The sequence below is a fragment of the Lontra canadensis genome, unplaced genomic scaffold (assembly GCF_010015895.1).
Source record: "Lontra canadensis isolate GAN:19392208 unplaced genomic scaffold, GSC_riverotter_1.0 scaffold38, whole genome shotgun sequence".
NCBI lineage: Eukaryota > Metazoa > Chordata > Mammalia > Carnivora > Mustelidae > Lontra > Lontra canadensis.
In genome coordinates, this window is record NW_022631032.1 from 2,790,942 (window position 1) to 2,848,704 (window position 57,763).

General features: G+C 39.9%; 2 protein-coding genes across 7 annotated transcripts; one reads left to right on the forward strand and one right to left on the reverse strand.

Annotated features, from left to right (window-relative positions):
• Window positions 1–271: 271 nt before the first annotated feature.
• On the reverse strand, window positions 272–16,160 carry FBXO45 (F-box protein 45). The gene is made up of 3 exons (XM_032869368.1): window positions 15,525–16,160; window positions 7,538–7,894; window positions 272–3,470 (listed from the first exon to the last, which is right to left on the reverse strand). The coding sequence occupies exons 1-3, from the start codon at window positions 15,837–15,839 to the stop codon at window positions 3,285–3,287; spliced, it is 858 nt and encodes a 285-aa protein (XP_032725259.1). The 5' UTR covers window positions 15,840–16,160; the 3' UTR covers window positions 272–3,284.
• A 72-nt stretch (window positions 16,161–16,232) lies between these two features.
• WDR53 (WD repeat domain 53) lies at window positions 16,233–30,524 on the forward strand. 6 transcript variants are annotated; one of them, XM_032869364.1, is made up of 4 exons: window positions 16,233–16,304; window positions 23,172–23,667; window positions 29,900–30,074; window positions 30,195–30,524. In XM_032869364.1, exons 2-4 carry the CDS (start codon window positions 23,188–23,190, stop codon window positions 30,494–30,496), a joined length of 957 nt encoding a protein of 318 aa, XP_032725255.1. In that variant the 5' UTR covers window positions 16,233–16,304; window positions 23,172–23,187; the 3' UTR covers window positions 30,497–30,524. The 6 variants fall into 6 exon arrangements, with proteins under 6 accessions (XP_032725255.1, XP_032725252.1, XP_032725257.1 ...); XM_032869361.1 differs by having other exon boundaries at window positions 29,900–30,524; XM_032869365.1 differs by having other exon boundaries at window positions 16,258–16,304; window positions 23,386–23,667; window positions 29,900–30,524.
• Window positions 30,525–57,763: the final 27,239 nt, after the last annotated feature.

Here is a 57,763-nt window from a genome sequence, read left to right on the forward strand (position 1 = left end):
AAGTTAACTGTAATGCCTATTATATGGTTTAGGGCTGTTATTTTTGCAACTCTCTTTCCCAGCTCAAATCATATCTTAAAAGCAGAAGATGCCTCATCACTGAGCCATGACTTTAAGTATTCAACTGGGCAAAACCTACTTGCTTTAGATGCTTTATAAAATCTATACCTAAACTTATATAAGAATGAAGATGAAATAAATGGCTTTTAATATTCAAGTCAGATAATGAAAAAAAATGGTTAACTATGACATAATATATTAACCACAGAACTCCTTGTATGAAAAGTTTTAATGAATTATGAGCCATTGGCCATTACAGACTTTCAGCCTCAATTTTTCTTTCCTATGTAGAACCAGATGATTAAAACAGACTATCTCAAGTATGACAGAAGACCATAGTATGAATAATAGTATTGTTTGTTTACACACCTGCATGCTTTGCTGAAGTTAAGAACCAAAGAGAATGCTCCCAGTTTCCCAAGTCAACAAGATAAACTCAATTACACATTTTTCTTTCCTGATCATAGTTCTAGCTAAAATACAACCAATACTACTTTGCCTTTCAATAGCACATTTTATCCATCATACAAGTATTTTCCTATTATTTTCTCCTTTACCTTCAATATGCTTGTGAGGTAGTGAAGGGAGGGAGCAAAGATTTTTCTTTTTTAATTTTGCAGATGAGAAGACTTAAGATGAATTTAAAACTCAAACTTAGCAGCATACTGATATCACCTAGGAAGTTTTAAAAAATCCTTATGATCACGTCATATCCCAGACCAACATCAGAATTTTAGGGTATGGGACCCAAGGAACAATATTTTTCAAAATGCACATGACTCCAAAGCACAGCTAAGTTTGAGAACCACTGGTCTAGATGATTTATACTTAACCTTCAGGTGCAACTATCTTCTACCTGAATGCTCTCTCAGCACCAATGAAAGAGATTCCTTTTCCTTAAACATTGTTAACAGTTTAATATTCTCTGTACAACTACTATTGGTCTCCAGTAATAAAATAATTTATCAGGTTATAAATGAAGGCTCTTCATTCCCCTGATGCTCATTCTAAGTATGAACCTTCATTTTATAAAATTTGCAAATAGCATATTAGAGAATTTAAGTCTTTGAGATAAGAATGGCTTTTTGTTCAATATTGACACAATTATTTGATTCTAGGTTCAGTGTGCAATAACCACGTGTTTCTGTTTTCCATTCAGCACCTTCAAAACTTTGTTACAAATGAGTATTAAATGAATATTACAGTAATAAGACAAAATGGAAATTATAAGCAAAACTCTCAGCAAAAGCTCTTGGAATTGGCTATATCACACCCTGAAAAAAAACAATAAAGTACATAAGGGGCTTTATTGTTTTATCATTTATCAACCTTCATCCTAAACTTCTTTTCTTTAATTTTTAAACTTTGCCAAATTGAGTTGTTCTACACCAAGAAAAATCAATTTCTGTAGCAGCTATATTCTCTAACACTTTTAACATATAATTTCACTATGTGCTATTAAATATGGTTTCCAGGTTTCTTCTTGACTGTATATTGAAAAGATCATTAACAGAGTTTACCTTTAAGAAACATACCAAATACGCAATAAAAATTTGTGAACCTGTCAGGTGGCAAAAATAAATCTTTGCTCATCACTGAAATCCCGTTTCATAAAAGTATTGATAATCTTAACTCTTGAGGAGCAAGCCAAAAACCCCAGCCAGCTGCTTATTGTCCCTAACTTGATTAGATTTAAAACAAAATTACACACAGCAGTAAGCTGAAAGGCAAAGAACCATCTGCCTTAGCCAAGTCTTATCACAAAGATGTATCTGAAACCATACAGTTATACTTTCATACAGAAAGATGTTTGTTTCTTACAACAAAAGAAAATCTCAGTTCGTGTATGTTAGATTGTTAATTCAAGAGTATTAGTGAAATCGGATTTATGAGTCAAAAACTAAGAATAGGATCAATGTCAAGCTCTTCTATAAGGAAATCTTCAAAATATTGCCAACCTGAAGTTTTCAGCGCAAGGTATTTTATTTCAAGTCCCATGGGGGCAATTATCTATAATGAGATTAAGAACATTCTTAACCTGGGTTCAGGCTGGCACTGTTTCAGATGGGTGAGTAAACATTTCTTGATAACCCCAACGAAGAGTTTGAGGCTTAGATTTGTTGCCATGATGTAAACAATATAAAATTAAAAAAAAAATTGTAGTATCTACAGCATTATAAAGTTACAAAATAAAAGGACCATTAATTCTTTTCTGAAGGTCTGTGAATAACAGCTTTCATATTTGAGGCCTATAAGAGCAAATGGCAATGTTCTGTATTATTATGAGATACTTTCTCAAAGGGCCAAAAAATAAAACTGACACTGTAAGATGCACATTATTATTATTACTACTGACATATGTATGATTAGAAATAGATTTGCCTTCCCTCAATCTTAAACCAGGAGATCGAGGGGTCTATACAATAATTTTGATTGTTAAAAGAAAAAATACTAGACTGTAACAGCTATGGAAACTATAAACCAAATTAATGTAAAAATGAGCCAATACAACACATCTCCTCTTAAAATCCTCTTCTTTGTAGTTACCTAATTTTCCCTAAATGTTACTGTAATTTTGTACCATGTAGTGGTTTTTAAGAAATTGAACTAGAACAAAGCAACCCCTTTGTCCTTTTTTTTTTTTTTAGTTTTTTTACACACTTATTATACATACAACTTTTAAAATAGCTGCACAATTTTACATCTCACTGTTAGAGAAGTGCAGTCCAGGCAGACCATGCTTCTCAATATATTAAAAATATTAAATAAAACCCAACCAGTTTCATACTTTTCTAATAGTCAAGCTGGCTGGAAAAAAGGGTCTGGAGAAAAAACAGGCAGTTGTAAAACAGGATCAGTCTTTCTTCACAAACACACTACTTAAAAATCTTGCTATTTCCTTATCTTATACCTTTTATAGCATCTCTAAAATCTCACCTTAAAAGTTGGTAATGACACATTGCTAACTTAGAGACAAAATCTGTTGCAACATGCATATGTCTACTGCCCACTCAACCAACTGCAACCCTGAGGATTTTTCTGGCCCAGTACAAAGAGGAAACACTAAGATAATCTCTGCCATAGAGTTGCTTCTCCAGTTAACAATTTCATGTGTTTTTCAGGATGTATCTTGGGCATGCATGTATGACACTGTCACTTCATGATTCTACTTTCCACAAGTAGATATCTCCTCCATTCTGTCTTTCATCCCAAGAAAGCCACTGTCATCCATCCAAAGGTTTTCCAAGGTAAACCAAAGTCACTTCTGTGTTGCCATATACAGCAGAAACTGCTGGATATAAGCAGACTTTTGGAAGTCCTCTAAAGGCAACCCCCAGGAACTCATATCCACGTTCAAAAGCTAAAGTCTTATCTTCCATGTCTAAGATGACGCGGATTCTTTCTCCTATCTGTAAACAAACAACAAAAGAAGGTTAGAAGGAAACTCACCACGAGGGCATAGCTAGAATAACATACAAATGAGCAAGTTGAAAATATTAAGAATATATATCTTAAAAATTATCTGAAAAAATGATCAGAGAAGTTTTCTGGTCAGGGAGAAACATCTACAAGAAATAAAATATATCAACTTCATCACAAATGCTTATTTTGTTAAGTATTTTTTAAGATGGGATCTACATTTAATACCAAAAATTTAAATGCTCCCCCTGAATAGTTCCCAGATTTTATTTACTCTTCGTTTAAAGGTTTTTCTTAGAAAGTTTACTACTAAAATCTGTAACTTGGTACATTTCACACACACACACACACAAAAAGTTATCTAAATAAACTTTTCAAATTATTCTAGTATAGTACAACAGAATATTACTCAGCCATAAAAAAAGAAATATAATTTTGATACATGCTACAACATGGATGATCCTTGAAAACATTATGATAAGTGATGAACTAAGCCAGACACAAAAAGATAAATATTGTATGATTCCATTTTATGAAGCACCTGCAATATTCAAGTTGTAGAGTCAGAAAATGGAATACAGGTTGCCAGAGGCTAGAGGAAGGGACACAGATGGAAAGTTATTGTTTAATGAGCATAGAGTTTGTGTTGGGAAAGACAAAAAAGTCTTAGGTATAGACAGTGGTGATGGATACACACATTGTATTAATGCCATTGTATTGTATACTTACAATAGTTAAAACAATAAATAATGCTGTGTATATTTTATCACAATAAAAAGTTACCGTAATAAAACACACATAACATCTGAAGTTTACAAGCAGTTCTAAATATACTGTGGGACTTATATAATCATGAGGAGCCAAATCTGACTATAGATTATGAAGATGCATAATAAGCTTATTAGTCATTTTATGGGCCACTGCTCTGAAATACCTGTTATAAAAACAGCAGCACTGATTGTTAAACTAAAGCAGAAGCACAATATATCCAGCTTTTTTCCCACATGGAAAAGTGGGGAAGCAGACAAATAAGGATATTTTATTTTTACAACTTGCATTTACAAAAGGTTGTTTCACCTATACACTTGGAGGCAGAAAGTCCTAGCATTTGCAGTCAAAAATCAGAATTTAGTATTTCCCAATTATGTCAATTCCTGCTATTGCTATTACTTTTCTTTGTTGTATTTAAACAACTGTAAACATCTGCTTCTTTCTTCCCTTTGCCCAACTCATAGATTAACTTGTACCCCATTTTATGGACCTAAAAACATCCTAATCACCATCACCACTATTGCCACCAACAAAACAAACAATAAAAATGAAAAGTGAATATTTTGCTGGGTATTCATTTTGTAGTTTATTTGTATTATCTCATTTAATTCTCCCCCATCTATCCTAATATTTGTCCCTATTTTACATAAGATGGAAACTAAGATGACAGAACCATTCCTGGTGAAATTTGCAAGTCTGCTTCACCATTGATTGATTGAGTGTACAGCACACACACAACACAGGGAGCAGAAAGCAGAAGTCTCACTAGCTTTAGGTGTCAGAGGGCAAAACTTGGGAGATGGCAGAGCACCTGGAAACTTAGAGGAGGAACTCCATAAGCAAACGGAACCACAAAGAAGATGAGCCCCAAATCCGAGAATAAACTGCCCAAATCATTGTGTGATCACTGTCTTACATAGACAAAGAGGAAATCCCCACAGAATCAGGCTGGAAAAGTAACGGCTAGAAGTCAAACCCCCATCCCCCAACCAAAACAAACAAACAAACAAACAAACCTACCTAAACAAAGACCTAGCTGTTATACACCATGGTGGAGACAGAGTTTAGTCTGAAGACTCCAGGCAACTTAACTGCCTACTAGAACATCTATACTTTTCGGAAAAACAAAGTAATTTCGAAAAACAAAACATTCCAGTATTACTACTACATATTATCTTATAATTTCCAATTTTCACTTTAAATAATTGACTGGATGGGACACCTGGGGGGCTTAGTTGGTTAAGCATCTGCCTTTGGCTCAGGTCATGATCCCAGCATCCTGGGATTAAATCCCACACCAGCTCCTTACTCAGCAGGGGGCCTGCTTCTCCCTCTGCCTGCTCTGCCTGTAGCTCTCTGTGCTCTGCTCTCTCTCTGACAAATAAATAAAAATCATTTTTTAAAAAATAAAATAAAATCTGTAAAAAAATAAAATAAAATCTTTTTTAAAATTTCAAAAATTAAAAAATAAAACTGATTGGATAGGAAAAGAAACAGAAAAGTACAATCCATACTCTGAGGGAAAAAAGCAGTCGGATTTGGGGCTTTGTCTGATTTGGCAGACAAAGAATTCAAAGTAGTTATTATAAATATGTGCAAAGAATTAAAGCAAAATCTAAACTGATAAATGGACAGAGATTCTCAGTAGAGAAATGGAAACTACAAAAAAGAACCAAACAAAAATTTTAGAGCTCTAGAGTAAAATAACCAAAATTCACTAGACTGACTTAGTAGAAAAATCGATAAGGTAAGGAGAATGAATCTATGAACTTGAAGATGGAGTAACAGAAATTATCTAATCCAAAAAACAAAGAGAAAAAAGATTTTTTTAAACAAGAATACAGCTTCAGTGATAGAAAGACAATGACAACATCAAGCAGCCCAACAACTACATTAAATGTAAATGGGTTAAACATTCAGATCAAAAGACAGAGATTATGAGATTGGGCTAGATTAAAAAGACCCAATTATATGCCCTCTAGGAGACCCATTTTAAACACAAAGACAGATTGAAAGTAAAAGAATAGAGAAAAAGAGATACCTTGAAATAGTAAGCATAAGAAAGTTGAAGTTGCTATATTAACACCAGACAAAATAGACTTAAAAACAAAAAGTAATGAAATCTTCAACTATACTTGCTAATTTACCTAGTCCTTCTTTCAGTTCTGGGTCTGTTTCATATGTTTTGGAGTTCTGTTATTAGGTGCATATATGTTTACACAGTTGTTGTATCTCCCTATATGATTAATTCTTTTATCATTATTAAATGACTCTAATAATATTCCTTATCTTTAAGTCTATAAATCCTTAAAACTTCAAATTTCTTGTCAGATTACTGTGTTTTAAACTCAGCTGATTCTATGGTAATCATATGGCTTTTTACAAATAAGAATATAATTTTGACCCCAGAATCAAGTGAGTATGGCTAAAGGCTAGGATGAAAAGAATAGGGGCGCCTGGGTGGCTCAGTGGGTTAAAGCCTCTGCCTTTGGGTCAGGTCATGATCCCAGGGTCCTGGGATCAAGCCCCACATCGGGCTCTCTGCTTAGCAGGGAGCCTGCTTCCTCCTCTCTCTCTGCCTGCCTCTCTGCCTACTTGTGATCTTTGTCTGTCAAATAAATAAGTAAAATCTTAAAAAAAGAAAAGAAGAGAATAAAAAAATGCAGTACTTTGCCTGAATTTGCCTGTCTTATAGAAATCACTGACACCTCAAGAGGCTTTGAATCCAAAGATTAATGAATAGCAGAGGGTATGTGTGTGCATGTGCATGGTGCATTTGTGGGAATAAGAAGTCTAGAAAAAGGAGATTTGGATGTGCCATGATATATGAAAGATGACAATCTAGATAGAGCACAAGTTGGGAAACTATGGTCGTTGGGCCAAATCTCCCTGCAGCTCATAAATAAGGTTTTACTGGAACACAGTTATGCTCACTCATTTACATATCATCTATGGCTGTTTTTGTACTATAAAAACAAAACTGAACAGCTGTGACAGAGACCAAATGGACCGCAATTCCTGAACTATTTACTACCCACCCTGTACAGAAAAAAGTTTGCCAACTCCCAACTTAGAGCAAAGACAGATTGCTCAAGGTCAAATATGTATCAGGAAACAAATATGGAAATACTAAAAGTTTATTAGAGTAGCAAAGAAAGGCCAATTACACTATTTTTAAGTTATCAAAAAGACACACAAAGCTACTATATAAAACTTTGTAAATTTAAAACAAATCAAGGCATGATCTGACAAAGGCCCACAACTGAAAAAATACCCAGTTTCTCACCTGATATTTTGGTGCATTGTTGCATTGTGGAAAACTGCCATTGACTTCTCCATTATGTAGTAGATTATTGTCCACCAGATTCCAGCCCCAGCTCTGGTCATCACTACCCAGTAATGCCACATAACCTTGGCACTGCATGGGGGCCCGTTTTGTGGCAATTCCAATCACTGCCACAGTGCCCAGAGGGCCTTCCCACCATACTTCCCATGCATGGCGGCCCTCACTGAAACCAATCTTGGTCCTTGCACCATCAGTACTCTGGGCAATGGGGTTTCGATGTAAAGTAAAGCCATTTTTCTTAATGTAGACATTCCTGGAGCAGTCATTAGTGCTGAAGGCATGTTGGAAAGCACGTACCTGAAAACATGAAAAACAGACCAAAGAAACAGAAATTTGATTTTTCTTAAACATTAAAAAGTACCCAAACTTTAGGGGCGCCTGGGTGGCTCAGTAAGCCTCCAACTTTTTTTTTTTTTTTAAGATTTTATTTATTTATTTGACAGAGAGAGATCACAAGCAGGCAGAGAGGCAGAGAGAGAGGAGGAAGCAGGCTCCCTGCTGAGCAGAGAGCCCGATGCGGGGCTCGATCCCAGGACCCTGAGATCATGACCCGAGCCGAAGGCAGCGGCTTAACCCACTGAGCCACCCAGGCGCCCCAACCTCCAACTTTTGATCTCAGGGTCGTGAGATTGACCCCTGGGTTGGGTTCCATGCTAGGGGTGTTGACTGCTTAGATTCTCTCTCTCCCTCACCCTCTGCCCTTTCTCACCCCCCACCACTCCTGTGTGCTATCTTAAAAAAAAAAAAGTACCAAACTCTAGGCTCCATGTTTTTAAACAATAAAGTGATATATATATATATATACATACACAAACATATATATTTTTTTAAAGTCACATTGTCTCATTATTGATCAAAATTCTGAACTGTAGTATAATTTCTCCAAATCAATTTCTTAAAATATCTAAAGATATACGCAAGAATCCTTATATTTTAGAGATAATGCTGAAATGTTTATGGATGACGATATCTCAGAATTGCTTTGAAATATCTAGGACTGGCAAAGGAAAGTGGGTGGGGTAAACATGAAAATAGACTGTCCATGAATTAACCACTGGTAAAGCCTGGTGATAGGTTTGGGAGGTTCTTTAAACTATTTTCTCTAGTCTAGTTTATATTTAGTATTTTATATCAAAAAGTTAAGGGATGTATAATTTTCATGTTGGCAATACTGTCATAAAAATATTTTAACAGTGAACTTAGTCATAGCAGCTCTAAAGTTTATGAAAAATTTTAATAACCACAAACTACGTTAGATCCTCAGTTTCCTTGCCAGTTATTACTCACGTATTGAGACACAGCACCACTCTCATTTTACCAAATCAAATAACCCCATAAATAGCACCTAATTTCAAACACTAGAGTTTATAAGGAAATAGTCAATACGAACAGCTGCCATTGATAGGACAGATTAGTTGACCTGCACTAACCAGTTTTTTAAGCTTCCAAAACCCAGTACAAAAATTTCTACTCTGTACAAATAGTAAACACTTCCCATGTTTTAGTAATTTAAAAAGTTTTTGATTTGGGGGAGGGAGAAAAAAAAAAGTGTTTGCTTTGTATGTTTGCTGAAATTCTTTCTTTACTTTATTCAAACTACCTCAAAGCAGCCAAAGGTTGGGGCCTATTGCTTTAGTTAACCTAAGTCACCAACTCCAGAATCAAAGATTTCAGCATTAGGAGGGGCCTCAAAAAGACCTAGTGCAACACAGGGATGAGGACACAGACCTAAAACTCAATAGCTAGTTAGAGCAAGAACCCCAAAGAGAAGTCAGGTATCCCTTCATCCAGTGTTCAGTTACTATTAGCCAGTATCTCACTGCTTCACTGTTGCACTGAAGACCAGAGACAAAACAAACAAACAAACAAAACCCCTGCTTGATTTAGGAGGCTATAATACTGAAATATTTCTAAATTTTTTCCTATCTGTTCCTACTTTTAAGCACATTTAAAAAATCAGAACATAAGATTAAATGGGGGAGTAAAATGTCCCCAAAATATTAAGTATTAAAAAACTCAAGAGGGCTTAACAACTAAAATATAAAATACTTTATAAAATCTTTATTATAAAATTTTTTTTTTTTTTTTAATTTGAGAGAGAGAGACAGTGAGAGAGAGCATGATCGAGGAGAAGGTCAGAGGGAGAAGCAGACTCCCCGTGGAGCTGGGAGCCCGATGCGGGACTTGATCCCGGGACTCCAGGATCATGACCTGAGCTGAAGGCAGTTGTTTAACCAACTGAGCCACCCAGGCGCCCTATTATAAAATTTTTAACTAATACTTACCTATGTCTATTCCCCAATTCTTATAAATACTAATTGCTTTTTCTCTATGTTTCTTCTCTCTGTCACAGAGACATTGTTGACAGCCACTTCTTCAGATTTCTGACTTCTTCCTATTACTCTGGACTGATCTTTCTTCACTGTACTCTTTTCTGGTGGCCATCCTACTTCTGCCCCCTAAAACTCTCCAGAACTCAGTCCTTAACTCTCTTCCCAATTTCTTTCCAGACCTAGTTTTCTAAAAGAGCACCTTTATTACATTTCATCCCAGTTCAATAACCACAGATGGTTCCATACTAACTACCATATTAACTGTGAATTTTTCTTCCTGGCTTTCAAAGCCCTTCAGGTATGGTTCTCCCTACTTCCCTTTCTAACTTCCTGTCATTCTCCCTGTCTGTAATATACCTGCTTTCCTTCTCAAACACATCCTATATCCTCTAAGACGAGATCTAGTCTTGCCACCTCTATGAAGGTAGTCTAACTGGAACCACTCAATTCCCAATTTCTCTCCCCTAAGTTCTTATCCATCATAGTTGGCACCATACAACATTTAAGTCTGTATCCAACCCGGGATGCCTGGGTGGCTTAGGAGGTTAAGCGTCTGCCTTTGGCTTAGGTCATGACCCCAGCCTCCTGGGATCAAGTCCCACATCAGGCTCCTTCCTCAGTGGGGAGTCTGCCTCTCCCCCTGCTTGTGCATGCTCTCTCTCTCTGACAAATAAAATCTTAAAAACAAACAAACAGGGTGCCTAGGTAGCTCAGTGGGTTAAATCTCTGCCTTTGGCTCAGGTCATGATCTCAGGGTCCTGGGATCGAGTCCCCCATCAGGCTCTCTCCTTGGCTGGGAGTCTGCTTCCTCCTCTCTCTCTCTGTCAAATGAATAAATAAAATCTTTTAAAAAAATTTCTAAAACAAACAAAAAGTCTGTATCCAACCCAACTACTTGATTCTAGTAAAAAATATATTGAAAAACAACAGGAAAACAACACTAATCTTACTAAATTGATCCAACTTCTCTCAGCCTAGAACAGCAGGGCATGTTAAGGAACACTATGGGAATGAAATCTGCAAAGTCCAGATTGAGGGAAACAGAGTAAACAACCTGATTTCTTCAACAGATAAGTTGCAGGAATGGGAGTTAGGAAAGAAGGAGGCTGAATTTGTTGGCTAAAATAGCCTTTAAGACAACTGCCTTTGGCTCAGGTCATGATTCTGGAGTCCCAGGATTAAGTCCCGCATCAGGCTTCCTGATTGACCAGGAGTCTGCTTCTCCCTTTGACCCTCCCTGCTCTCATGCTCTCTCTCTCTCTCTCATTCTCTCTCAAATAAATAAAATCTTTCATAAGTGAATGAATGAATGAATAAAATAGCCTTAAGAAATATATCAACTGTTTGCCATGAGAACCTTATATAGATCTTGATTAAATAAACTTAAAATTAAAAATATAGCATTTGACATTTCTGAAACAATTAGAAATTTTAACAATTTGGTTACATTAAGGAATTATTAATTTCCTTATACTTCATTGATATTGACATTGTTACTGTGTTAAGTGTCCTTATCTTTTCAATATTTTTTGATAATTTTTCTTTTATTTACAGCCTTATAGTTAAGATAATTTTTCATCTGAAAAATTCAGATGAAATGGAAAAATAAATACACAATAAATAAAAAACAATCCATAGTTCCTGTCTCACAGTCTAATGCACAACCTAAATTTTACATTATAACAAACAACTTTAAGACCTACTTTAGGATCTAGGTCTAAAAATTAGAGAATATATTATAGTTAGCTGCTAAGTATGACTGAAATAATTGTTGTTCCTTGATGACACACAAAATATGAACTTTTTTAAAAAAAGATTATTTATTTATTTGATAGAGAGAGAGATCACAAGTAGGCAGGGAGGCAGGCAGAGAGAGAGGGGGAAGCAGCCTCCCCGCCAAGCAGAGAGCCCGATCTGAGGCTAGATCCCAAGACCCTGGGATCATGACCTGAGCCTAAGGCAGAAGCTTTAACCCACTGAGCCACCCAGGCAACCTAAAATATGAACTTTTAAAAAGAAGACAAATCTTAAATAGACTGGAAATTCCAAATACTTTCGAGTTTTATGCTATCCTATGCCTGTTCCCATCCTCCTCTTAGCTGGACAGGCTCCCTGGAAATCCTATGACTTTATCTTTCTTCTTCTTCATCTCATTCACTCCCAGTCAGCTGTCCACTTATGGCATTTGTTCTCTGTGACAGCTCTCCCAAACATCCTCTTCTCTCCTCTGCGTATTTGTTCAGGTCTTAAGGACCTCTGGTATAGGTACTAACCCCTGTTCTGTCCAATTCATCTTACGGCCTAGTTTTTCTAAACCACAGCTCTTGTCACTCCTCTGTGCAAACGTCTATGGTTTAAAATGGGAGAATAAAGTCCAAACTATACAATGAAGCCGATATGCCAAGAACATCCATAGTATATCTAGTCTCAACTTACCTTACAATTATACTCCCCACTTCTTCAATTCAATCTCCCTAAACCCTTTTATATCTCTAGCCTTTCCTCTAAGCTCCAAACTGTAACAGCTGCCTATCTGAAATCTCTCAGATGTCTCAAAAACACTGTAAATTCCATTCTACCAAAATTGAACTCAGGCTATTCCTCCTAAATCTAGCCCAGGTGATTCCCATAATTATATAATCGAGATATCTAAGAGTGATTCTTAGCACCTCCTTCTCCCCCACCCCTATTTCAAATCTATTGCCAAGTCCTGTAGATTTTACTTTCTAAATATTTCCTACATTTCTCCCCATCTCCTACACTACCCACTTCCTAACTGATCTACCCATATTTCTAAGGTCCTCCTCCAATCTGTTCTCTATACTGAAGTCAGAAATAACCTGAAAAGAAAAAAAAAAAAAATCACACCAATCTCCACACTCCTAACCCCCTCTTGCTTACAATTCAAAATGGCTTCCCTATAGTTTGGCCTCAACCCACCTCTTTCATTTTCTCTCAAACCTGTCTCACCTTTGCTCTCCATGATCCAGCCATACTGATGTGTTTTCTACCCCTCATACTCAACAAGTTTCCTCCTGGAAGGCTCTTTTCTCTCCCCTTGGCCTTACTGTTCAGGTTTTACTTCATGCATTGTATCCTTAGAGAAAGCCTTCCTTGACCTCCCTACCTTGGTCGAATCCTCCATTACTGACATTCAGAGTACTATGTACTTCTCCTTCATAGTATCTACCACAGATGCAATTTTATAACTGTGTGATTATTTTATTAATTATCTATCTCCTCACCCCCCACTAAACTATAAGCTCCAAAAAGTAAGGCATCCATACAAGTTTTGGGTCTGTTTTTATTCCACTGCATTTGCAAAACTGAGCACAGTGCCTGGCACTCACGTTTTTTTAAAATAAAAACATACTCTCTACAAATCCTTTGCTTTCCTCTTGTCTTGCATTTGCTCAGGGTATTTCTTCTTAGTAAAATGTTCAAATCCTATCTTTAAAATTCATCTCAGGGGCACCTGGGTGGCTCAGTGGGTTAAAGCCTCTGCCTTCGGCTCAGGTCATGATCCCAGGGTCCTGGGATCGAGCCCCATATCGGGCTCTCTGCTCAGCGGGGAGCCTGCTTTCTCCTCTCTCTCTCTCTCTGCCTGCCTCTCTGCCTACTTGTGATCTCTGTCTGTCAAATAAATAAATAAAATCTTAAAAAAAAAAATTCAGCTCAAATATAATCCTAACCTCAAAACTTCTCCAAGCCTCCACTCAACTTGTACATCTTTCCTTTCACTGAAATTCTAGTGTGTATGAACATATATATTTCTAGTATTTATAATAACTCTAACAGGAGCAATTTCTATCATGTGTTATTTCTATACATTTTTCTTCTCTCCTTGACTGAGGACTTCCTTACTAGGCTATCTGACTTCTTTTGAATTAATCTTTTTATTCTCAAGACATGCAAGAAAAGTTCTGCCACATCTGAATGAACATATGATTAATACTAGTTTACAATACCTACCATGAGTGTGGTAGAAAGACATATAAAGTGTTTAAAAACCTATGAAACCTAAAATATCTCTGGAAGAATACAAAAAACAAGTAACATAGGTTGCGTACAAGAAAGGAAACTAAACTGGGTGGCTGGCAGACAGGGGCAAAAGGAGACATTTTGCTGATATTATTTTGCTTCTTTTGCATGTTGGCTCACATGAACACATTACCTAACATGTGAATCTGGACTCGTGTAAATAGATACATTACAGACCAATTACCAAAAGGTCTTGTTGAAAATAAGTAAAAAAAATAAGGTTTATAAAAAAAAAAAAAGCTAAATAAAATGTATGAAGCCTATCTGTTTTCAGGCAAAGCAGGACAAAACTGCCATGTTCTGCGCTACTACATAAATTACAACTAGTAGCCACTAAGCATCCACCATGTACAAATATTGTCCTAGTAAATTAACATGTTATTTCACTTAATAAAAATGTGATAGTTGACATACATAATGGCAATATTCCTTATTGTATTAAACTAAAATTTCCTTTATTACATAAGAATAAATTTTACATCTATTTCACAAAGAAAAAAATTTACTTCTTACTCTGACTCCTCCTTGGCAGTCTAGTTTGAAAAGTGGTATCTACCCTTCTTAGTTATTAATGCATTTTTTTATGTTTACCACATTCTAGAGCAGGCTTCATCCTCTCTCATATATGCTCCCAGTGACTGCTGTACTGAACAGTTCTTATCTACCCAACTGAATACAAGCTCCAGGCCTTTGTTTATATTGCCTGAAGAATCTTCTCAGCCCTGCCATAACCTGTTACTTGAAATTTTCACTTGTATATGAACAAGGCAGGAATATGCCCAAGAAACTAGGAGGCAAAAAGGCAGCAAAACCGGTATCAGCACATTAGATGACAAATGGAACGGAAAAGGCATACCATCAAGGTGGAACTATGAAAAAGTTGGCAGAGAAGTAGCCAAATAGTGAGACAAGGCAGCATTAGGACAGTTAAGTGGTGGCCATGGGGGAGAAAGGGATGTTCTGTTAAAGCCTGTATCTTGAAACTTAGTAGAATGTCTACGACCACGTAGAATGTCTAGGACCACAGTAGAAGGTCTAGGACCACACTCATAAGCCTGAAACATAATGGAGGGAATTAGAGAACTTGGGAGAAAATAGGGGAGAAAAAGTTAAAAATCAGAGCCTGGAAAAGGTGAGGTGAATGTGGGGAGAAAGCAAACATCTTAGAAACTAAGCCGGTGTTAAGACAGCCGAGATGACCTAATAAAAAACAAGATAAGAGTACTGAAAGGTACAAAAATGGAGTGGGGGGGGGTGATCTGCCTTTTGGGGAGAAGACTGTGGAAAGTGGAATGAGTGATGGGAACCAGGAATTGCAAACTATCTGGTCCTTTAAAAAGTACATCACGGAAGTGGGGTAGGTTAAGGAGAACTTCAAAGAGAAGAGGATCTTTATGGAGGGGGGAGGTGAGGTAAGGTATTGACTGCAGCCGCGCAAAGGCGGGATGATGAGGCGAGGCGTCTGAGTCAGAGCTTAGATGAGAAGCACTGAGACTGAGAGCGGCGCAGAGAAGCGGGACTGGGGGCAGTGGCGTGGCCCCGGGCTCCCTCACCTTGGCCTTGTAGCTGGGCAGGTTGCAGAGGATGTCCGTGCGTAGAGCCTCTTCTGCCAGGCTGCGGGCGCAAAGGCTCCGCCACACCTCGCTGTTCTCATCACCGTGCAGGCAGCGGTACCAGTGCTTGCACACCAGGGCGCAGCTTCGCAGCTCGGACAGCTCCAGGTAGGAGAACACCAATTCCAGCACCCGGCTAGGCAGCCGGCCCCCTGCCCCCGCAGACCCTGAGCCCGAACCGCCGACCGCGCCGCCGCCGCCGCTACAGCCAGCCCCGCCGGAGGCTCCCCCAGGCCCCGGGGCTGGCGCCGCCATCGCCTCACCAGCCGGCCCAAGGGCCGCCGCTGCCGCCGCCGCTTCCCCCCGTCTCTGCTGGGGAGGCCAAGCCTCGCCTTGCGACCAGAGAACCTCGCTCACCGCCCCTTTCACAGCCAACCACCGGCCCTCCACCACTCCCGCCCCTGCCCGGGGGCGTCCGCCGCGCGCCCCGCCTCACTAAGGGCAGACGCACTGGCTGCACGGGCGTCCCCCGCCCCTCCTCCCCGGCTCAGCGCGGGCGTCGGAACAGCCCGACTCGCACGGCCTCCCCGCGGCGCGCCCGTGGCTCCGCCATACTGGTTGAGGGCACGAAGCAAGGGCGCACGCCCAGCTCGCTCGCGGTTCCTCTCGGCCCCGGATGTGACTGTTTGGCTGAGGCGCCCCGCGCCCAATCCTACATGGGATTGGGCGCTCACGGGTGAGGTCATCGCGAGGCGCCGAGGAGGGAAGCGGGAAGCGCAGGTATGGGGCTGGAGCTGCGGTTTTGTGGCTGTACTCCGGTGCCTTTTCCTCTTTTTGATCTAGTGGTCTCGCGTCTGCCTTCCTGGGCCCCTTTCCCTGTGAGGTTTCCCTGTGCCAGATCCCTGCCTCAGGCTCCAACCTAACGCATGAAACTTCCTCGCTTTGCTAGCCAGTTCCTAGCTTTCCACCTTCGGCTTGAATTGGATCTTCTTTCTTTACTTTCAGCAGCTGAGGTCGTCTTCTCCTGGTCAGATCCGTTTTTTCTTTATTGGTAGTGTACTTAATCAGAACATGTACTTAATCCGAATAGCGTATATTCAGCAAGTAAGGTCGTCATTTGAATCTTCTCCTACCCCCCCGCCCAAATGTTTGGATAGCCTTAAAGTGCCTTGTAATTGCTGATTAAGTGCTCCATTCTTTTGGACAAAATGCAGCCTTTCCCAGTCTTTCCTACTAACCCGATTAATAGACGGATCAAGGCAGCGTGTTTTTATATAATTAGACATTCCAAAAGGGAGAATGATGTGGAGGCTATAATTATAGATGACATCTTGGAAGTGAAAGAATTTACGCATTTGATCATACTGCATTTTCCTAAGTGACCAGAAGTTTTCTGACAGGTTTTAAAGAATGTTTAGTGAGGGAAAATACTAGACATCATGTGAACAAGGCACTGTGGTAAGGTCCTTTACTCGGGTTTTATATAACTCTCAAAACAACTCTGAGGTTATTACTATAATAGGGCTCACAGATTCCCTTAGTAGTGAACTCCACTGTCTTGCCTTTATGTAGTAAGAAATCTTTTAAGTAGTTCCCCTGACGTGTATAATACATTTCTAGTTCACCATTAAAAACAAAAGAACAGCAATTGCCTTCTCTACTCTATGGTAAATGGTGTTTGATTATTATTTGCTAGTCCCTTCATCCCAGATGTTTGTTTTGTTTTGTTTTGTTTTTTCTCCCAGCTTAGTATCCCAGATTCTTTCCTTACTAGTGCTGATGCCATAGGCCTTCAATCATTTTGGTCGCTATCCAGCTTCTCCACATCAAGACCAACTTTGGAAAACTCTAAACATGTGAAGAAAAGTTGACTTATATTTACTATAGTGATAGTGATATTATTTGATATTATTTGACTGGTACTGTAATCTCAGGCTAGGAAGTTTTATTCATTATTCATTTTTCAACTTTGAACTGTAAGACATCCAAGGAAGGAGGTCCAAGTTTTGTCTGGGAAGGCACTTAGATTTCTTTAAAAAAATTTTTTTTCTTTTTTTTTTTTTTAAATAAAATTAAAGATTTTATTTATTTATTTGACAGACAGAGATCACATATAGGTAGAGAGGCAGGCAGGGAGAAGGGTGGGGAAGCAGGCTACCTGCTGAGCAGAGAGCCCGATGTGGGGCTTGATCCCAGGATCCTGAGATCAGGACCCTGAGATCATGACCTGAACAGAAGGGAGAGGCTTAACCCACTGAGCCACCCAGATGCCCCTAAAAAAAATTTTTTTTTCTAAATAAGCTCCACACTCAGTGTGGACCCCCATGAAGGCTTGAACTCACCACCTGGAGATGAAGACCTGAGCTGAGATCAAGAGTCAGATGCCTAACCGACTGAGCCACTCAGGTGCCCTGGAAAAGATTTTCTTTATGACTAAGTCCTTTTCTTTCTACAAATCGCCCTCCTGACCTTGCCCCTCCCCAATTTTTAGTACCCTCTTGCCCTCTGACTGTTCAGAACTTCCATCTTTGTCTTCTACCCTTTCTAAAACTGCTCTCAAGATACCCCACCTTTCCCTGCCCACTCCATGATCTCATAGATGTTGAAGGAATCTATTATCTAATTAGAGTCATTCACAGCAGGACATGATTAATTGCTGTGCTTTAGACATTACCCTTAGACATTACCTATGAGAAGAGAAACTTGTTGACCTGATACCTGAATTTGGAAATAGTGGCACTACCTATTTCTGGTAGGCTTTCCAGTCCCAGTAAGAGAAAAACAAGAAACAGTGGCTTGACAAATCATTTCTGAAAGATTGTTTTCCTTTAACTCAGATTTAATTACATGTTTTTTTCCCACTGCCTTCTACCACAGCAGTCTATTGTTAATACTTTTTTTTTTTTTAAAGATTTTGTTTATTTATTTGTCAGGGACAGAGGGAGAGAGAGTGAGCGAGCACAGGCAGACAGAGAGGCAGGCAGAGGCAGAGGGAGAAGCAGGTTCCCTGCTGAGCAAGGAGCCCGATGTGGGACTCGATCCCAGGACACTGGGATCATGACCTGAGCCGAAGGCAGCCGCTTAACCAACTGAGCCACCCAGGCGTCCCTGTTAATACTTTTTGATGGTGGTCTTTGGGTGTGTTTTAAGTAATAACAAATAATTTTGTAGACTAAGGAAACATGATTTGGGGGGCTCTGGTTGACTCAGTGATTAATAGTCTGCTTAAGCTAATAGGTCTCTTTTTTTATTTTTCTAACTAGGTTAGTGATCAGTAAATATTATCCATATGATGTAGAGATTAGAAGTCTAATTTGTTTAAGAGGTTAAGGTAGAGCTGACCTTGTTCTTGTGAGATTAATAGGTAGATATTACTGCTTCCATTATGGAAGAATTTACGGGAACAGTGTTCTTATCTATAATAATTCCTTTAAGTACAAAATCCATTTATTACCTAATTTCTCACACTTGGGGTGAGCTTAACCAAATGTGTCTTTAAAATTGAGTTAATCGTTTCCTTTTAAAAAATTATATTTAGAAGAAATATACTTTGTCTGATAGTCAGCATTTATTTGGGTCCCCTGTGGGTAGAAAATGTGATGGAGAAATAGAAGTACTAGAAGCCCTATTTCATTCTTGCCATAGATAAAACCTAAAATCCCAGCAGGGATCCAAAACCTCTATGCACATAAAATCCTAAAGCTGTAGAGGGCAGACTTCCGGACTTTAAAGTTGTTTCACTGTAGAAAAACTAAAACTAATGTAGGAAATACGTGATCAGATCTCTAAAGAAAAGAGTTAAACAAAATTATTTGTTTTTTGTTTTTTAATATTTTATTTATTCATTTGACAGGGCGAGACACAGTGAGAGAGGGAACACAAGCAGGGGGAGTGGGAGAGAGAGAAGCAGGCTTCCCGCTGAGAAGGGAGCCTGATGAGGGGCTCCATCCCAGGACACTGGGATCATGACCTGAGCCGAAGGCAGCCTCTTAACCAACTGAGCCACCCAGGTGCCCCTAAACAAAATTATTTGTAGTTGAAGTGGCCTTTTCAATGGTTACTACAAATTTCATATTTTAAGGTAGTATATTGTCTATATTATCTGACAAATCAGTAGTCACCACAGATGACAGTCCCTAAGCCTAAATATTAATACCTTTCATTTTAAATTGTGCTAAGTGTTCTTTTTTCTTGGCTTACCTTGAACATTTGGCAAAAGTTTTTTATGGTAGAAAATTATTTAACTTTTTTTTTGGTAGAAAATTATTTTATGGTAGAAAATTATTTAACTACTGTTTCATTACTTGTCAGCAAAAATCAAACCACCAGAGTTCCCTGTCTTTACTCTCTCTGAGTCATTTCCTCTCCAAACCTCTCCTTTAAAACTTACTTGCTTTTGTCTCTAATTAGTTTCCTCTGTATTCTAATTCAGTGCTTCTGCTGAAATAAAGTATCTTTTTGTCTTTCCCATTTTGTCATCTTTATGAAAATTACTATATATGATTTTGTGACCATGTTTCTGTTACTCCCCCCACCCCTGTTACTTTGATTACTGAAAGTTTTTTTTTAGCAGTCTAGTTATTTTGTGTATGTGTGAGTGCCTAAAAATGGGAGGAAGTAAGCTTTGTGTCAGGAATAGAAACTTTAGGCAGATTGCCAGTATTTTAAATTATTTTTCAAAACAATATTAGGAAATTTATCTGTACAATTGGATTGAATTCAGGTGTCATATCTGAAAATATGAAAGCAGCTATGGCAGTTTCTCAGTAGAGAAATTCTCCCTTGGCTTGTGAAATTAAACATTAAATTTGTTCAGGTAGATTTGTTTGCTTCTTTTTGTCTGAACATTTAGAGTTACATAAATTGCCCTTATTTCCTTTTTTGATTTACCCAACAGGCAGTTGAGGCAGGGTACTCTTATGTGGCAATTTCATTGTATAAATCTGGGATGCCTAGTGTATCAGGAGTCTAAATTTTGCACATAAGCACTACTGTTAAGTGTAAGCAGGTGATAAGAAAATTAAAAACACGTGAGTATGGGGTACCTGGCTGGCTTATTCAGTAGAGCATGTGACTCTTGATCTCAGGGTTATGAATTTGAGCCCCATGTTGGGTGTAGAGATAAATAAATAAATAAACTTTAATAAAAAATAGTAAAAATACATGAGTACATTTAAAAGCCATAATGAGGGGTCCCTTGGTGGCTCAGTCCTTTAAGAGTCTGCCTTCCATCCAGGTCAGCAAGCTAGGGAGCAGGGCATCAAGCTCCTTGCTCAACAGGGAGCCTGCTTCTCCCTCCGTCTCTGCTTTCCCCTCCTCCTGCTTGTATGAGCACACCACTCACTAAATCTTTAAAAATAAAATTTTAAAAAGCAGTAATGAATTATTTGTGACCTTGGGTTATTTTCTGTACTTTCAGAGAATACTAAAGTTAAAAACTGTTGTCAAGGGGTTCCTGGGTGGCTTAGTGGGTTAAAGCTTCTGCCTTCAGCTCAGGTCATGATCCCAGGGTCTTGGGATATAACCCCACATCGGGCTCTCTGCTTGGCAGGGAGCCTGCTTCCTCCTCTCTCTCTGCCTGCCTCTCTGCCTACCTGTGATCTCTGTCTGTCAAATAAATAAATAAAATCTTAACCAAAAAAAACAACTATTGTCAGTGGAATTATTAGAAAACGGTCTTCGTTATTCAAAAATCAGGGAGCCAGGGACGCTTGGGAGGCTCAGTTGGTTAAGCAACTGCCTTTGGCTCAGGTCATCATCCCAGGGTCCTGGGATCAAGCCCCACATCAGGCTCCCTGCTCAGTGGGGACCCTGCTTCTCCCTCTGCCACTCCCCTGCTGTGCTCTCCTGCTCTCTCTCTGTGTCAAATAAATAAAATTTTTAATAAATAAAATAAAAATTTGGCATCCCTTTATATCGGGTCCCATGGACAAATCGTAAAGGCCCGATGACTTTGATCAAATTATTTAACACTTCTGAAACTCAAGTTTTATTATCTTTAAAATGGAATAATACTAAACAGAAGGGTTGTCTTGAGAATAAAGTTAAATAATGTACTGAATTAGTCTCTGGTGGTAAAACCCAAGGGTCTTTTTTTAACCATTTCCCTGGATGATTCTTGGTGTAGTATTCTCGAATTTTAGCATACCTCAGCATCACCTGGAGGGCTTGTTTAAAACACATGGCTGGGCCCCAACCCCAGTATTTCTGGTTCAGTTGGTCTAGGGTGGTATTGGGCAATTTCTAAGTTCCTAGGTGATGCTCACAGTCTGGAGGCCATACTTTGAGCACCATTGGTGTAGATCTAAGATGCCACTTTGACCAGCCTAATAAAACTGGGAAAAGTGAGGGGCGTCTGACTGGCTCAGTTGATGGAGCTTGCCACTCTTGATCTCAGGTTGTGGGTTCAAGCCCCACGTTGGGTGTAGAGATTACTTTAAAAAAAAGTGATAATGGTAATATTTGTTGAGCAGTCATGTACCAAGCACTATTATATGTGCTTTACATATTTTATTTACTTTTCTATGATCCTATAAAATGGTGCTATTATTATTACCACCCCAATTTTAGAGAGAAGGAAAATGAATCACAGAGAAGTTCAGTAACTTGCCCAAAGTCACCCAGCTAATAATATATAGTAGATCTATTCAAACCCAGAGAATCTATTCTCTAAAACATTCAGATAAAAGATATAACTAATGATTGAGCAGCTCTCTCTCTTTTTTAAAAAATATTTTATTTATTTATTTATTTGGCAGACAGAGATCATAAGTAGACAGAGAGGCAGGCAGAGAGAGGGGGAAGCAGGCTCCCTGCTGAGCAGAGAGCCTGATGCAGGGCTCAATCCCAGAACCCTGAGATCATGACCTGAGACGAAGGCAGAGGCTTAACCCACTGAGCCACCCAGGCGCCCCAAAGCAGATCTCTTTTTAAAAAGTATTTTCTTAGTTTAAATATATAATGTTTGTTTATTTATTTTTTTTAAAGATTTTATCTATTTATTTGACAGAGATCACAAGTAGACAAGAGAGGCAGGCAGAGAGAGAGGGAGGGAGGCAGGCTCCCTGCTGAGCAGAGAGCCCTATGCGGGACTCGATCCCAGGACCCTGAGATCATGACCTGAGCCAAAGGCAGCAGCCTAACCCACTGAGCCACTCAGGCGCCCCTGTTTGTTTATTTATTTTAAGATTTATTTACTTCAGGAGGGGTAGAGAATGAATTGGGGTATAGAGGGCAGAGGGAAAGTGAGAAGCAGGCCCTGCTGGGCAGGGAACCCGACACGGGGCTCAATCCCAGGACCCCAGGATCATGACCTGAGTAGAAGGCATACACTTAACCGACTGAGCTACGCAGGTTCCCCTATAATGTTTATTCTTGTGTGAGCCTCACATCAAATACTGGAAGACCAGGTTTGCCTGGGACCCTGATTACAAAGAAAGCCTATTTATGCATGTGCCAGCCAGGGGTCCCATGATCCTGTGTCCCAGCTAGGCTTTTGTAGACTTGATCTTCAAATGTCTTTTTTTTTAAATTAAGTTTTTTTAGATGTCTTTTTAAAAAATATTTAAATGAAATACTGCATATTGCATTTGTCTGCTACCATCAGGATCTTAAATAAGAGATTGTAGTTTTTCCCCCTCTTCTCAGGGTTTCCTGGGCCATAATGGCTGTCAAATGGACTGGTGGACATTCTTCTCCTATTCTCTGCTTGAATGCAAGTCAAGAAGGGCTAGTGGCTTCTGGAGCAGAGGGTGGTGATCTCATGGCTTGGGGTGAAGATGGGACTCCTTTAGGACATACACGCTTCCAAGGAACTGATGATGTTACCAGTGTCTTATTCTCTCCCTCCTGCCCCACCAAGCTCTATGCCTCACATGGAGAAACCATTAGCTTACTGGATGTCCGGTCCCTCAAAGGTTCTGTGGACCATTTTCATGTGAATGAAGAAGAAATCAATTGCCTCTCATTGAATGACGCTGAAAACCTGCTGGCTTCTGCTGATGACTCCGGGGCAATTAAAATCCTAGACTTGGAAAATAACAAAGTTAGCAGATCACTGAAGAGACATTCCAATATCTGTTCCTCTGTAGCTTTTCGGCCTCAAAGGCCTCAGAGCCTGGTATCATGTGGACTGGATATGCAGGTAATGCTTTGCAGAGAGTACTTGGATAATTTCTATATTAGGAATGATCAAATTACTCATCAGGCTAAGTATATCTTTGCTTTTTCTGTTCTCTACTGACATATCTTTTCTATGTATGAATCATTAGCCTTACTTCTACTGCATTTTTAATGCTAACTTGACAAAGCCTAGTAGGTTTCATTCACAAAGTAATCATTTATCCTTTAGCTTTCCTTCCTCTATACCTAAGAGTCATAAACTCTGGGAATTCAAATATTTGATTCTAAATATCTTTTTAAAGAAAAGAGCATGCTAAAGGCAGACTTTATCACCCACTCTCTACAAACTTTTTTTTTTTAATAAGGATTTTTTTGTTTTTACTTTGTTTTTACTTTAAAATTCTGTGGTACATCTATTGAAGTATTGTGTGTTGGTGACCAAGATCAGAGCATTGCATTCAATGAGTTTTGAAAGGAATATAACAAGTTAGACTAAATTCAGAGGAAAGCCATCAGGAGAGTAGATGTATCTAGAAACTCCATTTTGTGGGGGAAATGGAAGTGTTTAATTCTTGGTTTTCATGAGAGGGAAAAGTAGAATGTGCTAGTCTAAATAGAAGTCCTATAGAAGCAGATTTCAGGTTTGTTTATTTGTTTGTTTTTTAATATTTTATTTATTTGAAAGAGAGAAGGAGCATAAGCAGGGAGGAGAGGGAGAAGCAGATCCCTGCCAAGCTTGATTCCAGGACCCTGGGTTCATGACCCAAGCCAAAAGCAGACATTTAACCAACTGAACCACCCAGGTGCCCCTAGATTTTGGTTTAATAAAAGAAAGCTCCCCCCCCTGCCCCCGATAGCTTGAACTTTCTCATAGCAGATGTACTTCTCCTTAAAAGTAAATCTTGTATCACTGGAGTGAGAATAATCATGACTTCTCTTTGGTGAGCACTTAGTACTTGCCAGCTTTACATATATTAGTCTTCACTCTAATCACACCCTGATAGTTACTATTTCTTTTTTAGAAAGAGACTGAGGTTTAAAATAAGTGTCCATATAGCTGCCTGAATTGAGATTCCAATCTTCATTCTCTCTGGCTCCAAAGCCAGTATGTTTTTTCTGTGATATCAGCGGTATCAAGCAGGATATCATGTGTAATGTAGTAGAAAAAGTTCTTGGTTTGGGAACAGGTGAGTTCTAGAAAAAGAACCATTGTTGATTAATGACCTGTGTGCCCTGCACTGTTGTAGGCATTTAATCTACATCCTTAACTGTGTACAGTTATCTTTCAAGACTCTGTGATTCCATTAATTGCATCAAAGATTTATCTATCTTTTTGGCCAACAATATTTACTATTCCCTTCTCTACCCTCTACACCCACTCAAAAGTCAGAAGAAAATGAGGCTGGTTGTTGTTATTTTCATAATGACTGCCATTACCCTCCCCCAAGCTACTGGTATTTAGTAGGCAAAATCAGGGAGTGTATTAAAGCGCTGGGACAGTCCCTAAACAGTAAAGAACTGTCTTACCTAAAATGTGATCCCAGGACCCTGGGATCATGACCTGAGCCAAAAGTAGAGGCTTTAACCCACTGAGCCATCCAGGAACCCCTCATTCTTTCATTCTTCAACTTAATACCAGTTGTCAGTCACCGGTTCATTAACTTACTAGGCATGGCAGTAAACAATTCAGTGTGCAAAAATAACCTATATACTTTTCATGTTACATAAGAAATGGGCATCCAGAATTTATCATTTTGCCTCCAGTTCTAGGAGAGAAGTTATAGTGGCAGGCAGCTGCTAGAGGACAGTGTAGGATATAAGTATTTTGTGAGAAGGAGATTTAGATGATTTGACTCCCAAGACTTACTAAAATGTCACTGTAGATTAATTTCTGCATTGGGTTGTGCTATACCAACAGTGGTAAGACAGCTCAACTATGCTTTTAGGGAATTACTTTCCTTATCTGAAGTTGAAACTGTAATATATTCCACAGTTTACTTCTTAAAACCTAGCTATCCAGTATTATTCTAAACTTCAAGAATAGCCAGCCTATGGAAGGGTCCAAGAATGTAGATACAGGGGCACCTGGATGGCTCAGTAGGTTAAAGCCTCTGCCTTCGGCTCAGGTCATGATCCCAGGGTCCTGGGATCGAGCCCCACATCAGGCTCCCTGCTCAGTAGGGAGCCTGCTTCCCCCTCTCTCTCTGCCTTCCTCTCTGCCTACTTGTGATCTGTCAAATAAACAAATAAAATCTTTTTAAAAAAAGAAAAAAGAATATAGATACAGTAGTGGAAGGGAATTCTTATCAGGTTAATTTTGGGAGCGCTGTCTCTCTGAACAAATATTTTATCTCAAGGCAGGAGTTGAATCATTGCCACACATAGTAGATGCGTTCATTGTAACTATCTTTGTTATTATAGAAATTATAAAAATTATATCTTTCAATCTAGATAGGTTTAAATAATTAGGCAAGCACACTTAGAGGGGCAGGGACTTTAAAGTGGTTTATTAAGACATTTGAGGGGCGCGTGGGTGGGTCAGTCAGTTAGGCAGCTGCTTTGGCTCAGGTTGTGATTCCAGGGTCCTGGGATTGAGCTCCGAGTCTGGCTCCCTGCTCGGGGGTAGGGGGAGCCTGCTTCTCCCTCTTGCAGTCCCCTGCTTGTATTCCCTCTCTCGCTGTCTTTCTCCCTGTCAAATAAATAAAATCTTTTAAAAAAAAAATTTGAGACTGCTTAATATTTATTAAGTAGATATAAAATGTGTAAAATATAAGAATAACATTAGGGGCGCCTGGGTGGCTTAGTGGGTTAAGCCTCTGCCTTCGGCTCAGGTCATGATCCCGGGGTCCTGGGATTGAGCCCCGCATCGGGCTCTCTGCTTGTCCGGGAGCCTGCTTCCTCCTCTCTCTCTTCCTGCCTCTCTGTCTACTTGTGATCTCTATCAAATAAATTTTAAAAATCTTAAAAAATTTTTTTTAAAAAGAATAACATTAAATAAATACATGGGTAGCCACCACTCAAATACAGTTTTCTCTTGTAAAGATCTTTGGAAATTTAAGACCATCCTATATTTCTGTGGCATAAACATTGATTTTTTTTGCCCTTCCTTTCCACATCTGAAAATAAATGCTTCAGAGGTTAGTGTTCTTTCTGGAGTTTGAAAGATCACTAGTACCAGCACTTAAGGATCAGGCTGATAAAAGAGGCTTTTTTTCCTTGAAGATAATTCTTCCGTGTGGAAAGAAATGTTTTTGTAGGAGGAGTAATTCATGAGTGGAGTCATATTGATGTGATTGCTTTCACTTCTGAATGTTTGCCAGTTGTCCACTTTCTCCCCCTCTGACATTTTGTAGGATCATAAACCCCAAACTTTCGAATTCTTTTCTTTCAGTATCTCTTGCTTTCCTCCTTAGGGTGACACCGCTGGAACCAGTGGTCGAGAAATTGTGAAACACCTTAGAATATTCAGCAGTTAGGAAGAGTAAAGTGATGGTATAGAGAATGTCCAGGCAGGAACCGTCTGGAACCTTCAGTATTTGGAAATGATTCTTGGATTGGTAGAACCTGAGAGGACTGTTACTACAATTAGATGATTTCAGTAAATACAAAAAAATGTGTAAGCTGCTGAAAACACTCTGGGTATAGTTCTTGTTTAGATGTCTTACAAGGGCCGAAAATATAATCCAGGCATCACGCAGGACTGTGCAAGAAAGACTTGGGGATACCTGCCAAGACATGTAAGCTAGCAGATTCGGAAATGTCTGTCTTCCTTGTGTTTAGACTTTTTTATAGAGATTGTTTCACATTACATTTTTTTTTAAGATTTTATTTATTTTTTTGACAGATCACAAGTAGGCAGAGAGAGAGAGAGAGAGAGAGAGAGAGAGGAGGAAGCAGGCTCCCTGCTGAGGAGAGAGCCCGATGCGGGACCCAATCCCAGGACCCCGAGATCATGACCTGAGCTGAAGGTAGAGGCCCAACTCACTGAGCCACCGAGGCACCCTGTTTCACATTACATTTTTAAAGATTTTATTTCTTTATTTGACAGAGAGAGATATAGCAAGAGAAGGGAACATAAGCAGGGGGAGTGGAAGAAAGAAGCAGGCTCCCCACCAAGCAGGGAGCCCAATGCAGGGCTCAATTCCAGGACCCTGGATCATGACCTGAGCCAGAGGCAGATGCTTAATGACTGAGCCAACCAGGCACCCCTACACCTTACATTTTAGTACTTGTTCATCTTTGTTATAGTTTCTGATATTTCTTTATTTTACTTTAATTTACTTTGACTTTTTTAGTATTCTGTCTTCAGTCAAATAGCAACTGCTGACTACTTAGTATAATGTTATAAATCTAATCCAGAAGGGTTCAGTGCTTTCCTTGATAGAAACAGAATATAAGTGTTACTGGATGTCACTTCTTTTGGAAGGCTAAGTTGAGGGAAATTACCATCAAAAGAAAACCAAATTGTTAGTATCAGCAGTAGTAATCTTTAAAAAAAAAAAAAAAATTTGTCAGAAAGAGAGAGAGAACACAAGTAGGGGGAGCTGCAGAGGCAGAGGGAGAAGCAGACACCCTGCTGAGCAGGGAGCCTGATTTGGGACTTAATCCCAGGACACAGGGATCATGACCCGAGCTGAAGGCAGTCACTTAACTGACTGAGCCACCCAGGCATCCCAGCAGTAGTAATCTTGTCAGTTCAAATCTATGCCTTTGACTGAACATGGTCATGCTTATTCTAGTGTCCATTTAAATTGTGACTCATAATTATGAGCTAATACTAGTTGGTAAAATATGGTGTGCCTGGGTGGCTCAGTTATTAAGCATCTGACTCTTGGTTTCGGCTCAGGTCATGACCTCAGGGTCTAAGGATGGAGCCCAACATTGGGCTCTGCACTCGGTGTGGAGTCTGCTTGGATTCTCTCTCTTTTTTTCTCTCTCTCCCTTTTTCTCTCTCCCCACTTGCACATGCACTTTTTCTCTCAAATAAATAAACAAAATATTTTTAAAAGATATTAGATGGTAAAATAAGGATGTCTATTCTCTGAAATATGAAGAATATTTTCCTTTTCAGATTAGTTGCTGTGGGAATAAAATGTATCACTAGATTATAGAGTAAAATCAATTCACAAAGCTTTTTGTTTTGTTTTATACAGGTTTTAGTTAGCCTTTCATTCAAATCAATTTAGTAGGTCCAAAATCATAGTATGAAACAACAAAAAACCTGCATATATCAGGATGTCAAATTAACCAACAGACAGGTATGGAACTTCTGCTCTTTTCCAGGCATTGTGCTAGATATTAGTAAAGATGAATTAAATCTCAGGGCTCCTGGCTGGCTTAGCAGTGGAGTATGTGACTCTTGATCTTGAGGTAATGAGTTCCTGCCCCATACTGGGCATGAAGTCTACTTAAAATTTAAAAAAAAGAAGAATTAAATCTCAAGAAACTGACAGGTTAGTAGTATGTTGGTAAATAGCATAGAAATCAAATATGGGAGAGAAGTAAGCTGGAATAGTTAGAAAAGCCGTCTTAGAGGGATAGGGACTTGAGGTAAGCCCCTAAAATGGGTAATTTAGGTAATGTGAAAGGAAAGAGAAAGCGTTCCAGATTTCATGTATTTAACTTGTCAGGCTTTTTGACTTGCAACTGGCATAGGCTAAAATAAATAAATCTCATTATTTATTAATGACTTCAGGGTGCCTGGATGGCTTCAGGGTGCCTAGATGGCTCAGTCGGTTAAGCATCTTCCTTCAGCTCAAGTCATGATCCCACGGCCCAGGATCAAGCCCCACATCATTTTCCCTGCTCAGAGGGGAGTCTACTTCTCCCTCTCCCTCTGCCACTCCCCCTGCTTGTGCTTTCTCTCTCTGTCAAATAAATAAAGTATTTTAAAAAATTAAATACATTTCATACTCTTCCATTTTACTTGCAGAGATAAGGGTACAATGACTTAAACTGGCAATTGCTTAAGAATGTGGATTGCACTTTAATGGGGTTGTTAATCACAAGTTATTTAGGATCTTGTTTTCTAAATTCTACCTCACTGCCCACTGGCATCCTGGTTTTGGCGCCAGGGTAGCATTCCCCTGGCATATTATAGTGCTATGTGAATTTTTAAAAATTTTAATATTGCTGGACCTGTGTTGTAGTAATTATTATGAGACTACTTTGGTGACTTTATTAGAAGTGGAATAAGCATGGTAATTGAGCAAAATGGCTAAACATCTGTTTGCATGACTCCCTCTTATTTAAAGGTAATGCTATGGAACCTTCAGAAAGCACGGCCACTCTGGATTACAAATTTGCAGGAAGATGAAACAGAAGAGATGGAAAGCCCACAATCGCCTGGTCAGCTTTTAAACCCTGCTTTAGCCCACTCCGTGTCTGTGGCATCATGTGGTAATATTTTTAGCTGTGGTGCAGAAGATGGTAAGGTTCGAATCTTTAGGGTGATGGGAGTTAAGTGTGAACAAGAATTAGGATTTAAGGGCCATTCTTTGGGAGTATCCCAGGTCTGCTTTCTGCCAGAATCCTATTTGCTGCTTACAGGAGGGAATGATGGGAAGATAATGTTGTGGGATGTAAGCAGTGAAGTTGAGAAAAAACAGAAGAGTCCTACGAAACCTACTCACAGGAAGAAAACTAAGAGAGCATCTTATACGAAGCAGGGTGGAAACACTCATCATGCTCCAGCAGATGAAGAAGAACATGGCAAAATTTTACCAAAGCTAAGTATTGAACATGGAGAAAAAGTGAACTGGCTCTTAAGTACGAGAATAAAGGGATACCAAAATATATTAGTAGCTGATCAAACTAGTTGTATATCTGTATATACCTTAAAGGAATTTTAAATCCAATAAAATCATTTGAAAAACTGCAGCAACTTTTTATAGTTTAAAAAAATCCTTCGGGCTCTCTGCTCAGCAGGGAGCCTGCTTCCCTCTCTCTCTCTCTCTGCCTGCTTCTCTGTCCACTTGTTATCTCTCTCTGTCAAATAAATAAATAAAATCTTTAAAAAAAAAATCCTGATCGTTCATTTTTGTCATTCTTAATGTTTGTCATATGTGGAATAGCACTATTCCATCATATAAATTACAAGGCATCTGAATGAAAGATAATTGGGTAATACTTTATATAGTAAGTGACATATTAAAATTTGAAGGAGGAGAATATTCACTCTGTAATGGCCATATTATACCAGCCATTTTACATGTTTCATTTCTTCCAAATCCATGATATGGGTGCTTTCTCTCATTTTATTGCCATAGTAATTGAGACTTAAAGATACTAAATAACAAAGAACCAGGAAAATTGCAGGCATGATTACTTACCTAGAAAGGATCTTGGTTGTCTTGTTAAGCCTCCTGCCTCAGGGAAGCCCACATGTGATCTAGTCCAAGTGTAGTCACCACATTAGTTATAACTGGTTATTTCAGATCCTAGGATGTCATGAGGAGCCTTACCAAGGTGGAAGAGGAAACCTGTTCTTGCTTGTTCCCTGTAAAGCCCAGAAGGCTTTGCTGACAATTACTTGGTGTTGTTTCTAAAAAAAGGACTTCAGAGTCAAATCAGTTTAGGATATTATGCAGTAATCCAAGCTGTGATGCTGATAGAACCAAGAATAGGCTAAAGTTATGAACAAGAAATTCTTTTTTTTTTTTTTAAGATTTTATTTATTTAACAGAGAGAGATCACAAGTACGCAGAGAGGCAGGCAGAGAGAAGGGGAAGCAGGCTCCTTGGTGAGCAGAGAGCCCAATGCGGGGCTGGATCCCAGGACCCTGGGATCATGACCCAAGCCGAAGGCAGAGGCTTTAACCCACACAGCCACCCAGGCGCTCCATGAATAAGAAATTCTAAGAAGATAAAAAGTAGGGTGCCTGTGTGGCTCAGTTGGTTGGACAACTGCCTTTGGCTCAGGTCATGATCCTGGAGTCCTGGGATCAAGTCCCACGTCGGGCTCCCTGCTTGGTGGGGAGTCTGTTTCTCCCTCTGACCCTCTCCCCTTTCATGCTCTCTGTCTCACTCTCTCAAGTAAATAGATATAGAAAAGGAAAATCATTCTAAAAAAAATTTTTTTTAAAGATAAAAAGTAGAGAAGAGATAAAAGAGGTCAAGAATATGGGGAACCTGGGTGGCTCAGTTCATTGAGCATCCGACTCTTGGTTTCAGCTCAGGTTGTGATCTCGGTTTGTGGGACATAGCCCTGCATCAGACTCTGGGCTTAGCGCAGAGTCTGCTTGGAATTCTCCCTCTCCCACTATACCTCCCCCTGCATGCATACTCGTGTTCTTTCTTTCTCCCGTTCTCTCAAATGAAGAAATAAAATCTTAAAAAAGAATAGAAACCAAGATAGTATATCAGGCCTGAGTGGCTGTCTTCTCTACATGTTCTTTCTGCTTCTACTTATCTTGCCTACTCTTTTTTCTTTTTTCTTTTTTCTTTTTTTTTTTTTTTGAAGAGCTTCAGGACAAGCAGGGGGTGGGGGTGGAGCAAGGGAGATTCTTTTTTTTTTTTTTTAAGATTTTATTTATTTATTTGACAGACCCAGATCACAAGCAGGCAGAAAGGCAGGCAGAGAGAGAGGGGAAGGGAAGCAGGCTCCCTGCTGAGCAGAGATCCCAATGTGGGGCTCAAACCCAGAACCCTGGGATCATGATCTGAGCCGAAGGCAGAGGCTTTAACCCACTGAGCCACCCAGGCACACCGAGGCAAGGGAGATTCTTAAGCAGGCTCCATACCCACTGTTGAACCCAGCATGGGGCTGGATCTGAGATCCTGAGATCATGACCAGAGCCGAAATCAAGAGTCAGAACCAACTGAGACACCCAGGTGTCCTTATACTAACTACTCTTACATTCCATGTTTTAAAGAGAATCTGGTTATCATTATCCTTGTTTGCAAAGAATTTTCTGATGAGTGTGATTTTAGTCTGAACACTTTTCAGTGACAGAAACCAAATTCAAATTGGCTTAAGGGAATAAAAAGGAGGTTTTTTGCTCACATAACTGAGAAGTCCCAGGATAATCCAGCATGTCCTGCTGGAGTAGCTAAACTGATAAGATGTGAGTCTACAGGTACCCCACCTACAGAAAGTCTTTCCTAGAGGTGAAGAAAATACGGTGATTTGGAGCCTTGAAACAACAGTACCTGAAACAAATGTATTCCTGGAGACTTTTTTTTTTAACTTGCAACTAAGAGTCCTGACCAATTAAGTGGGCAATCAATAAATATTGTTGAGTGATCTCACTTGGAATTTAAAGAAAGGACAATACCATCTTGGCTCTAAAAAAAAATTCACTGGTAGGGGCAGCGGGCACAGTTAGTGGAGCTTGCTACTCTTGATCTGGGGGTTGTGAGTTTGATCTGCACATTGGGAACAGAGATTACTTTTTTTTTTTTTTAAGATTTCATTCATTTATTTGACAGATCACAAGTAGGCAGAGAGAGAAAGAGGAGGAAGCAGGCTCCCTGCTGAGCAGAGAGCCCGATGCGGGACTCGATCCCAGTACCCTGAGATCATGACCTGAGCCGAAGGCAGCAGCCTAACCCACTGAGCCACCCAGGTGCCCCCAGGGATTACTTTAAAAAAAAAAAAATCACTGGCAAAGGACCTTGGCCCGAGTGTTGACAGAAACAAGGTTCTAATTCCAACACTGGGCAAGGCTCTTTCCAATTTGGGCTTTAGTTTCCATGAAAGTGAACAGCTTGAGTTAGAAATCCTCTAAGGTTCTTTCATGTGCCTGTTAAATGGAATGAAAATATCATCATCATAATATGCTTATCCAATGATTCTAATATTAAAATGTCAGGAAGAACTAATGCTCATGGCTAATCTCTGGAGGTTTTAGAGGGATCTTTTGAAAAATTACCCAAGGGGCGCCTGGGTGGCTCAGTGGGTTAAGCCTCTGCCTTCGGCTCAGGTCGTGATCTCAGGGTCCTGGGATCGAGCCCCACAGCAGGGAGCCTGCTTTCTCCTCCTCTCTTTCTGCCTGCCTCTCTGCCTTCTTGTGATCTCTCTCTCTCTCTCTCTCTCTCTGTGTTAAATAAATAAATAAAATTTAAAAAAAAAAAAGCTGAAAAATTACCCAAGTACAGCCTCTTTTTGGCTATTGAGTCTGAATAAATTAATGGGAACAAGGTAAGAAGTACTTAAACCAGGGTTGAAACATCAGCCCTAAACTTCTTTTGGTTACTGATAACATACCCACTCAAACTGCCTAAGCAAAAGAGAAGATTACTATTAGGGAATGGGGAGCAGAATTCTCTAATTTACTAGAGCAGAAATGCCCCTTCACTTGAGTTTTTAATGAGGGAAGCCATAAACATTCAGAACAGCTGGGGCATCTGGGTGGCTCAGTTGGTTAAGCATCTGCCTTCAGCTCAGGTCATGATTCCAGGGTCCTGGGATCAAGCCCTGAATCAGGATCCTGCCCAGCAGGGAGTCTGTGTATCCCTCTCCCTCTTCCCCTCACCCCTGTTCATGCTTTCTCTCATTCACTCTGCTTTTTCTCTCTCAAATAAACAAAATCTTAAAAAAAAAAAAAAGGAAAGAAAAGGCAAGCTATGGACTGGGAGAAAATATTTATAGAACATAAACCTGCTAAAGGATTTACATACAGATGATATAAGGAATTTTAACAACTCAAGAAAACAATCAATTAAAAAAAATAAGGAAAATATTTGAACAGACACCTCTCCAAAGTGGATTACAAATGGAGAATAAGGGCACCTGGGTGGCTCAGTTGGTTAAGTGACTGCCTTCGGCTCAGGTCATGATCCCGGAGTCCCGGGATCGAGTCCCGCATCGGGCTCCCAGCTCCATGGGGAGTCTGCTTCTCCCTCTGACCTTCTCCCCTCTCATGCTCTCTCTCTCTCTCAAATAAATAAATAAAATACTTTTTTAAAGAATATTAAAAAAAAACAAATGGAGAATAAATGCATGAAAAGGTATCAGTGATAAACCAAATTAATTCCACAATGTTATGTCTAGACACATCTGTAAAAAGGGCAAAAATGTAAAGACAGACAATGTTGGTGAAGATGCAGACCAGTTGGAACTCTTCCTACATTGTTGTTAAGAATGAAAAATGGAACAGCCACTTAGGAAAAAAGTTTGGCAGTTTTTACAAAGTCAAACATGTACTTACTATACGACCCAGCAGTTCCATTCCTAGATATCTACCCAAGAGAAATAAAAACTTGTGTCCACACAAAGATCTCTACCAAAAGGTTTATAGCTACTTGACTTAAAATAGCCAGTTGAAAACAAACCAAATAGCCATCAGTGGGTGACCCTTGGAACAAATTGTGGTTTGTGCATGCAGCGGAACACTGCTGAGCAGTAAGAGCAACAAACTGATACTTGCAACGACATAGATGAATTTCAAAAACATGATGCATGATGGGAGCTGGACACAAAATGCTGCATGAAAGGCAAAGGAGAAAGTAGAGTTTACCAGAGGTCAGAGGTAGGGGACAGGATTGATTGCAAAAAAGTGCAAGAGAACTTTTGGTGGTAATAAGGGTAATGTCCTATGCTCTTTATCTTGATCGTGGTGGTGGTCATAGGACTGTAAATATTTGTCAAAACTCAGCAAATCATAGTTTTATAATTACTGAATTTTATTGTATGTAAATTACATTCAAAATGGATTTTTTTTAAGAAAGGCTGCATTCTATACAAGTATATTTTCAAGTGTCTTAGGGCTCTTTTCAAGCCTATTACCACCCAATGCCCTTGTTTATAGAAAGTGTAAGTGGTCTCACACCATGACTGTGTGTCTTGCTTTATCACTACTACTTTTTCACTTAAAATTAGGATTTTTTACCCCTTAGGTTTCACAATTTACGTTAATGTTTTTTCCATTCTTTTTTTCTAATTTTTAAGTTGTGACGTTAGAAATATCAATACCAACAAGAGTTTAAACTGGGCATGTGTTCAACAGAAACACTTTATTCAGCAGACACCAGTCCTCCAGAGCCAGTAGAGTCACTAAACACAAGTGTCAATAACCACCCCCCTCCAATGTTCCATTATCGATTCTCCATTAACAGCAGTAGCAGAAATTAACAGGAAGAATTTATAATGTCATAGAGTATCTTTGGCTGAAAAAACTAATAAAATCTAAAAATGTTTTAGGGGCGCCTGACTGGCTCAGTTGGAAGAGCATGTGACTGTTGATCTTGGGGCTGTGAGTTTGAGCCCTATGTGGGGTGTAGAGATTACAAAAGAGAGGAAAGGAAGGAAGGAAGGATGGAGAAAGAAATGGAGGGAGGAAGGAAAGAAAAAAGAAGGAAGAGAGAAAAAGGAAAGGAAGGAAGAAAAAAGGAAGAAGGAAGAAAAAATGTTTTAAAATAAATGGCAGATGTAGTTTTTTTTTTTTTACAAAATTCTGTAAATCTAAAATTTATAAAGTGAGAATGCATGAACCAAGTGATGCACGTAATTCAATTAGAGAAATGTCTTATAACTGAGTCATTGCTCTGCCCAAGGTAGTATCAACTTGCCAAATGCAAAGAACCTCCTCTAAAGCAATTAGTGCCAAATTCATGTGAGAGGTAATTTAGTTTCAGCAAAACAGCATCAGCCATCACAATAAATTAATGTTGGCAATTTAATTTTATGAGTTGTAATTTGGTTTGTATTTAATATGTACGTTTCTTTTCATTTTATAGTCACATAAGAGTTAAAAGAAGTTGATACTAATGATGCATTTGGACATATTTAAGCAACATTATACTAAAAATAATTTCAGCATAAGTAATTACTAATCAATCCTAGAAGCCTAATTTTTTTTATCTTTTAAAAACGTACAGTACTCAAGCTTGAATGCATGGACTTGTAGATAAGAGTCCTGAAAATCTTCCGGAGTGGCCTTTAGCATCTCCATCCATGTGAGACTAGGATGAATTGATGTTGCTGGGGAATGTGGGGAAATTGCAAACGTGGTACCAGTAGTTTGCTGTGGAAGAGGATATTTTGGAGAAACATAGATTGTTCAGAATAAATTCCAAAATAGCCAGATGGGAAAACTAGTCACATTTTCAGTAGGAGGTATTAGAGTCAAGAATGACGCCCAAGTTTTTAGTTTCAGTGACTGGGTGGATCCTAGGGCCCTAAATCCATGCAGGGAGCACAAGAGGCTGGGCAGGTTTGACTACTTAGACCTCCTTTATCTGCCCGGACTGGTCCTGGCCATTCTGGTGTCATTACCATCAGCTCTCCAAAATGGCACAGAGCTGTTATTAGTCAGGAGTCTGGCTGCACTGGAGAGGCAGGGTGATTTGGAGGATTACTGGACTCTTTAAACCAGAGTGGAGACTAGGTAGGCATTTCTTTCTCTTTGCTTCCCTTAAATCGCTTACACTTAGCCTTGTTCCTTTCTTAATAATACACTCTAACTTTCTAATCCGTGTTATTCACGAAGCATTACGTTTTTTGATTCTTAGAATTTTTAACATTTTCCTTTCCTGCATTGCTCTGTAGAGATTTTGCGCCCCCTAGAGACATAATTCATAACTTCCTTTGTTTTCACAGATTTTGATAGCCTCAGATTAGTCAAATAACTTGATTAGCCCCGACCTGGATTTTTTTCTAAGTGAGTTGGACAATTATACATCTTCTTATCAACTTTCTTTTTTCTTTCTTGTTAATAAGGAATTCTTCATGCTCTAAGTAACCATTTATTATTTAAATACCAAAATTTTAAATTATTTTTGTCTAAGTAGACCTCTCTAAAATTAAGTAGACCTCCATTTTGGAGATGGGGGAGGGAAAAAATTAAATGAAATCAATTTTTTTAGTTTTCAAAAGTTTAAATAACTATTTTCCAAAAATATTTTCCAGGGTTATAGAATCCTTGTTTGTATTTTGGAAATGTCATTCAGCTCTACTATCCTACCACATATTTTCATTGTCTATGACATTCCCATCATTGGATATGGCTGTTTCTTCAAAGGATGACTTTTCCTTCAAAGCTCTTGTCCTCTGAGATTCGGATGTCTTCATAATCTTAGCTGCAAATCAGATCCACCAATGAAGATTTTAAAATATCTGGAGGGGCGCCTGGGTGGCTTGGCCGTTAAGCATCTGCCTTCCGCTTGGGTCATGATCCCAGGATCCTGGGATGGAGCTCCACATCGGGTTCCCTGCTCTGCTGGAAAGCCCACGTCTCCCTCTCCCCCTCCCGCTGCTTGTTGTGTTCCTCTCTCGCTGTCTCTCTCTCTATCAAATAGATAAATAAAAATCTTTTAAAAAAAAAAGAAATATATAAAAATATAAGTAGAAAATATCTAGATGCCTGAGTCCTGTTCCTCAAAAACCCAATTCAGTACCAATTAGAGGTTCAATATGTTGCAGATCAACTCACCCTTCAAAAATACTAAATAGTGTGGGGGCACCTAGCGGGTTCAGTGGGTGGAACATGAGACTCTCTATCTCAGCGTTGTGAATTCAAGCCCCAAATTGGATGTACAGATTACATAAAAGTAAAATCATTAAAAAATACTAAATAATTAGAATGAAATATATTTTTCAATTGATTTGCACACCTGTCAGAATGGCTAAAATAAAAAACAGTGACAACACCAACTGCTGGTAAGAATGTAGGAGAAATTAGATCTCTCATTTGTTGCTGGTGGGAATGTAAAATGGTACAGCTACCCTGGAAAACAGTGGCATTTTCCTACCAAAAAATATGCCCAAACCATGTGACCCAGCAATTGCTCTCCTGGGCATTAAACATATGTTCACATAAAAACCTGTACATAAAAGTTTATAGCAGCTTTATTCATGGATAGCCCCAAACTGGAATTAGCCTAGATTCCTTAAAGAGGTAAATGGTTAAACAATCTGATATATCCATACTGTGGAATACTACTCAGACTAAAAAGGAACAAACAAAAAACTAACAACAACAACAAAAAATTTAAAAAAGAAGGAACAAACTATTGATACATACAGCAAACTGGATTTCATGTATTTTCAAATTACTGTCATGAATTTGTTATAATATCCTCTTTTATTAGTCTTGTCATATGGGTTTTTTTTTTCTTTTTTTCTTTTTTCTGTTTTTTAAGTAGGCTCCATGCCCAGCATGAAACCTGCAGGGCTTGAATTCATAACCCTGAGATCAAGACCTGAGCTGAGATCAAGAGTCAGCATGTGCTCAACCAACTGAGCCACGCAGATGTCCCTTGTCAGGAGTTTTCAAAATTTTAATAGTCTTTTCAAAGAAGCAATATTTGCCTTTGATAATACTATTATTTGTTTTCTGTTTAATTGCTGCTCCAATTATTATTATTTCCTTCATTCTGTTATCTTCATGTTTGATTTGTTCATTTTCTAACACTTTGAGATGGACACTTAGCTCATTGATTTTTTTAGCTCCCCCTCCCTTTGGCATATATGCATTTAAGGCCATACAATTTCTTCTAAGTATGGCTTTACCTACATCCTTCTAATTTTATGTGCCACACTTTCATTAGTGCTCTAATATAACATTCTAGTTTTTTCAATATAACATTTTAATTTTTCATTGTGATTTATTCTTTGATACATGAATTATTTAGACACGTGACAAATATTGACACGTTTCTCTCTGATACTGGAAACAAGAGATGAGAAGGATATCTCCACCATTATTTGTATTTGATATTCTACTGGAGGTCCTAGATAGTACAATATGGCAAGGAAAAAAAGATAAAAGCCATAAGAAAAAGAAGTAAAACAGTTATTTACAGATATGATTATGTATTTAGAAAATCAAAAGAATCTAGAGACGAATTGCAAAATTTAAAAATGGATTTAGTAGGGTTGCTGAATAAAAAGAAAAAAATATAAAAATGGTAGTATTCCTATATAACAGCAACAATAAAGGAAAAATTTAAAATGCCATTTATGATAGCAACAGGAAACATCAAATACTAATAAATAAAATGAAAAACAAAAAAAACTCTACAGATAAAAAGTGTAAAACATGATTGAGACAAATTAAAATCTAAAAGAGGGGGTGCCTGGGTGGCTCAGTGGGTTAAAGCCTCTGCCTTCGGCTCAGGTCATGATCCCGGGGTCCTGGGATCGAGCCCTACATCGGGCTCTCTGCTCAGCAGGGAGTCTGCTCGCCCCACCCCCCCGCCTGCCTCTTTGCCTGCTTGTGATCTCTGTCTGTCAAATAAATAAATAAAATCTTTAAAAAAAAAATCTAAAAGAGGGTTTTATCATATTCATGAATTAGAAGATAAAGTATTATAAAGATATCAGTATAATTCTAATCAATCCCAGCTAGTACTGTTATAAAAATTAGGCAGCTTGTTGTAAATTTTATATGAAAATGCAAATGGTCTAGGGACGCCTTGATGGCTCAGTTGTTCAAGCAGCCAGCTCTTGATTTTGACTCAGGTCATGATTACCAGGACTCCTGTCCTGGTATCAAGCTCCCTGTCCGGTTCCCTGCTGAGTGTGGAGCCTGCTTGAGGATTCTCTCTCCCTCTCAATTAATTTATAAATAAATAAATAAATCTTTTTAAAAATGCAGATGGGGGCACCTGGGTGGCTCAGTCGGTTAAGTGGCTGCCTTCGGCGTGGGTCATGATCCTGGGGTCCTGGGATCGAGTCCCACATTGGGCTCCCTGCTCCTCGAAGAGGCTGCATCTCCCTCTCCCTCGGCCTGCTGCTCTGCCTACTTGTGCTCTCTCTGTCTCTGTCAAATGAATAAATAAAATCTTTAAAAAAAAATGCAGATGGCCTAGAATAGCACAGTTAAACTTGAAGAACAGAGGTGGAGGACTCATACTATATGATACACTTATTATAAAGCTACAGTAACTACGAGTGTGGTATGGGCACAAGAATAGATACATAGACCAATGGGGCAGAATAAAGAATAGAAATAGATATTTATAAACATGCAAACTCGATTAGTGACAAACATGCACTGCAGAGCAGTGAGAAAAGGACAGTCTTTGCAATAAATGGGAGTTGGTCGATGGTATATCCATATGGAGAAGAAGTTAATATTGATTCTTTACACTAATCCAAAAATTATTTCTAGGTGTGCTTCAGATCTAAATGTGATAGGTAAAGTAATAAACCTTCTAAATTTAAAAAAAAAGAGAAGAAAAATGGTTTCATGACCTTGAAGTATTAAAGATTTCAAATAGAAGACATCAAAATGAAAACATGGATAAATTGGATAATTTTAAGTTAATTTAATGTAGATAAAATCTACATTAAAATTAAGAACCTCTGTTCATTAAAATACACTGTTAAGAAGATAAAAAGGCAAGCCAGAGTGGAAATAAGATACGTGCAGTATTATAACTGACAAAGGACTGGAATCCAGAATGAAAAAATAACTGATTAACTGGTCAATTAATAAAAGAAAAAATCAGACAATCCAATAGAAAAGTGGGCAAAAGATATGAATAGGCCAATAGATATACAGAAGGGCAATAAACATAAGAAAAGGTGATCAACTGCATTGGACACTGGAAAGTATAAGCTAAAACACACCCACCAGAATGCCTAACATTGAAAAAGTTAACAGTACCAGATGTTGAAGCATGGAGTCACTGGGTCTCCATACATGAGCATGAAAATTGGTGCAACTATTTCGTAAAACTAACTGGAAGTACATTTAACCTGACCATGTACATAACCCATCCAGCAATTCCATTTCTAGATCTATACCCAACAGGAATTCATGTACCAAAAGACAGGTACAAGAATGTTTATAGCAGTATTACTTAGAATAGCTCCAAAATGGAAACTACTCAAATATCCAACAATAGAATGTATAAGTAAATTGTGATACAATCTGTTATGGAATACCAAACAGAAATAAAAAGTGAGCTAACTATTTCACTCAACAAGCATGAGGGGTGCCTGGTTGACTTAGTAGAACATGTGACTTTTGGTCTAGGGGTTGTGAGTTCGAGCCCCACGTTGCGGGTAGAGAATACTTAAAAATAAATAAATAAAAGGTTTTAAAATAAAAAAAAAAAAAGCATGAGTCTTACAAACATAATATTGGGCAAAAAGGAACCAGTCAAAAAACAATACACACGGGGCGCCTGGGTGGCTCAATGGTTAAAGCTTCTGTCGTCGGCTCAGGTCATGGTCCCAGGGTTCTGGGATTGAGCCCCGCATCGGGCTCTCTGCTCGGAAGAGAGTCTGCTTCCCTTCCTCTCTCTGCCTGCCTTTATGCCTACTTGTGATCTCCGTCTGTCAAATAAAATAAAATAAAAAATCTTAAAAAGAAAGTACACACATCTAGCCATGACAGAGTAACTGAGTAAACCTCCCATCATATGCAACTAGATAACTCTAACTGTAATGGCCTATTTAGCCAGAATGGCTCCATCTCGGTTGAATAGCCATTTTGTTGTTTATGCAGTAAAAATTAAACTGACCCTGCCCGGGGACTTACTTAAAAGCAAGTCCAGAAAACTAGTAAAATATGGTCCAGTCCCAGGTAACAGAGCCCAAATACAAGGTCAGGTCAGGCCAGGTGGAGAGACATGCAATCACTATCTTCCTAAAAATGTGGGCCCCGCCTTTTGGGGGCGTTTTGGGCGCCAATTCTGACCGAGGTGATAGGCTAGTTCAAATATCTACTATAGGGTGAATTGTAATTCAGTTGGCCACCAGTGTGTGACCTAGCGTGACTATGCAACTTTCTCTGTGTTACAATCTCATTGGCCACCTGTGTGTGGCCAGGCTCAACCACATGGCCTTTGCTCTATAAAAGTTAGTCTGTGTGGGGCGCCTGGGTGGCTCAGTGGGTTAAAGCCTCTGCCTTGGGCTCAGGTCATGATCTCAGGGTCCTGGGATCGAGCCCTGCTTCGGGCTCTCTGCTCTTCGGGGAGCCTGCTTCCTCCCCTCTCTCTCTCTCTGCCTACCTCTCTGCCTACTTGTGATCTGTCTGTCAAATAATTAAATAAATTAAAAAAAAAAAAAAAAAGTTAGTTTGTGAGGCCGGGAGGGGTCGCCCTCTCTGTAAGAGGCGGCCCAACCAGTCAGTTTGATTCTCGATGTTTGGTGCGAAATAAAGCCTTGCTTGACCTTCGCTTTGTATCAGTCCCGCTCCTTTGATCACGGACCTAACATAACAAATGTGAAATAGTTATTTTCAGTCATTGGACCACAGGCAGCACAGGACACTGATTACTGAGAGAAGGGGAGAAAATGAAGTGAGCCCTACAATTTCCATAGCTTTCTTCCTCATAGTGTTTACCAAATATCAGCATAGAGAGGACACAGTGACTGGGTGGCTCAGTTGGTTAAGTGTTGGACTCTTGGTTTCTACTCAGTTCATGATCTCAGGGTCATGGGATCAAGCTCCATATCGGACTCCACTCTCAGCAAGTAGTCTGGTTGAGATTCTCTCCCTTTCCCTCTGCCTCTCCCATCCCCCACTAATAAATAGATAAATCTTAGGAAAAAAAAAAAAAAGCTGGGGAGCAACTGCATGGCTCTGTCCTTAGGTGTCTGCCTTCTGCTCGGGTCATGATCCCAGGGCTCTGGGATCGAGCCTCCATCAGGCTCCCTGCTCGGCAGGAAGCATGCTTCTCCCTCTTCACTCCTTCTGCTTGTGTTCCCTCTCTCATTGTGTCTCTCTCTGTCAAATAAATAAATAAAATCTTTTAAAAATAAAAAAAAATAAAAATTTTTAAAAAGTGGGTGCCTGGGTGGCTCAGTGGGGTAAGCCTCTGCCTTCATCTCAGATCATGATCTCAGGGTCCTGGGATCGAGTCCCACATTGGGCTCTCTGCTCGGCTGGAGGCTGCTTCCTCCTCCTCTCTCTCTCTCTCTCTCTTTCTCTGCGCTTACTTGTTATCTCTCTCTGTTGAATAAATAAATAAAATCTTTAAAAACAATTTTTTTTTAAAGAGAGAGAGAGAGAAGCCAAGGAGTCTCAGTTGGTTAAGCATCTGCCTTCAGCTCAGGTCATGATCTTGGGGTCCTGGGATGGAGCCCCACATTGGGCTCCCTACTCAGTGGGCAGTCTCCTCCCTCACCCTCTGACCCTCCCCTCTGTTCGTGTTCTCTCTCTCTATCTCTCTCAAATAAATAAAATCTTTTATTAAAAAGATTTTTTTAAAAGATGTTGAATAAAGATTTTTTTTTTTAAGATTTTATTTTTTGAAACAGAGAGCACAAACAGGAGGAGTGGCAGGCAGACGGAGAGGGACAGCAGATGCCCCACTGAGCAGAGAGCCCTGAGGGATCAAGTCCTGCATGATCCCAGGACTCTGGGATCATGACCTGAGCCAAAGACAGATGCTTAACCAACTAAGCCACCCAGGCACCCCTCAAATAAATAAAATCTTAAAAAAAAAAAAAGGATCCCAAGTAAAGCTTGACAGAGTTGATGAGCTGAGGAGAAAAAAGTCAGAGTCTGTAGAAACTGAGGCAGCTAAAAGTTACAGAGCAGAATACCAGACATATGGAAATGGTGAAGAGAATGAGATCCAGAAATCCGCATAGGAGTTTCCTTATGTCTTTGGCCAAATACAATGCTGTGCAGAAGTAAGATGAGACTCCTTGAGGCTAAGCAAAGAAAACCTACTGGAGAACTATAAGCTGAACAACCATCAGAGAGACTTTGGTGTTGAGAGATCTTGTTGGGAGACATGTTGAGAGACTTTATTGACCAGTAGGACTAAGTTAGACCTACAGAAAAGGCTACTCGAGAGCCACCATTACAAAGCTTAATAACAAGCCTTGAAAGGACCATTCTAACTCATACTAAAGAGCCTACCAGAATAAAACTCAACATTTTTTCCCCCTAAATCCAGCACCTTAGACCACTTGGCCACACAACCACCCAAAACTCGACATTTTTAAAGGAACACACCAAAATCCGTAAAATCAACAATGTAACAGTTGTAATCACCAGCATCAAATCAGTATTACTAGATAATGGAGAGAGTAGGCAAATTTATAGAGCTAAGATGTTAGATTAGTGGTTGCTTAGGGCTGGGGGCATGAAAGGAATGGAGAGTGACTAATGGTATGGGATTTCCTTTTGGGTGAACCAAAATGTTCTAAACATAGATTTGGTGATGGTTATAAAACTTTGTGAATGAAAGGTCCCTCAATAATGGGTCTGTGATTAAAGGAGCGAGACTGATACAAAGCGAAGGTCAAGCAAAGCTTTATTTCGCGCCAAGCATCAAGAATCAAACTGAACGTTCAGGGTCCTGCCTCTTACAGAGAGGGCGACCTCTCTCTGCCCCACAAACTAGCCTTTAAGGGCAAAGGCCATGTGGTTGGGCCTGGCCATGCACAGGTGGCCAATGAGATTGTAACACACAGAAAGCTACACAGTCATGCTAGGTCACACATAAGTGACCAACTGAATTACAATTTACCCTATAGTAGACATTTGAACTAGCCTATCACCTTGGTCAGAATTGGCGCCCAAAAGGTGGGGCCCATACTCCTTGGTAGCTAGGAGACAGTATGCGCCCCCACTGATTGAATGTCTCCACCTGGCCTGACCCACCCTTGTATTTGGACTTTGTTACCTGGGACTGGTTTCTGGGACTTGTTTTTAAGTAAGTCCCCTGGGGGGAAGAGGGGCAGGGACAGTTTAAGTTTTACTGCATAAACAACAAAATGACTGTTTAATCCAAGATGGAATCCTCTGGCTAAATAGGCCCTTACAGTGAATATAGTAAAATCCACAGAATTGTCACTTCACGTGGGTGAACTTCTTTTTAGAAAATCCTCTAGATACTGAAATATCAAGAAAATGTGACCTATACTCAGGAGAAAAACTAATCAGGAGAAACAACTTTATATGACATATATGATAGAATTAATGGTGTTTAAAGTCTGTTTTTAAAAGAGCTATTTTCTAGGGAGCCTATGGCTCAATCGTTAAGCGTCTGCCTTCAGTTCAGGTCATGATCCCAGGATCCTGGGATTGAGCCCCACATCGAGCTCCCTGCTCAACAGGAAGCCTGCTTCTCCCTCTCCCATTCCCGGGGCCTGTATTCCCTCTCTCACTGTCTCTGTGTGTGTGTGTCAAATAAATAAATAAAATCTTAATAAATAAAAATAAAAGAGCTATTATAAACATTGTCAGGATTTAAGGAAAACATGAACAAATAAGGGCAGAAATGAAAACTATTAAAAAACTGCTATGGACTGAATTGTTCCCCCAACATTCACAAATTCATATGGTGAAGCCTTAACTCCCACTATGACTATATATGGATGTAGGGACTTAAAAGAGGTAATAAAGGTTAAACAAAGTTATAAGGGTGGGGCCCTAATCCAATATGACTACTGTGCTTCCAAGAAGAGACACCAAGGAGGTGCATGTACAAGAGAAAAGGCTATGGAGGACACAGTGAGAAGTCAATAGAAATCTGCAAGCCACGGAGAGAGATTTCAGGAGAAATCAAACCTGCGACACCTTGATCTTGGACTTCCAGCCACCAAAACTATCAGAAAAATGAAATGCCACCCAGCCTATATGTATTCTGTCATGGTAGCTGATGTAGAAAACAAAGGAAGAAAGAAACATAGATAAAATTAAATGTCCTACAAAAAAAAAATTAAATGTCCTTTATAACCTGCACCCCACTGAGAAATACTTGAGATAGGCAGAGCGCAATAACTCCTAACTTTCTTAATGTTAATGCTTTGCTGGGGGAGTGGGGGGGGGAACCTTAGTTTGACAATAGCAAGGCATCCAGGAACCTGTGAGTCTTCTTTAGCATATGAAAGTCCTTTTGGAACGTCCCTTATCTTCACTTTCCCCAACCCCAAAGTATATAATCAGTTACTACTCACAATCCTGAAGTGTCAGCCATGCTTTCTGCTCATGAGTCCTGTCCCCTTGTTTTAATAAAACCACCTTTTTACACCAGAGATGTCTCAAGAATTCTTTCTTGGCTGTCGGCTCCAGACACTACTCCAAAAATCACATCCATAGCCCCAGAAGACTGACACATATGGCTAAACCACAATTTATTTACCTACTCATCAATTGACGGGCAACATTTTGGTTGTTTCCAGTTTTTGTTTATTATGACTAATGCTGCTACGAATATTCATTACAAGTTTTTACAGTATATTCTGATCAACCATGTTGGGTATAGTTTACATAATTTAAAAAATTAAGTATATAGCTCACTGAGTTTTAGCAAATGTTTACAACCCTTTGTCCGAATAATTATCACAGAACCAGTATCTCTCATGATAGGTAAGTTTTGACTATTTTCAAACTTCAACAGAATTATTACAGCATAGCCTCTTGTCCTTAGCATAATGTTTTTGAAATTTGTATATTTTGTTGTATTTATCCATGATATATTCAATTTTAATGCTGAGTAATATTATATGAATATACCACATTTTGTCAATTGATCCACCTATTGATGGAAACTTAGCTTGTTTCTAGTTCAAGCTATTATAAATACAGCTGCTATGAACATTCATATACAAATATATTGTGGATATACATTCTCATTTCTCTAGGGACACATGGCATATTAGTTTCTTAGCACTGCCATAACAAAGAACTATAAGCTGGGTGGCTGAAGCCATAAAAGAATATGTCTTAAGAATTTTCTGGAGGGGCGCCTGGGTGGCTCAGTGGGTTAAGCCACTGCCTTCGGCTCAGGTCATGATCTCAGGGTCCTGGGATCGAGTCCTGCATCGGGCTCTCTGCTCAGCAGGGAGCCTGCTTCCCTCTCTCTCTCTGCCTGCCTTTCCATCTACTTGTGATCTCTCTGTCAAATAAATAAATAAAATCTTAAAAAAAAAAAAGAATTTTCTGGAAACTAGAAGTCTGCAAACCAGGTATCATCAGTCTGAAGCCTGTAGGGGAGAATCCTTTACATCTCCTAGTTCAGCAAACCTTGGCATTCCATGGTTGACAGCCTCTCAGATTACAATCGGTCTTTCTCATGACACAACCGTCTACCTTTATGTGTCTCTCTCTGGGTCTCGTCTCTTCTTATGAAGACACTTATGGTCTGAACGTGACCCCCCTAAAATGTATATGTTGAAAGCTAACCCCAAAGGTTTTTAGAGGTGGGGCCTTTGTATTGTGCTGAGGTCAGGAGGGTGGAGGCCTAGTGAAAAGGATTAGTGCCTTACAAAATAGACTCAAGAGAGATCCCTAGCCTCTTTGATCATGTGAAGATACAACGAGGAGATAGCGGCTACGAAATAGGAAAAGGGCCCTCACCAGAAGGCAATCATGCTGGTGCCTTGATCTTGGATATTCCAGCCTCCAGAACTGTGAAAAATAAATTCCTGGGGCGCCTGGGTGTCTCAGTGGGTTAAAGCCTCTGCCTTCGGCTCCGGTCATGATCCCAGGGTCCTGGGATCGAGCCCCGCATCGGGCTCTCTGCTCAGCAGGGAGCCTGCTTCCTCCATCTCTGTCTCTGCCTGCCTCTCTTCCTACTTGTGATCTCTGTCTGTTAAATAAATAAATTTAAAAATCTTAAACTAAATAAATAAAGAAACAATAAATAAATTCCTGTGTTTATTTACTTTTTTTTTTTTTTTAAGATTTTACTTATTTGAGAGAGAGAATGAGAGATGGAGGGAGCACACATAGAGGGAAAAGCAGGCTCCCCACTGAGAAAGAAGCCCAGTGCAGGGCTCTATCCTGGGACCCAGGATCCTGACCTGAGCTGAAGGCAGAAAACCCAGGTGTCCCAACTCCTGTGTTTTTAAGCTACCAGGCCTGTGATTTTTTTAAATAGCAGCCTGAAAGAACTAAGACAATACTAGTCATATTGGAGTAAGGGCCCACCCTACTCCAATCTTACCTTTCTTATTTATGAATGTCTTTTTATTTCACCTTCAATTTTGCAGGATATTTTTGTTGGATAGAGAACTGTAGATGGATAGTTTTTTTCCCCTGTGTTTTTGTTTTGTGTAATTGTATTGTTTCTGATGGGAAATCATCAGTAACGTTTATTTTTGTTTCTCTGTATTTAATGTATCTTTTTTTTTTCCTTTGGTGCTTTTAAATTGTTCTCTTCATCACTATCTTTCAACAATTTGATTTCGATGTGCTTTATTATGGTTTTTTCTTTCCAGCTTTATTGGCAAAATTATAAGATATTTAAAGTGCTCAATGTGATGATTTGATAGACACATACATTGTAAAAGGATTCTGCCCATCTAGTTAATTATCACATCCATCACCACACATATTTCTTTTTCCCCCCCAGTGAAGACACTTAATTTCTACCCTCTTAGCAAATTTCAATTATGCAATACAGTGTTATCAACTAGGCATCTTTGCCATGCTTTTCCATATAAATATATGTATATGAAGAAGAAGCCCAAGCAGCAGCATATACATACACTGCTTGACGACTTTGAACTTCTTGGAATTATATGTGTCGTATTTGGACACATTTCTTTTATCAAGTATTTTTTTCTACCTCCTCCCTTTCTTTCCAGAATTCTAATATATACCTATATAAGAATTCTTGATATTGTCTCACAGTCTACTGAGGCTTTGTTTTTTTTTTTAAGGATTTAATTTATTTATTTGATAGACAGAGATCACATGTAGGCAGAGAGGCAGGCAGAGAGAGAGGGGGAAGCAGGCTCCCTGCCGCACAGAGAGCCCGATGCGGGGCTCGATCCCAGGACCCTGGGATCATGACCTGAGCCGAAGGCAGAGGCTTTAACCCACTGAGCCACCCAGGTGCCCCACTATTGAGGCTTTGTTAATTATTTTTGAGTCTTACTTCTCTGTACTTCAGTTTAAAGAGTCTTTATTGCCCTGTCTTCAGATTCATTGATCTTGTTTTCTTATAAGGACACTAGTCATATTGGATTAGGTCTCTACACTTACAACCTCATATAACCTTAATTACCTCTTTAAAAGTCCCTATTTCCAAATACAATGAATTTCAATATATGAATTCTGGGGGATACAATTCAGTCCACTGCATGGCATAATGAGATATTATTCAGCAATAAAAAGGAACAACATACAGATATGTGCTATAATGTGGATGAATCTTGGAAACATTATGCTAAGAAAAAGAAGCAGTCCCAAATAACTGTATATTGTATGGTCCTACTTATATGAAATGTCCAGAACAAGAAAACCTATAGAGACTGTAAGGGCCTTTTTAGCCAGAGCGGCCCCACCTCGGTTGAACAGCTATTTTGTTGTTTATGCAGTAAAACTTAAATTGACTTTGCCCCCCACCCCTAGAGGAACTTACTTAAAATCAAGTCCGGGAAACTAGTCCCAAGTAACAGCCCAAATACAAGGTTGGGTCAGGTCAGGTGGAGACGTTCAATCAGTGGGGGCGCATACTGTCTCCTAGCTACCAAGGTGATAGGCTAGTTTCCATAGCTACTACGGGGAGAATTGTAATTCAGTTAGCTCCTTGTGTGTGGCCAGGCCCAACCACCCGGCCTTTGCTCTATAAAAGTAAGTCTGGAAAGCAGGGAGGGGTCGTCCTCTCTGTAAGGGGCTTGATCTTTGCTTTGTATCAGTCTCCCTCCTTTTGACCATGGACCCATTATTGGGGGACCCAACATTGGGGACCCAACAAGACAAAAAGTAGATAAATGGTTCCTAGTGCTGGGGCAGGGGGTAGAGGGGTTAGGAAAGAATGGGGAGTGACTGCTGATGTGTAGTACAGGGTTTCTTTTTGTAGTGATGTCAGTGTTCAGCATTGATTATGGTGATGGTTGCACAGCTCTGTGAATATGCTAAAAACTCTTGAATTGCACATTTAAAATGGGTCAATTATATGATATACAAACTATATCTCAATAAAGCTATTAAAATACACACTGCGTGATTCCATTTACAAAAAGGTTAAAAATAGGCAAAAGTAACCTATACTGAGATATAGCAGTTGATTAGGGAGCAAAAGCCCAGCTGAGGACAAAGCATAAGCCGACACCCTGCAAACCCCCACCCCTACTCCTGGGTGGGATAGGTGTGAGGGTCCATCAGGAAGCTCCCAACTATCTTAATGCCAATGCTTTACTAGAGGGGAAAATAACCTTAATTTGACAATGGCAAGGCCTCCAGTATCTTCAATATCTTGTAGGTCTTCTTTAGCACATGAAAGTTCTTTTGCAAACCTCCCTTACCTCCCCCAATTCCAAGTATATAATCAGTCACCCCTCATAACCCTAATGCAGCAGCTCTTTCTGCCCAGGGGTCCTGTCCCTGTGCTTTAAGAAATCCACCATTTTGCACCAAAGATGTCTTGAGAATTCTTTCTTGGTTATTGGCTCCCAACCTCACCCCACCAAAGCTCACCGACATTCCAAAACCACATCAGTAGTTATGTTTTGGGAAGAGAGGGAAAGCAATAATTGTGAGGGCCCCTGAAGACCATGCCAATTCTGGCATGCTAGCCATATTTTATTTCTTGATTTGGGCTAAAGTTACATGAGGGTGTTCACTCTGTGATAAATCTGAAAGGAAAAGCACCATTTCCTCTCTATACTCAATACTTCTGATACCAAATATGTGGGATTTTCCACACCAAGCAGTTCTCCAGTTCTTGGAAGACCCTGGAGAGGTGTCCTACAATTTAATGCAATTCTAAAATTAACTCCCAAGAGTTAGCACAGACCCTGCAAGGTAAGGACTTAGTCCCTTAAGACTGTCCCCACTTCAAAAACCAATCGTAAGTCCCACATTGTCAGGTTCCCATTACCCTCTCTTCAAACTGGATAATTAGTTAGAATGGCTCATAGAACCCAGGGAAATAGTTTAGTATTATTACTGATTTATTACAAAGGATATACTAAAGAACATAATGAAGAGCCAAATGAGAGATACATAAGGCGAGGTCCAGAAGGGTCCTGAGCATAGGAGCTTCTGTCTCTGTGGAGTTTGGGGTACACCACTCACTCTCCTGACCTATGGATGTGTTCTTGTTCACCAACCCAGAAGCTCTCCAAACCCTTTTGGTTAGGATTTTTTTTTTTTTTTTGGAGGTTTCATTATAGTAGGCATGACTGATTAAAGTGTTGTCCATTCGTGATTAACTTAAACTCCAGCCCTTTACCCAGGGGGTTGAGGGGTGGGGCTGAAAATTCCAACTCTATAATCACTGGTGGTTCACTTGCTACCAGCCCTTATCCTTGGGGGCATGCTTAAAAATTCCCTCATTACCATAAACTCAGGTGTGGTTGAAAGCGGCTTTTTATAAATAACAGAAGGCACTCCTTTCACTTGTATCACTCTGGAGCTGTTTTTCACCTGTTTTGGGAGCTGGAGACAAAAAACATAACAGATGTTCTTATGATTCTTATCACTTAAGTTAACCAAGAGTTTTATTAGCTCTGTGCCCAGAACTGGGACAAAAACCAAATATAAATTTCTTATTATATCACATCATAGTCATTAAGCTTATGATATACAGCTTTCTGTGTATATGTAAATTTACTTCAATTTTTAAAATGTCTTATTAATTGGGGCACGTGGGTGAGTGGCTCAGTTGGTTAAACAGCTGACTCGATTCTGGCTCTGGTCATGATCTCAGGGTCATGGTATAGAGCTGTATGTCAGGCTTCACATTCAGCAAGGAGTCTGCTTCAAGATTCTCTCGCTCTCTGCCGCTCCCCGCTCTGCTCTCTCTCTAAAATAAATAAATAAATCTTAAAAAAGTAAAAATAAAATGTCTTTATTAATTTTTAAAAATTCAGTAGACTTGAATAGGTAAACCATGTGTATGTCTTTTTTAGCTGTTTCTTTTTTTTAAGATTTATTTATTTATTTGACAGAAATCACAAGTAGGCAGAGAGGCAGGCAGAGGGACAGGGGGAAGCAGGCTCCCTGTTGAGCAGAGGGCCCGACTCGGGGCTCGATCCCAGGACCCTGAGATCACCACCTGAGCCGAAGGCAGAGGCTTTAACCCACTGAGCCACCCAGGTGCCCCTTTTAGCTGTTTCTTAATGGAAGCTTCTATAAACTCCACTACCTATGAATGTACCTATATGTGTAAAATAAAATTGAAACTAACACACATTTTGGGATTAATAGGGGCTCTAACTGGTAGGACCTGCTAAGGTTCTTTGAGATTAATGCTTGAACAAGAAATGTGAGACAGATAGTAAGGGTGTAGTCTTAATTTAGCTTACCCTAGAGCAGGACTTACGATAAGAATTGCACAGATTCACACAAAGGAGAATTGAGGTGATTCCAGGAAGCACATACAGTACAGAAGTAGAAAAATGAGACAGCGAAGGGAAGGAACCCGACACAAAGTACATTAACCCCTCCAAAGGTTTTTTGCTACTGCTATGATCCCCATTTTATAAATATAGAAATGGGGGCTGAGAGATATTAATGTAAGGGCCCACTTAGCCAGGGCGACTCCATCTTGGTTGAACAGCCATCCTGTTGTTTGCGCAGTAAAACTTAAACTGACCCTGCCCCCCACCCCTAGAGGAACTTACTTAGAAGCAAGTCTGGGAAACCAGTACAGGTCAGGTCAGGTGGAGATAACAGAGCCCGAATACAAGGACGGGTCAGGTCAGGTGGAGACAATCTCATTGGCCAGGTTCAACCATATGGCCTTTGCTCTATAAAAGCTAGTCTGTGAAGCTAGGGGTCGTCGCTCTCTCCATAAGGGACGGCCTTGACCCATCTGTTTGATTCTCCATACTGGCACGAAATAAAGCTTTGCTTGACCTTTGCTTTGTATCAGTCTCACTCCTTTGATCACGGACTCCATCAATTAAAAGATAGAATTAATTAATAGAACTAACTAATGATAGAACTAAGAAGTCATAGAACAAGAATTTGTGTCAATCTGATCAGAGCCCAAGGATAGTTCGGCCCGTAGGACACTAAACCAGGTTTTAGAAACTGGAATCTAGAAATGAGGCAGAAGGAAACACAAGCAGGTAGCAAGCAAATGGAGTGATGGCCTAGAATCAGTACAGTTGTCTGGATTTTGTTTTTATATGGTGACTGGGCCAGCTGCAGGGTTGAGTCTGGCAATAGAACTGATAAAATGTATAGATTTCTCTTTCTAGGGGCACCTGGGTGGCTCAGTGGGTTAAAGCCTCTGCCTTCAGCTCGGGTCATAGTCTCAGGGTTCTGGGATTGATCCCCGCGTTGGGCTCTTTGCTCAGTGGGGGGCCTGCTTCCTCCTCTCTCTCTGCCTGCCTGTCTGCCTACTTGTGATCTTTGTCTGTCAAATAAATAAATAAAATCTTTTTTTAAAAAAAGAATTCTCTTTCTATAATACAAGCTCAGACATTATGGATGAATCCTTCTGCAGTCTGTATAAACTCACAAATTAAGGAACTTCTTTCTCTGACTGTTGTGGTAAGTATCTGGACTGCATACATCTTTCTTAAGATTGCACTATGAGCAAAAGTGCAAAATGGACAAAACCAGGTTGGCACCCCCACCAACAAAGTATCATTTTAACAAATTCTATTTCTATGCACATGTGCTACTGTTAAAAGAACTCTTAGGGCAAGATGGCTGTTAGTAAGCTTACTAATGGTAACTTAATCTCTAGCAAAAACTCCTGGATCTTTTCCCTGAGTTAGAAGCCTCTGAAATTAACATTACTCTATTTGGTATCTATACTTTGAGTTCAGTACTGAAAGTATAGTTCTCAAAGTATTCGATTGTTAGTACTTGATTCAGCTCTATAATATACGGCACCCCTGCTGCTGCTTTAGAGGTTTGTCTTCAGGTGTTGGTTTTAGCAGAGCAGAGTCCTATTTATTTGCTGGTACTTCTGTTCAGCTTTTTTTTTTTTTTTTTTAAAGATTTTATTTATTTATTTGTTAGAGAGAGAGAGAGTGCAAGCACAGGCAGACAGAGCAGCAGGCAGAGGCAGAAGGAGAAACAGGCTCCCTGTCGAGCAAGGAGCCCGATGTGGGACTCGATTCCAGGACACCGGGATCATGACTCTAGCCGAAGGCAGCTGCTTAACCCACTGAGCCACCCAGGCATCCCTCTGTTCAGCTTTTGAGCTCAGCATTCTTTCAAAGCTCTATGCCCTGCAACAAAAAGCAGGAAGGGATACAGGCTATAGCTTTGTTATAAAAAAAGGTTTGTGGGGGCGCCTGGGTGGCTCAGTGGGTTAAAGCCTCTGCCTTCAGCTCAGGTCATGATCCCAGGGTCCTGGGATTCAGCCCCACATCAGGTTCCCTGCTCAGTGGGGAGCCTGCTTCCCCCTCTCCCTGCCTGCCTCTCTGCCTACTTGTGATCACTGTCTGTCAAATAAATAAATAAAATCTTAAAAAAAAAAAAAGGTTTGTGGGAGGAAATATTTGAAGACGACACAACTGATAAGAAAGAAAGAAAGAAACACAACTGATGAAGAACCCTTAAAACTCAACAATAAGAAATAAGCTGATTTTTTAAAAAGGGCACAACAAAAAAAATTTTTTTAATAAAAAGGGCAAAACACCTGGACAGACACTTCACCAAAGAAGATACACAGATGGCAAGTAAGCCATGAAGCTCAACACCATTTGTCATTGGGAAAATGCAAATTAAAACAATAAGATACAACCACACATCTATTCAAATGGCCAAAATCCAAAACAGTGACAACACCAAGTGTTGACAAGGATGAGAAGCAACAAAAACTATCATTCACTGCTGGTAGAAATGCGGAATAGTATAGCCACTTTGAAAGACAGCTTGGCAGTTTCTTACAAACATAAACATCCTCTTAACCATGCAATCCAGCAATCATGCTCCTTGGTATTTACTCAAATAAACTGAAAACTTAGGCCCCTACAAAAACCTGCACATGGATGTTTATAGCAGTTTCATTAATAATTGCCAAAACATGGAAATATTCAAGATTTTTCCAGGAGGTGAGTGAATAAAGAAATTGTGGCACATCCAGACAATGAAATATTAATTCAGCACCAAAAAGAACTGAATTATCAAGCCATGAAAAGACATGGAGGAAACTTAAATGCATAGTATAAGTGAAAGAAGCCAATCGAAAAGGGTACATACTGTATGATTCCAGCTATATGATGTTCTTGAAAAGGCAAAAGTACAGAGACCATAAAATGATCAGTGGTTACCAGGGGTTGGGGTGGGCAGCGGGGAAGGAAGGAGAGGTGAGTAGGCAGACCGCAGAGGGTTTTAGAACAGTGAAACTATTCTGTATACTATTAGAATGGTGAATACATACATGTTATTATACATTTGTCAAAACCCATAGAATGGACACCACCGAGTGAACCCTAATGTAAACTATGCACTTTGGGAGATAATGATGAGTCTGTATGCTCATCAGAAGTGTGTACTATAACCGCTGTGGTGAGGAGGTCTATAGTGGGGGAAGCTGTGCCTGTCTGAGGGCAGGGTGATCCTCTCTGTACTTTGGCTCTTTTGGCTGTGAGCCTAAAACTGATTTTAAAAAACAAGTTGAGGGGGCACCTGGGTGGTTCAGTCATTAAGTGTCTGCCTTTGGCTCAGTTCATGGTCCCGGGGGGTCCTGGGATCGAGCCCCACATCGGACTCCCTGCTCAGTGGGGAGCCTGCTTCTCCCTCTCCCCCTTCCTTGCCTTGAGTTCCCTCTCTCCCTGTGTCTGTCAAAAAAACAGAGAAAATCTTTAAAAAACAACAACAACAAATTGACTAGTTAAAAAAATAGTTTGGAAAGCAATATGACAGGGGACCAGGAGGATAAGGAAGATGAACCTGGTAGATCTGGACATTACAAAAGTTTGGACTAGATAAAAGGCAATCAGGCAATCAAGGATGAAGTGATCAGCTGGTATTGTTTAGGTCTACACAGACAAGAGGTAGTCAATGGGGGCCACCTGGGTGGCTCAGTTGGTTAAGCATCTGCCTTCAGCTCTGGTTATGATCTCAGGGTCCTGGGATCGGTACTGGGATTGGGCTCCCTGCTCAGGGGGAATCCGCTTTTTCCTATCCCTCAACCCCTCCTCACCCCCCATTTGTGCTCTCTAATAAATAAAAATAAAATCTTAAAAAAAAAAAAAGAGGTAGTCAGTGAAAGTGGGGAGAAGGGAAAAATACTGGATCTGGATAGGCAGACGGGACCTGAGAGGAAACAGCACTGGCTGGAATTGGTAGGCTCTGACAAATCAGAGTCTCCACCATTCTCTCCTTCCTTCTGTTTCATATCCTTGTCAAGGTCCTGGCCACTGATCTACCCCTAAGAAAAGGAATGAAGGGCTTCAGAAGAAACCTCGGCAAAGAGGAACCTGATATACAAAGTATTGTTGGGTCCCCCCAAAACTGGATACCCCAATAATGGGTCCATGATTAAAGGATCGAGACTGATACAAAGCGAAGGTCAAGCAAAGCTTTATTTCGCGCCAAGCATCAGGAATCAGACCTACTGTCAAAAAGACCGGTCGCGGCCGCCCCTACAGAGAGGACAACCCCTCCCTGCTTTCCAGACTAACTTTTATAGAGCAAAGGCCATGTGGTTGGGCCTGGCCACGCACAGGTGGCCAATGAGATTGTAACACACACAGGAAACTCCACAGAGATGCTAGGTGACCAATTGAATTACAATTTACCCTAGTAGACATTTGATTTAGCCTATCACACCTTGGTTAGGATTGGCACCAAAAGGCTCCCAAAGGGCGGGGGCCATACTCCTTGGTAGCTAGGAGACAGTATGCGCCCCCACTGATTGAATAACTCCACCTGGCCTGACCCACCCTTGTATTTGGACTTTGTTACCTGGGACTGGTTTCCTGGACTTGCTTTTAAATAAGTTCCCCTGGCGGGGGTGGGGGGGGGGGGGGGTGAGGGGGGGGCAAGGTCAATTTAAGCTTTACAGCATGATGGCAGTTCAACCGGGGTGGGGCTGCTCTGGCTGAACAGGCCCTTACAGTATCCTTCACTGAACTCTTAACTCCTTAAGAACAGAAGCCCAAGCGGAGCCTGGGTGGCTCAGTCCGTTAAATGTATGCTTTGGGCTCTGGTCATGATCGCAGGACCGAATCCCGCATTGAGCTACTTGCTCAGTGGGGAGGCTGCTGCTTCTCTGCCTGCTGCTCCCCCTGCTTCTGCTCTCTCTGACAAATAAATAAAACCTTTGAAAAACAAAAGAACAGAAGCCCAACTATAAAAGGCTTAATAAGGCAAAGTTATGCCTTAAAATAAGCACACTAGC

Coding starts and splice junctions, on each gene's coding strand:
- FBXO45 (XM_032869368.1), bottom strand. CDS start 15,839: ATGGCGGCGCCAGCCCCGGGGCCTGGGGGAGCCTCCGGCGGGGCTGGC. Junction 7,895..15,524: donor TGCCCAGCTACAAGGCCAAG/GTGAGGGAGCCC, acceptor TCATGTTTTCAG/GTACGTGCTTTCCAACATGC. Junction 3,471..7,537: donor ACAATGCACCAAAATATCAG/GTGAGAAACTGG, acceptor GTTTGTTTACAG/ATAGGAGAAAGAATCCGCGT.
- WDR53 (XM_032869361.1), top strand. CDS start 23,188: ATGGCTGTCAAATGGACTGGTGGACATTCTTCTCCTATTCTCTGCTTG. Junction 23,668..29,899: donor CATGTGGACTGGATATGCAG/GTAATGCTTTGC, acceptor TCTTATTTAAAG/GTAATGCTATGGAACCTTCA.